This window comes from Magnolia sinica, chromosome 3 (assembly GCF_029962835.1).
Source record: "Magnolia sinica isolate HGM2019 chromosome 3, MsV1, whole genome shotgun sequence".
Classification (NCBI taxonomy): domain Eukaryota; kingdom Viridiplantae; phylum Streptophyta; class Magnoliopsida; order Magnoliales; family Magnoliaceae; genus Magnolia; species Magnolia sinica.
In genome coordinates, this window is record NC_080575.1 from 98,021,405 (window position 1) to 98,093,493 (window position 72,089).

Below are 72,089 nucleotides of genomic sequence, written 5' to 3' on the forward strand. Positions count from 1 at the left end.
ATGTCCATATTGTAATAACTATCTTTAACTGATGATATGGTCCTTGATAGAGTGGAATGGTGGAACATGACTCATGTAGCCGATCCCAAATAGTTGGGACAAGGATTAGATGATGATAATTATGATTGTAATAACTATTTTTGAACCCCACCTTCAATATGATGCTTGCAATTCTATAACATCCACAAGATTTTCAGACCATTCCTCTGTGGGCCCCGTCGTGGGTTGGTTTGAATGGAAAATTTTACACTCATCCAGTAATCCCATCCATCTGATCTAACATCTGACTTCTGAGGATTATAACGGTTAGATGAAAAAGAAGTAGATGTCCCCATTGTATGGGCACAAGTCATCTAATTGGACAGGTAGGATATTCTGAGAAGGATGTAATTTTTTGGCTGTAGCATGAGCTCCTTTCCTGTGTTCTTGCTTTAGTTGTGCAATCCTTCTAAGCAGGTGCTGCTACCACTCCAAATTGCGCTCCTGAGATCCCTCTCGCTTCTTAGGTGTTTATGCTTGCTAGGATTTGAAACCGATGCTTACCCACTCCAGCACCTGCATCTGTTCCTGCTTTGCTTTGTCTGTCATGCAGCTATATTTCTTGTTGGACAATGATCATGTTGCCCAATCTCTCTCCAGCCATTTGTGGTGGGTATGAGTCCTAGGTGCATTCAAACATGTCTTCCTCACCAAATTTCCCATTGGGAATGTGCATGGGGATTTCCACCTACCATAAATTGCATATGGGAGAGTTGGTAACACATGCATAATGCAATCTTTTCCTTCAATACTTGATCCCAAAATGCCCCCACCTTGTCCAATTATTTATCCCGTTTCTTCCCAAATTGCACAAAGCATTAAAAATTGAAAATTTACACCCTATTTTCAACATTTATATATTAGAGCCGGGTGGATGGAGTGGATATTTGTCTCTGGAGTTTCATATACAGTGGATACAATGGAAGTGAATGGGAAGTTTTATGGGATAGCTATAAGATAAACCATGTTGTATGGAATGGATAGAACGTTGGGCAGTCAAGGAACAGCATGCTCGTAGGATGAGTGTGGCTAAAAATGAGGAATTGAGGATGTTGAGATGGATGAGTGGCAAGACAAGAAAAAGGTAGAATTAGAAAATAGAAGTGAATTCAACAGAGGGAACTTCTAAGTAGCACCAATAGGTAATAAGATGAGGGAAATCAAACTTAATTGATTTGGCCATGTGCAACGAAGATCAAGAACTGCACCAGTTAGGGATGAGCTGGTTCAATTGAAGGCTCTAAAAGGGCAAGGAGAAGGCATAAAGTACGTGGTTGGAGGTAGTAAGAAAAGACTTGTCCTCCACCCACAGTTTAACTAAGGGTATGGTCCATGATAGAGTGGAATGGTGGAACGGGATTTGTAGCTGAACCCAATTAGTTGGGGTGAGGCTTAGATTATGCTGATGATATAACTCATTCCATAAATGCATTAAACCTTGAATTACAAGTGTGAATGGTAAAGAGATAATACATGACGTCAAAGTAGTGCATTTTGGTCCTAAATAGCCATATGTCCACTAAATTGCTTGCTTGCAATTCATCTTGTCCTCCATATTCCTGGAAGGTAAATGCAACAGTGATTCCTGAGAATTAACGCCATCCATCAGGCAGACCGTGGTCATGACTGAACTGAAGATCTGCCTGGTGAGTAGGCCACACTGGTATGAGAAAAATGGACTGGTGAGTGGCCCTATTCTTGCACAGTTTACCGCTTTTGGTAAGTATGGTAAACCTTTCGATTAGATTGTACACCATTTCAATGCTGGAGTGCAGGTGCCATTTATTCCCGTTCCCTTCAGATTGCAAATTTGTTAGAGGAAAACTTTGATACTTTGGCAGAATGATTGGTTGATATGCAGGCACTGAGAAATTGTACATGTGGTGTACCAGTGACTCATATTAAACTGTCCAAATGGTGAGCCCTGCTTTAGAGGATCAGAAACCAAAGGTTGCAGTAATTTGGTTACGTAAACTAGCAGATTTTGGAAATTAATTGGACAGTCGAGATGGAAATGCCAACTGTTTAAATTCAGCGAACAAGTGTCCACAAACCAGAGGTTAAGATTGCTCAACCAGTAATAGTATCTATTTTTGCGATGACCTGTTGACTGTGGTTCCCACAACTGGGACAGGTTAATTTGAGTTAATGCATGCCTCTGTATAACTTAAGTGGGTGGATATCAACCATCACACTCTCACCACACAGCTAGAGTATTAAATAACTTATCGATTTATTGAACTGTTTGTATTATAGAGTCCTGAAATTCCTCTCATCATATTACATTTCTGCAACCATATTTGTACCATTTTGCACAGGAATCATAGGATGCTTGGTTTTTCAGTTCTTGCTGGTGTAAACCATGGTCAAGTGATCCAGATCATTGATCTGTTGGGCCCACTGAACCATGGATGTAACACGACTCGTGAAATTCCCAGATTGAAGATCCCAAGCCCCAATATTGGGCCCTTTTTCAGTGGAGTGGACAATTTCTGCATCTCTTGTTAACCATTTATGTGCAGGCCACAAATGGGAAAGTTAAGATTGTATTGCTCAGGGGATTTCTGGGAACTGTCCATTTATAGTGGGACCCAACCGAGCAATGGTCTACATTTCTTAACCTTGGCCCCACTTGAACAAACAACAAAACTGAGTATACTTTTGCGTACCCTTGGGGTTGAGGATTATATAAGAACTGTGCTAGCATAACCCACATCCGTATACGGCACACATACCTGCTAACCAAGCGTAATGTGGGGAAAAAAGAAAGAGATCCACCCCACCCATGTGGTCTGCCTCCTCATATTCACACGATCCAAAGTTTAGGTAGGCCATACCATAGGTAACAATTGGGATGGAGATCAATCACCATTAGTTGTGTGTGGCACTCACCATGGTGTTGATATGCCATCCAATCCATTCATCTGATTCACATTCTTGAAATGAAAAACAGCAAAAGTCATGTTATTTCAAGACTCAATGTGCCTATAACATGTAAATCTATAGCTTTGAGGCATGCTTTTACACCATTCCATATGATGTGGCCCACCAGAATTTTGGATCTTTCAAGACTTCTGAATAGGATTTTGTAGATCAATGCAAGAAATGGATGGGATGGATGACATTTAAAATTTTAAATGAAATTGTTACCCTATTTTAGCATTTTGTGCAACTTGTGCGAGCTATGCGAGCTCACGTTTCTGATCATACAGTGTAATTCTTCTCTATTGCATGCATCAAATGGAGCTTTTAAACAAAAACTTGTTATGTTGAATCAGGTCAGTGATGGATTTATCGCTCATATGTGTGTTTTCCATAGCATATCAGTTTGGTGAATGGGTAATGAAATGCAGTCTTATCTCTATGGCGGATAATGCATCCTGTTGTTGTTGTTGTTGTTGTTGTTGTCATTTATGCAGGTAGCCTCTCTCCACCAAAATCTAAGATAAACCATGATTTGGAAATACAAAATAGGGATAGTTAGGTAGGGGTTGGGTTATGGCGGGGGCCATTCCCTTGAGTTTAGTGATTCCAACTTGGAATCTTGCAAATCCTAACGCCCTGTTTTGTTTTGTTTTTTGAAAGATGACAACATTTTATTAAGAAGCTCTCCAAATGCGAGAAAAGAATACAACCCCAAAGAAAAGAAGTACGTAGATAGCGGGTCCCCTTGTCTAAGACCACGGGAGGGCCTTAAAGAAGCCTTGTAGGTGACCCTTTAACTGGCATAGAGAAGGAGGCTGAATGAACACATTACCCAAGATCTCCACTCCAAACCACACCCCATCCTTTCCAACATATAGTCCAGAAAGTCCCAATCAACATGATCATACGCCTTCTCAATATCGAGTTTACATACTATCCCACTGATCTTCTCCTTGTACCTGAAGTTGATGCACTCATAAGCAATCAATGCATTATCCGATATTTGTCTTCCCAACACAAGCTCTTTGGGATTCTGATATCACCTTGAATAGGATCTGTCTTAGGCACGACGATAGAACTTTAGCTAAGATTTTGTAAGGCCCCCTATAAGGCTTATCAGTCAGTCCAACTGTTCAACACCTTCAACTTTAGGAATGAGGGCAATGAAAGTGGCACCAAACTCCTTGGATAGCCGACCCCTTTCCAAAACTCCTCAACATCATCCAAAACATCCTTTGTGATTACATGACAGAACTTTTGAAAAAGAAAAAGAAAAAGAGGGTGTGTGTGTGTGTGTGTGTGTGTGGACCAGCTGGACTCACAACCTTATCGCCACACAGCATCTAGAGTGGCTTTCACTTCCTCTTCTATTATTGGTCTTTTAAGATATATGACATTGACGCAGGGATGAACGTGATGAGGTCGATCACCGTCTTCCTCAAGGATAACTACTACGAATCCATGGAGCTTCTCTGGACTCCTCACAGAGACTTCTTGAGTCCACAAGGAAAAAAAAAAAAAGCAAGAAAAATATAAATAAATTCTATAAAATTCGTAATTTGATTGATTGATGAAATAAACGAGTCTACAACCCTTTAAATAGGTATACCAAGCTTTGGAAGAAGTTTCAGAATCAAACTACAACTAAAACTCCCTAAAATTCGTAACTTATAAATAGTAAATTTACTATTTATAGTAAATGTCCTATGTGGCTTAACCACATTATTCTCCTAATTTTTCTAAATACTTTTCATGTAGGACACAACTCCTAAAGCCCAATAGATGAAGAGTTACAATCAAACCAAAACTTACTATAAATAGTAAAAACGGAAATAAAATTGATTTTTGATTGTCAATCTGATGGAATCTCGCAAATTGGGCATATAGCTTCTCCTACCCCAAAATCATATGTGATTGTCGATCTGATTGGCTAAAGTAGATTCTCCTACCCCAAAATCATATATGGTACGTCAAGTAACTCATTCCGGCTTGCGAGATATGCATGTTTTAAGGTTCTGACGGTCTTGATGACTTCCACCTCCGATCGGGCCTTCTCTAGTCCGTCTTGGACATGAAAGTGTCTGCGACACCGCTCTACATCAAACATCCTCATTAGAGAATTGCTTGAATTGAGGATTATCCAACTTTGGCCGAGCCCATTTCTCTCCTAATAGCAACTTGTGATAAAATGAAACAATAGAATCACAAATTTTATGTTCTTATCAGAAATTCTAACTCCAAATACTAAGGAGGATATTCTATTTACCCGAGCTCTAGCGCTAGCAATGCTATGGAAAAATTGTGTTCTTGTCTCATTCCTTTAACCAAACCACTCTTGATCTTTTTTCTTTTTCTTTTTCTTTTTAATCCTTTTTAAAATTAAAAAAAAAAAAAAAAAAAAAAAACACGCACACCCCCACAAACTCACGCTAGTAGAATTTCACACCTATGGATACTCGAACCCTTGACCGGGCATTGAAACTCCTGAGAGTCTACCACCCGAGCAAGGGAAAGGATCCAACAACTCTTGATCTTTGACACCATTTTATTTCTTCTTCTTTCACCCGCTTTATGTACCTGGAAATCATATCGGTCCTTTTCGATCTATCTTCCTCCATCAGGCCATCGCTTTCCTCCAATGGGTCAAACTTGTGAATTTCTTTAGCCAAAACATCAAAGTTCTCTTCCCTCCTTCCCAACACCTCTTTTTTCCACTGCCTAAGCTTCTCTTTCAGCGTTGTCAACTTTTTGCTCAATTTGAACCCTGCATACCCACTGACTTTGAATGAAGACCACCAATCTGTGATCAGCTGAGAGAAACCATCCACTTCCAACCAGGCTTTTTCAAACCTAAAAGGATGCAGGTCCCAATTCTTGTTTACAGTCTATAGAGCGATAGAGTGATGGAGCGATGATCAGATATACTTTCTGACAAACCAGAGGGTATCTCTCAAGTCAATCCACTGAAACCAAAAATCTGTCAATCCTTCACATGGTTGCATTCTTCTACCCATTGGAACAGGTAATTTTGGCCCTTCTTGTGGGAGATCAACCAGCTCATGACGCTGAAACCAAAAATCTGTCAATCCTTGACATGGTTGCATTCTTCTACCCATTGGAACAGGTAATTTTGGCCCTTCTTGTGGGAGATCAACCAGCTCATGACACCAGATCCAATCAGAAAATTTCAACATGTGGTAGTAACTTCCCCTCCCCCAGATTTTTCGTAGGAAAAGCAAGTGACACTAAAGTCATTGCCTATACACCAAGGGCAATCCCACTTCTGTCTAACCTTGTCTAGTTCATCCCAGATCAAATCCCGCTGGTTATACACACAAGGCCCGTAAACATCGTCACAGCTCGTGCCAGCTCTTCCTCGGAACTCATCCAAATGAACGTAAATCCCCATATCGCTGCGGTTGTCCTGTCTCTTGCGACAACAACTTCCATGACTACCCCTGTCCCGAATACCCTTGCGAAATTGACTGGAGCCCAACACAGGGTTGGATATTCCAATCGTCCTGAACTTGTATTCACTTTAGTATTTTTCTGTTTCCGGTGTGATAGCCTCCCAGTCTCCCTCCAGAATATACATGTTTTTCCTTTTCTGGTGATTTCGTCTCGTCATGAGCTTGTTTCCCTTCTAAGGTGTTTCGTTGCTACTTAAAAGTGATTTTATTTTATGTATTAGAGATTATAGGTTATATAAATTATAGAAATGATTACTGCTCTTAGCGCGATATAAGCTATAGTGCTCACTGTCCATTAGAGCTGTACACCAACCAAGTTAGCTCGGTTAACTTGCTCGACTCGACTCAATAAAGTTCGATTCGACTCAGTTCGAAATTGAGTTCGAGCCAAGTCAATGTGATTTTTTGAGCTTGAAAAAATTTCAAGCCGAGTTCGAGCTTGCCCAAGCTCAACTCAACTCGGATTGAACCTCCACTCGAATCAATGAAGATTGAATCAGCTCGGTGATTTGGTTATTTTGATATTCACGTTGCTTGCCAAGTGTTTGATGAAATGACTTAATGAAGTGCTGTTTTGGGTGCATGCATTCTCGGCAGTATTGGCTAGTGTCGAGGAAGGAATGGATGCGAAACAAATCACAAAAAAAAAAAATCATATTATAAAATTACCCTCAAATCATGTTTTTGATGTTGCCCGTACAGTGTTTGATGAAATGCATGTATATTACTGTTACTGTCTTGCATTTGTGAAATATTGAAGGTGTGCTCTATATGTTTGAGAAAATGTCGCATAAGCTCAAACTCAGCTCGAACTGGCCGAGCTGCTGACCGAACCGAGCTGGGGTTAGTTACTGGCAAGTCGGGCCGAGCTGTGCCAAGCTCGACTCGGTTCGACTCGCGTACAGCTCTACTGTCCATATTCTGAACTGTTGGGCTAGCCTGCCCGGCCGGGCCTGAGCCTGGCCCGTTGACAGCGCTACATGGATGGGGTGTTTAGGACGCTCTCTTAGAAGTGATTCTTTAGAACCATAAATCATACATAGCCACGACAAAAATATGATTCAAGTTAGTGATTGGAACTACTTTTATGTGAGTAATCAAGACCATTCATTTTATAGGCCATGGGAAAATATGATTCAAGTTAGTGATTGATGTTTAGAAATAGCTGATTGGTGTGATTATCATGCAGTATTCCATGAAATGTATGGTCCACCTATGAATATAGATTGATTGGACAGTCCCAAGTGTTCCAAGAGGACCTAAGTTTTTTTGGGAAAGGGTGCACTTCTAAGACGTATTTAAGTGGGGAAGGGAAATGCTAATGAACTCACTCACCTTCATTGGGACGACAGCAACATCATTCAAGTTTTTTAAGTTGCATGTAGCATGACCAATGGTCGATCTGCACCGTCCGTTCAATTGTATCATTGGAGAAAAGCCATTGTAAATTGCATTGTTTCGGAAGAATACCATCCAATCAATTTCTGGAGAATGGACAGTCTAGATGTAGCAAAAATAAGGAAATTAGGTCCAATAATCATCTTGTCCATTCAATAGGTCTCCCCAAGGACTCCAATGGCTCCCACAGAAGAAGTTCGATTGATAAGTGACGCAGGAGAGGACGTGAGGTCGAGCACTGTCTTCCTCGAGAGGGTAACTATTCCGAATCCACTGAACTTCTCTGGACTCCTCACAGAGACTTCTTCAATCTATTAGGAAAGAAAGCAAAAAATAGAAATAAATTCGAAATTGATTAATGAATGAATAAAAATGAGTTCACAACCCTTTAAATAGGGGTACCAACCAATGAAAAAGATATCAGAATCAAACTACAACTAGAACTCCTAGAATTCGCGACTTACTATAAATAGTAAACTTACTATTTATAGACGGTCGTTATGTCTACTAATGCACAAGGTTTTCGGCCAAAAATAGTAAGTGTCCTATATGGCTTCACCAAACCGTTCTCCTAATTATTCAAAGCTCTTTTCATGTTGGGCGCAACTCCTAAAGCCCGACGGATGAAGAGTTATAATCAAACTATAAGTTACTATTTATAGTAAAAATGAAATTAAAATAGGGAAATGACCGTCGATCCAGGGGTTTTTCGCAATTCCGAGCTGCGCAACCCATCATAGCAGGGTTGGTTGGCTAAAGTAGCTCGTTCTATCCCAAAATCATATATTTTACGTCAGGTAACTCATTCCGAATTGCGAGATACGCCTGATCTAAGGTCTGATGGTCCGGATCACTTCTGTCGTCGACTGGGCCTTTTCTGATCCAGCTTGGCTATGAAACTGTCCGCGACCCGCTCTACATCAGTCCCCTCCACTTCAAAAGAACTCGTCCTTGAGTTCTCATCCTACGCTGGTTCATGATACTCGGTCAGGTCCGCGACGTTGAAAGTCCGTGAGATCGCCATGTCATCTGAAAGATCAACAACATAAGCATTATCATTGATCTTTCGGATGATTGGTATCGGTCCAATCTTTTTATTCTTCAACTTGTTGTACGTTTCGGTCGGAAATCGTTCTTTGCGCAGATGGACCATTACTTGGTCGCCCACCTCAAACACTTTTTGTCGCTGATGCTTGTCCGCTTGCTCCTTGCACTTTTCGTTCGAGGCATGTAGCTTGGTTTGTACCTCCGCATGAATGCCCATGATCTTGTCAGCCATATGTTCTGTTGCAATGCTCATGCCTGGGAGCTTGGGCAAAGGGACCAAGTCTAGTGTGTGGCGAGGTACTCGTCCGTAAATAACCTGGAACGGGGATTTCCTTGTCGAGCGGTTTACCATGTTGTTGAATGCAAACTCCGCTTGAGACAGTCAAATCCCACTGCTTTGGTTTTTCTCCTGAAATACATTGAAGGAGGTTTCCCAACGTGCGATTCACAACCTCAGTTTGACCGTCAGTTTGTGGGTGGTAGATGCTGCTGAACTGAAGTTGTGTATTGAATCGAGTCCACAAAGTTTGCCAAAAGTGGCTTATGAACTTCGTGTCACGGTTAAAAGTAATAGTCTTGAGAATCCCGTATAGCCGCACAATTTCTATGAAGAATAGATTCACCACGTGTGTTGCATCGAGAGTCTTCTTGCATGGAATAAAGTGCGCTATCTTGGAGAAACGATCTACTACCACGAACACCAAATCTATGCCGCGTTGTGTTCGTGGGAGACCAAGCACAAAGTCCATAGATAAATTCTCTCAAGGACCGTCAGGCACGGGTAACGGGGTGTAGAGGCCCGTATTATGAGATTGTCCCTTGGAGGTCTAACAAATATAACAACCTTGGACTACCTTTCCTACATCACGTACCAATTGCGGCCAATAATACCGTTCTTCCACAAGAGCTCGCGTCTTGTCTCGCCCAAGGTGTCCACTGAGGCCACCTTCATGTAGCTCCTGGATTATCTGTTCCCTTAGCGAACTGTTCGGGATGCACAGTCGATTTCCCTTGAAAAGGAACCCGTCTTTCATATGTAAGTCGCCGGGGTGACCTTCTTGGCATCTAACTCATGCGTCCTTAAAGTCGTCGTCATCAACATATGTCTTTGAAGAACTCGAACCCGACAACCTCATTGCTCATAGTGACTAACAAAGTTGTACGGCAACTCAGTACATCAGTTACTTTGTTCTGTTGCCCTGACTTGTGTTTTAGTATGAACGTGAATTCCTGCAAAAACGAAATCCATCTAGCATGCACACGGTTAATGTTAGCTTGACTATTAATGAATTTGAGAGCTTGATGGTCCGTGTAAAGTATGAATTCCCTCTTAATCAAATAATGTCGCCAGTGTCGCAGTGCCTGGACCACCGCGCATAACTCGATCTCATATGTAAACCACTTCTTGCGTGCATCGCTAAGTTTCTCGCTGTAGAAGGCTACCAGTCTACCTTCTTGAGACAAAACTCCCCAAATTCCGACATATGAGCCGTCACATTCAACTTCAAACAGTTTGTCGAAGTTAGGAAGTACAAGAACCGGGGTCGTGGATAACATGCGCTTGATTTCGGCAAAGCTCTTCTCGGCTTCGTCAGTCCACTGAAACTGTCCTTTTTTCATGCAATCTGTGATTGGTGACACAATGGTACTAAAATTTTTCACGAACCGACGATAGAATGTCGTCAGTCCATGAAAACTTCGCACTTCGTGAATATTTGTGGGAACCGGCCATTCTTTGATTGCCTTTACCTTTTCCTCATCCACCTGAATACCCGTGGATGTTACGACAAAACTAAAAAATAATAGACTATCAGTCATGTAACTGCACTTTTTTAAATTGAGATACAGTTTATTTTTAGTGAGCACTTGAAGAACTTTCTTGAGGTGTTCCATATAGTAGTTTCATCTTGACTGTATATCAAAATATCATCAAAATAAACCACAACGAACCGCCCAATGAAAGGTTTCAGAACTTAGTTCATCAATCTCATAAATGTGCTAGGCGCATTCGAAAGACCGAAGGGCATGATCATCCATTCGTATAATCCTTCATTGGTCTTAAAGGCCGTTTTCCACTCACGGCCGTATTCGAATCTGATGGTACCCGCTCCTTAAGTCCAATTTAGATAATATTTTTGTATCCTCTAGCATGTCCAGCATATCGTCCAACCGTGGTATAGGAAACCTGTATTTTATGGTGATTTTGTTGATGGCTCAGCCGTTGACACACATGCGCCAACTTCCATCTTTCTTTGGATTTAATAGAGCTGGTACAGCACATGGACTCATACTTTCTCGAATAAGACCCTTACAGATCAACTCCCCTACTTGTCCCTGCAGAATCTCGCACTTATTCGAACTCATTCGATAATGGGGACGATTAGGTAAACTGGACCTAGGGACAAAGTCTATATGGTGTTGGATATTCCGCATGGGGGGTAATCCATTGGGAATGTCATCGCTTTCAATTCATGTAGCAGAGGCCTTAGTCTTTCAAGGATGTGGTAGGCTCGAGTTCTTCCCATTTTATAATTAATGCATAAGTCTGTCATGTTTCCTTGGATTCTTCCACGAAGTCCCGTATGGTTAAAAGAAAACGGCCCTCAACTTTAGAAGTTTCAGGTGGTCCCTCTGGATCCATAGGGGCCAATATGGTCTTACAGCCGTCCTTGACGAAGATATATATATTATCTCGCCCTTTATGAGTGGCGTCACGGTCAGATTGCCAGGGTCAACCGAGTAGTATGTGACATGCTTCCATGTCAACTACATCGCATACTATTTCATCCTTATAATGTTTGCCGATTGAAAAGGATATGGTGCACCATTTAGTTACATTTCTTTCGCTGACCTTCGTGATCTAACCGATTGTATATGGAGGGGGATGACGCTCCGTTTTCAATTGCAAATTTTCCACCATGACCTTGGAGACGGTGTTCTTGCTGCTCTCACTGTCAATGATCATGTCACAACCTTTTGATTCACCGTCCTTTCGATTCACCATACACCATGTGCGGAAGATGTTATGCCGCTGTGGATGCACTTCTTTTCTTGGTGCTTATAATAGTCGCCTCACGACGAGCGAATCGCCGTGATCTTGCTAAACCCAACCTGAATCATCTGCCTCGTCCTCGGTGGTATGCTCCTGTTCTTCAATATCTGGATCTTCATAAGCATTATCAGCACTACCATCATTGATGGTAAGGTTTGCCACTTTTCGTTGGGGACAAGTATTTGATAGGTGGCCCGGTTGGCCACAACGATAGCAGTTATCAGGCCTTGGCCGAGCATAGGGGTTCGGGATTCTACTTGGACCAGCAGCAGTCGATACGCCCTTTTGGGGTCTAGCTTGCCCGCTTTCCTGATCTCGGCTCTCAAACGTAAGAGGTTGAGTGCGTGCTCCTATGGGCTCCTTCTCCTTAGGCTATGCAGTTCCCTGGAGCAGACCTGCCACAGGGATCCTTACAGTAGGATAGGTCCGTGTGTTAGGATGTTCAAGTTGCGCTTCTGCCCGAGTAACCAACTTAATCGCATCATTCATCGTCTAGACGGACTGCATCTGGACCCGATCCTGGATAGCCATACGCAATCCACCGTTAAATCGGGCGACTTGCTGCGATTCAGTCTCGACCAAATCGTTACGCGCCGCCAGGCGGTAAAATTTTTCTGCATATTCTCTCATCGACCGACTACCCTGTCGACAATTTTAGTAATGTTGGAATAATACCTGATCGTAATCGCTAGGGAGGAATCGGTCACGTAGTAGCTGTTTCATCCGCTACCAGGTGCGGATTGGTGCTTTTGTCTGCCTGGTTCGCGCGAGTTGCAATTGTTCCCACCAAGCTGAAGCTCCTCCTTTCAACTTGTAGGCCACAAGCTTAACCTTCTTTGCTTCAGGGATGTCCATATAGTCGAAAAATCGCTCAACTTTAGAAAGTCAATCGAGGAAATCTTTAATGTGTAGTTAGTCATTGAAGCTAGGAATATCAACTCTCATCTCGAATTCTCGATCCGTTCGATCTACTCGATCGCCACCATGTCTAGGGTGTTGGAAGATTATATCGTCGATTTTGTAAGTGCTATAGTTTATATTCCTGTAAGTTGTCAAATTTGTGGTGACAAAATCTCTGTTATGTTATATATAACCTGCTTAAGTGAAGCTCTCTCAAGGATCAACATTCATGACTTCATGAACAAGCTAAGCTCACAACAAGCAAAGCTCTCAAGTACAAGACTCAAGATCTTGAATGAAAGAACTGATCACAAGCTCAAGATCTTGAATGAAAGAACTGCTCACAAGACTCAAGCTGAAAAGAAAAAGAAAGTACAAGGCAAGACTCAAGCTGAACTCAAGACTCAAGTTGAAAGTCAAGCTGAACTCAAGACTCAAGCTGAAACTCAAGCCACTTTCAAGATTGAGCTACTTCAAGGTTTAGTCTACATCAAGACTTCAAGGCTCATTCTTCATGGTCTCTTGTTTCAATGTCCATACTTCATGATTGAGGTTTGTTTGACCATAGGATGACCTTAGAAGTAGGTCATTTCGGATACATAAGCCGAATGTTATTTTACATGTGATTGGTCTGTTCTTCGACTAGTCCTAGGGCTTCTTCGACTAGTCCTAGACTTGCTTCGACCGATCTAAGAAATTCCTCGATCAATCGTGAGTTTGTTACAAATTACGGATAAAATCTGTTAGCCTTCGACTAGTCATGGAATCTGTTCGACCGATCGTAGGAACAGTGTCGACTGATCTTCGACCGGTCGTACAATCTACGACTCGAAGTCCGGCGAAGTTTTATAGGTTCTTCGACCGATCGAAGGAAACCTACGACGATTGTAGGTGACTACGACGATCGTAGAGCACGTCGAGAGCATATCGTAGGATTTTTCAAATATACATTCGCTTCGACTAGTCGAAGAGCACTCTGGACCAGTGAAGACCCGATCTTCTCACCTATAAATAGAGCACGAATCTCAGAAGAAATCATCGATTTAATAAAAGTATTCAAGCCAATCTTTGTCGAACTTCTGAGAGATAATTCTGTGCTCCATCTAAGCTAAGTGTGCTTATTTAATATTCTCTTTCCTTAGCTTTATTTTAATTGATTTTGTTTCTTATATTCCAATCTGATTTGATAAAGAGGAATTGTTATTCCCTTTCTTTGGAATCAAAATCAATTAAGGCAAACCCTATTTGGTTTAATTTAAAATCTATTAGAATTAGAACCATTGTAATCGAGTACTGGACATTGAACTTGGACATTCAATCATCTACTTTGATTTGGTTCTACTGTCGCTACAACGAAGGAGATTTTCAGGTATTTTACATATTGTAAATTCCTTTCTATTATTTTGGTTTCTTTCAAGATTTGCCAGAAAAATCTTGTTATTTTGGTTATCTGAGGAGAGCCAGGAAAACTCAGAAGTGGGGTTTTTTTTAATTGTGTAAGTCCACATACAAAGACACAATTGTAAGGGTTTTGGGTGAACCTGGGAAAACCTATTTTTAGTGAACGCTAATATCCCCTGTGTGAGGATATTAGGAGTGGAGTAGCTTTTTGTGTGGCTGTTGGATAACAGTTGGTGAACACACAGGCGAACCACTATAAACCCTTGTGTTGTGGTTGATTGTTTTACTCTTCTAATTTTTATTCTTTTTGTGGGATGTATGTATGGTGGTGAATGTTGTAATTATTTCAAGCTTTGTGAGAATGTTGTAATAGCTTAGAATTTACTTTCTGTTATTCCTTTTTAAGCTTGATTTTCAATTTCATTTGAAAGTTGTTCCAGCAAGGTTGCCCTGCCATTTTTATGGTGTATGGCTGTCCCTAGAACAATACATCTTTAATTACAAGTTATTTCATTTCAGTTTATATTTAATTCTGTATTCCTCTTCGATTTGAGACTTGATACAAAAACCTTTCTAGAAATAAGGTTGTCCTACCATAAACTCTGTTTTTGGTGTAAGGTTATCCTTAGAATAACGTTTGTATCAACCTCTCAAGATCTGAATTTTGAGGTTGTTTTTCTTTCCTGCATTGTTATTTAATTTGGCTATCATTTTCTTTATTATTCCGCTGTTATAAGTTTTTATTTGGCATTGTCCTATTCACCCCCTCTCTAGGACATATAGCTTGGCCTTTTCAAGTGGTATCGAGCCTAATAGCTCGTTTTTTGGATTTAATTCTGAGCTAACGATTTAAGCTATTTAAGATGTCAAATTTTGATAGCCTTTCGATCACTAGGCCTCCACCCTTTGATGGCTCCAACTATGCTTATTGGAAAGCCGAATGAGGATCTTCCTCAAATCAATGGATGAAAATGTGTGGCAAGCCACAGTGACTGAATGGAATCCTCATATCATGGAAGTTACTGGGGTTGATGGTTCAAAATCTATGAAAACCACACCATATTACCAATGGACCACCCTTCAGAAAAGTGAGAGTAGTGCAAATGCTAAAGCACTAAATGCAATTACTTGCGCACTATCACCGGATGAGTTCAAAAGAATCATTTCTTGTGATACTGCAAAGCAAGCTTGGGATGTATTAGAAATGACACACGAGGGTATTACAATTGTCAAAAAATCTAAAGTCCAACTCCTCATAACCAGATTTGAAGAAATTCATATGGAGGAAAATGAAATGTTTATAGACTTCTACACTAGATTGAATGACATTGTAAACTCAATGTGGGGTCTTGGCGATAAAATCCTAGAAAGTAAAGTATGTGCAAAAATACTACGCTCACTTCCTGAACGGTTCAATTCTAAAGTAACCGCAATCCAGGAACTTCGTGATACGGATAATATGAGGGTTGAAGAACTAGTTGGTTCTCTACAAACCTACGAGTTAAACTTTAAAGCTCCTAAAGGTAAATCTATCGCACTAAAATCTTCTAAATGTAATTCAGAAGAAAATTCTGATTCAGAAGATGATATGGCTCTTTTAGCTAAAAAATTTTACAAAATTTTCAAAAGCAAGAAAAGAGTTGATTTTCAAAAATCAAATGACAAAAAGAAGTTTAGACCCAAATCTAGAAAATCTTTGAAAGATAGTCAATGTTACAACTGTCAAGAATATGGGCACTTAGCAAATAGATGTCCTAAAAGGGACAAACCCAAGAAGAAGGGTATGTTGGCTACATGGGATGAATCATCTGATTCTGAAGGTTCTTCTGAATCAGAAGATTCTGAAACTGAGTCGGGCAATGAGATTAAAGCTCTTATGACTCTAGCCAAATTCACATTTTCAGATAATGACTCTACAAGTGAAGAAAATCTGAATAGTGAATGTGAAAATGAAGATGATCTTCAAGACGCTTACAATGCCCTATATAAGGAAAGTTGTAAAATTGTTGTCAAACTTAAACTTCAAAAAGAAAAGTTTTCTAAACTCAAAAATTGTTTTGATTCACTTGTTTTAGAAAAATCACAGATTTCAGATTGTTTTGAAAAATCGAAATGCGATTTGGAATTCAAAAACTCCCTAATTGTTGATTTAAAATCTGAAATTGAGAAACTTAAAACTGAAGTATCTTCTCTTCTGAGTTTAAAGGACACATGGAAATATGCCCAAGGTGATCCAAAATTAGAAAAACTTTTATCCGGATCAAGAAAATGTGGCGATCGATCCGAGTTGGGCTATGATAAAAATCTACCTCCCAAACAAAAGTATACTCCTCCTATGTTTGTTAAAGAAGAGTCCTCAAACTCAAAAAGGAAAAGTACTTATCAAGATTTTTCTAAAAATTCAAAAACTTTTCAAAAACCTAGAAATAGCCATGTCAACTTTAATCAGAATCGAAATCCACTAGCTGAAAAGTTAGTTGATTTACTCAAGGAGCTATTAAAATCTAACTCTATAGGTCATTCCTACAAGTATACACAAAAGAAGACTAACTATGTTCCTAAACCCAAAACAGTTATGAAATGGGTTCCTAAAGTCACCTGCTTGGTTGCTCACACTGCTTTCAAAGCAACAAGTCATTCAAAGTGGTACCTAGACAGTGGATGCTCCAGGCATATGACAGGTGACAAAGCCTTATTCACCGTTTAAAGATATGAGTGATGGTTCGATCACATTTGGTGATAGTAGCAACTGAAGATTATAGGCCAAGGTGCGGTTCAACTTTTTAATCTTAGGTGTTTAAAAATGTTTTATACGTTGAAGGCCTAAAGCACAACTTGCTTAGTATATCACAAATATGTGATAATAATCATAATGTTCGGTTTTCTAATCAAAGCTGTGAAATACTAAACAATAAGGGTTCTGTAATATTAACTGGACATAGAACGTCTGAAAATTGCTATATTATTAGTGAATCCAGCTCATCTAATCAAACATGTTACATGGTCCATACAGACGAGACCGACTTATGGCACAAACGTCTTGGACATGTACATTATCGAAATCTATATCGATTGAGCAAACGAGAACTTGTAAGAGGTTTACCCAAACTTCAGAAATTAGATAAAATATATGGTGAGTGCCAGATAGGCAAACAAACAAAGAACTCACACAAAAAGGTGAATTCAAATACCACATCAAGACCACTCGAACTTCTCCACATGGACCTGATAGGACCTACCAGAACGGAAAGTCGTGGTGGTAAAAAGTACATCTTGGTAATAGTAGATGACTTTACCAGATTCACTTGGGTAGTCTTCTTAAGGGATAAATCTGAAACCCTTGAAGAAGTAAGAAAAGTTCTCAAAAGGATTCAAACTGAAAAATCTTCTCAAATCAGTAAAATTCGTAGTGATCATGGATCTGAATTTGAGAATAGCAATTTTGAGAAGTTCTGTACCGACCAAGGAATATTACATGAATTCTCTGCTCCCAAAACTCCACAACAAAATGGAATTGTAGAAAGAAAGAATAGGGTGCTTCAAGAAATGGCTAACGTCATGTTGAATAGCATGAAGCTCTCTAAAAATCTTTGGGCTGAAGCAGTCAACACAGCTTGCTATATTATTAACCGAGTCTACACTAGAAAAGATAGTAATAAAACGGCTTACGAATTGTGGTTCAATAAAAAGCCTACTGTTAAATACTTTCGAGTTTTTGGCAGCAAGTGCTATATTTTACGTGATCGTGAAAATTTGGGAAAGTTCGATACGAAGAGTGATGAAGGTATTTTTCTAGGATACTCTTTAAACAGTCGAGCTTATAGAGTTCTGAACAAAAGGACTGGTGTGATTCAAGAATCCATTAATATTGTCATTGATGATCACTTAAACACACCAATCTCCAATTCAGATAATGATGAAGTACTAATCATTGATAAACCCGATACTTCATCGAATCAGACTGATTCTGAGTTAAGGACTGTTAAAGATCATCCAACCACACAAATTCTTGGAAACCCTCTCACCGGTGTTCGCACCCGTAGACAACTTGAGGATATATGTAATTATGTATGTTTTACATCCCAAATTGAACCATCTAACGTAAAAGAAGCTCTGGCTGATGAAAACTGGATTGTTGCAATGCAAGATAAACTCAACCAATTCATAAGAAATGATGTTTGGTATCTCGTACCAAGACCTAAAGATAAACACATCATTGGAACAAAATGGATTTTCAAAAATAAGTCTGACGAATGTGGAAATATAATTAGAAACAAGGCTAGACTGGTGGTACAAGGTTATACTCAAATTGAAGGGATTGATTTCAATGAAACCTTTGCACCAGTAGCACGTCTTGAATCTATCAGACTATTTATATCCATTGCATGTTTTAGAAAGATAAAGATCTATCAGATGGATGTGAAAAGTGGCGATTTACATGAAGAAGTCTATGTTGAACAGCCAATGGGATTTGAAGATTTCAAAAATATTGATCATGTATATCGACTTAAAAAGGCACTTTATGGATTAAAACAAGCACCTAGGGCATGGTATGAGAAACTAACAAAATTTCTTTTAAGTCATAATTTTCAAATGGGATCTGTTGATAAAACTCTGTTTGTTAAGAAACATAATGATCATATCTTAATGGTACAGATTTATGTTGATGATATCATTTATGGATCAACTTGTACTGACTTGACTACTGAGTTTGCAGATTTGATGAAATCACAGTTCGAAATGAGCATGGTTGGGGAATTGACTTATTTCCTTGGATTGCGAGTAAAGCAACAACCTGAAGGAATATTCATTTCTCAATCTAAGTATGCCTTGAATCTAATCAAGAGATTTGGATTTAAGAATGGCAAAAATTTTGATATTCCTATGAGTACTACCCTGAAACTATCAAAAGACTCTAATGGTAAAAATGTTGACTCAAAACTTTATCGGAGTATGATTGGTAGTTTGTTATATTTAACTGCTAGTAGACCTGATATTTCTCTAAGTGTTGGTATTTGCGCAAGATATCAATCGATCCAAAAGAATCTCACTTGATTCTTTGTAAGCGAATTATTAGATATATCGCAATCTGTAAATCTCGGTCTCTGGTATCCTATGAAACCAATGTCCAATTAGTTGGGTACTCGACTGGGTTGGCAATCTAGATGATAGAAAATCAACCGGTGGTGGTTGTTTTTTATTGGAAATTGTCTAGTTTCTGGTTTAGTAAGAAACAAAATTCTATATCACTTTCAATAGATGAATATCGCAGCTGGTAATGCGTGTACACAGCTTGTTTGGATGCAACGAATGCTAAGTGATTATGGAATTAAACAGGATTCTATGTTATTACATTGCGATAATTCCAGTGCGATAAATATTTCAAAAAATTCTATTCAGCATTCTCGCACTAAGCACATTGACATTAGATTTCATTATATAAAGGAATTAGTAGAAGAAAATGTTATATCTCTAGAATATATTCCTACTGAAGATCAACGTGCTGATATTTTCACAAAACCTCTTGATAAAAGCAGGTTCAAAAAGATGAAATTTGATCTTGGCATGTGCATTTTAAATTGATAATTTATGCCTTCTTGTATAATATTGTATATATTTGCTAAATTGTATTTCAATTTTTGTAAAATTTGCAAGTAAATTGAATTTTTGGGGATTATACGACCAGTCGTGAGTATGCACGACCAGTCGTATTACGACCGGTCGTAGATACCCACGACCAGTCGTGGAGCACGGGTTTCACTTCAAATGTTATCCATGCTATCTCAAATGGTACTCAGATTTGTTTGCCATCCTTAATCTGTCATTTCATTCTTCAGTTTCGACTCCATCCTGGTCATAGTGACATTCCTTTTGCTTACTTTATGACTGTATTGACTACTCATATGTTAGTCGATATGCCTGTTGATGAAGCACCTATCCATCATCTGATCTTCAACAATACAAATAGTAATAAGATGAAGTTGGATCTGCTTCCTGAACAAGGTGGTGGTGGTGGTGGTGGTCCTGAAGAAGCTGGTGTTGATATTAATATGGATGACATTTTTGAGAAACTGGATTCTGACTCAACTAATGATCCAGATTTTGTACCATCTGATGTTGATGCACGTCTGAGTGCATTAGAAGGTAGAGTTGAGGATATAAATGTTAAGTTGGAAAGCATGTCTGTTGCTCATGATTTGCAATTCAAGTATATGCGCAAATATCTAAGGCGCTTGAACAAAGGCATGCACCAACTTGATCCTTCTATTCCTGCTCCATCTTCAAGTTCTAATTCTGACTAGTTTTTATGAGACTTTTTGGTCTGTAATAACTTTATTACTTAGCACTTGTTTGCTTGGGTATGAGTTGGATTCTATTTATGTATTATGCTGAATATTTGTTCTTGATGTAATGCTGGATATATGTGATGCTTTCTTGAGTATCTCTATGTAGCTCTGAATATTTCTTTTGCTATACTCTCTTACTTCCTCATGTTTCCTCTCATGACTTCCTTTATTTAGTTCTCCTTTGTCATATTGTGACAAAAAGGGAGAGAATGGTTTGTTCTTAATGTGATTGTGAGGGGAATAGCAGTGGTATGTTACCCAGGGGGAGTTAAGGGGGAGTATATGTTTGATCTTGTTGAATGAAGCTGGTTGAATGTTGAAACTGGTTGAATGTTGAATATTGAATATTCATTTGCAGGTATTAACCAGTTCTTTGACTTTTGTTTATCTTGGTTATGTGTTTTGTCACTAATTTGACAAAGGGGGAGATTGTAAGTGCTATAGTTTATATCCCTGTAAGTTGTCAAATTTGTGGTGACAAAATCTCTATTATGTTATATATAACCTGCTTAAGTGAAGCTCTCTCAAGGATCAACATTCATGACTTCATGAACAAGCTAAGCTCACAACAAGCAAAGCTCTCAAGTACAAGACTCAAGATCTTGAATGAAAGAACTGATCACAAGCTCAAGATCTTGAATGAAAGAACTGCTCACAAGACTCAAGCTGAAAAGTAAAAGAAAGTACAAGGCAAGACTCAAGCTGAACTCAAGACTCAAGCTGAAACTCAAGCCACTTTCAAGATTGAGCTACTTCAAGGTTTAGTCTACATCAAGACTTCAAGGCTCATTCTTCATGGTCTCTTGTTTCAATGTCCATACTTCATGATTGAGGTTTGTTTGACCATAGGATGATCTTAGAAGTAGGTCATTTCGGATACATAAGCCGAATGTTATTTTACATGTGATTGGTCTGTTCTTCGACTAGTCCTAGGGCTTCTTCGACTAGTCCTAGACTTGCTTCGACCAGTCTAAGAAAATCCTCGACCAGTCGTGAGTTTGTTACAAATTAGGATAAAATCGTAGCCTTGACTAGTCACGGAATGCATTCGACCGTCGTAGAGCAGTGTCGGCGATCTTCGACCGGTCGTACAATCTACGACTCGAAGTCCGGCGAACCTTTGCGCAACTACGACCGGTCGTAGGTGACTACGACCGATCGTAAAGCGGTCGAGAGCATATCCGAGGATTTTTCAAATATACATTCTTGCTTGACTAGTCGAAGAGCACTCTAGACAGTCGAAGACACGATCTTCTCACTATAAATAGAGCACGAATCTCGGAAGAAATCATCGATTTAATAAAAGTATTCAAGTCAATCTTTGTCGAACTTCGAGAGATAATTCTGCTCCATCTAAGCAAGTGTGCTTATTTAATATTCTCTTTCCTTAGCTTTATTTTAATTGATTTTGTTTCTTATATTCCAATCTGATTTGATAAAGAGGAATTGTTATTCCCTTTCTTTGGAATCAAAATCAATTAAGTCAAGCCCTATTTGGTTTAATTTAAAATCTATTAGAATTAGAACCATTGTAATCGAGTACTGGACATTGAACTTGGACATTCAATCATCTACTTTGATTTGGTTCTACCAGGCTGCTACAACGAAGGAGATTTTCAGGTATTTTACATATTGTAAATTCCTTTCTATTATTTTGGTTTCTTTCAAGATTTGCCAGAAAAATCTTGTTGTATTGGTTATCTGAGGAGAGCTAGGAAAACTCAGAAGTGGGGTTTTTTTAATTGTGTAAGCCCACATACAAAGACACAATTGTAAGGGTTTTGGGTGAACCTGGGAAAACCTATTTTTAGTGAACGCTAATATCCCCTGTGTGAGGATATTAGGAGTGGAGTAGCTTTTTGTGTGGCTGTTGGATAACAGTTGGTGAACACACAGGCGAACCACTATAAACCCTTGTGTTGTGGTTGATTGTTTTACTCTTTTAATTTTTATTCTTTTTGTGGGATGTATGTATGGTGGTGAATGTTGTAATTATTTCAAGCTTTGTGAGAATGTTGTAATAGCTTAGAATTTACTTTCTGCTATTCCTTTTTAAGCTTGATTTTCAATTTCATTTAAAAGTTGTTCCAGCAAGGTTGCCCTGCCATTTTTATGGTATATGGCTGTCCCTAGAACAATACATCTTTAATTACAAGTTATTTCATTTCAGATTATATTTAATTCTGTATTCCTCTTCGATTTGAGACTTGATACAAAGACCTTTCTAGAAATAAGGTTGTCCTACCATAAACTCTGTTTTTGGTGTAAGGTTGTCCTTAGAATAACGTTTGTATCAACCTCTCAAGATCTGAATTTTGAGGTTGTTTTTCTTTCCTGCATTGTTATTTAATTTGGCTATCATTTTCTTTATTATTCCGCTGTTATAAGTTTTTATTTGGCATTGTCCTATTCACCCCCCCTCTAGGACATATAGCTTGGCCTTTTCAGATTTCCTCCTCACTGGAGCTCCCTTCCTCAGGAATGACTCTTGGATGCACTGCCGGTACTATCCTCCGATCAGAGCGATTATGAGTTTCAGCAATTGGCGGTGGAGGATTACCACCAAGAACATGGAGTTGCCTTATATTTTTCGCCAAGGGATCCGCTATGCGGTCGATGGAAGCCTGTAGCCCTTGCATAGCTTGCTGATTCTCTCGTTACGCTACTTCGAAAGCTGCCGCCATTAAAGGTAAATTCCCTAGAGCACCGCCCATGAGATTGTTGCCCGACCTGTCGTTAGAAGCCATCGATCCAAGGAGAAACCTCGCTTTGATACCAAACTGACGCAGGAGAGGACGTGAGGTCGAGCACCGTCTTCCTCAAGAGGATAACTATTCCGAATCCACGGAACTTCTCTGGACTCCTCACAGAGACTTATCGAATCCACGAGGAAAGAAAGCAGAAAATAGAAATAAATTCGAAATTGAATAATGAATGAATAAAAACGAGTTCACAACCCTTTAAACAGGGGTACCAACCAATGGGAAAGAAATCAGAATCAAACTACAACTAAAACTCTTAGAATTCGCGACTTAATATAAATAGTGAACTTACTATTTATAGACGGTCGTGATGTCTACTAGTGAGCAAGGTTTTCGGCCAAAAATAGTAAGTGTCCTATTTGGCTTCACCAAACTGTTCTCCTAATTATTCTATGCTCTTTTCACGTTGGGCGCAACTCCTAAAGCCCGGATGAAAAGTTATAATCAAACTAAAACTTACTATTTATAGTAAAAACGAAATTAAAACAGGGAAACAACCGTCAATCCAGGGGTTTTTCATAATTCCGGGCTGCGCAACCTGGTGTAGCAGGGTTGGTTGGCTAAAGTAGCTCGTTCTACCCCAAAATCATACATTTTACGTTAGGTAACTCATTCCAAATTGCGAGATACGCCCGATCTAAGGTCCGATGGTCCGGATCACTTCTGTCGTCGACCGGGCCTTTTCTGATCCATCTTGGCAATGAAACTGTTCGCGACCCGCTGTACATCAATAAGGCTACTTGTCCGACCTATGGGGCATAGAAAACAGACGGTTGTGACAAAATGATCGTCTTTGAAGGGTTAGTATCATCTAGTCCATCTATTTTTACACCCAGGCTTGCCCACATTGGCATGATTGAATGGCTTTGTCCAATACTCGTACAAGTTCACTTTCTTTAAATCAAAATGATTCATCCAGACGTTTGATTGTCCAAAATGCCCCTTGCAAATGTCTAGGAACATAAGAACAGTTGACGTATAGGAAAATGGCCCATCTGTTCACGGGCATAGAAAATGAATGGCCTTGATTATTCAAAGCACCCCCTTGAACAGTTTGAGGATTAAGCGTCCAATCTTTGTAAGAAGAATAAGAAGAATGCTAGCATGAAGCTTGTACACAAGAACCAACCAAAGCATGTCCATGTATGTCCTAGCACCTATAAGGCAATGATGGCCATTGATCAGATTATAAGAGCCATCCATCTGATCAGAGGGGTATGAAGTGTTCCTCGTGTTGGGGCCAATCTATTGAACGGGTTGGATGTCCCATGCACTTAGTAACAAGTTATCCGGTGGGTGGACCTTAACCTGTGGTCCAACCGGTTGGACTTGAGAAAAGGTTCATGAGGTGAAGAAGATATGTAGGTCCCACTGTAATGTGTGTCGGATATCCTTATCATCAACCAGATAGACCCTTCCATGGTGGGACGTAGGCCTAAAAATCAGGCCAATCCATGAATTAGGTGGGCCACACCATAGATAACAGTCGAGAGATAACATTAGGATGCCTACTCTTTGAAACTTTCCTGCCTTTTTATAGGCCCACTGAAATGTAGTTCAGACATCTAACCCATGCATTGTGTGTGTGTGTGTCTCACTTGGATGTGGAGTTAACACCAAATTTCAGGTCATTCCAAGACTTATGTGGTCCCAATGCAGTGCTTTTTTAGACGTTTTAGGCACCATTTTGCATGGTTTCAAGTAGTGTTGCCCGCAGGATTTTCGGATACGCCTACGCCTGGTTTTTGGGACATCCCATAATATAGAGGGGACCCACCAAATGCACGGTGTGGATGTTCAACGCATATCACGGTGGGGCTCACAGAGCTCGACCTGATAATAACATCCATCTCAACCAATTGTAATAAACATGAAAAATAAAAAATAAAAAAGAAAGAAAGGGAATTTACTTGTCTTTGTTTCAGAGTCCAGGAATACAAATGACACACCACTGATCGCTTTCCGATTTGTTAGGGAATCATAGAAGTAATAAATTAAAAAAGAAAAAAATAATAATAATCACCCAACCAATCTAATCCGACCCAGGAATGAGGGAAGAAAGAACTACTTTGGAGAAGGCGGTCCCGGCTCAAACAGTGGCGGAGGCGGGCAGCAGCCATTAAACAAACCACAGCAACAGAGAAACCACAAACTGCAAAGCCAAAAAAGAAAAGAAAAAGAAAGAGAGAGAGATACTAAGCAATGAGAAAAAGAGAAACCAGCTGACATCAGACTCCAGCATTGTCTTTCTACAGATTCAAATAAACATAAATAAGAAGAAGAGATGTTGACCATGATGCAAAGAAATCAGCTACTCCTCCATTCGCTGGTACATTCGTTAGGAGCGGCGCATCCGACGGTGGATCCATCAAACGCAGCGAAAATGGTAAAGGTCACTAGTGTTTGTTTTATGTTCTTAAGAAATTCAAGGTTTTTGGTTTTTTGCACCTACCATTCCTTATTTCATATGCCTAACCTTCTCAAACTCAAAAACTCCCATCCACCATTCAATGCTGCAACGGTTGGGACTAAGCTCTCTCTACTTTAGATAGAGGAGAGATTGATACTCTGCCTGCATGTTGCCGGTAATATGCATGCAGCGAGGTAGACAGAGACGCGTGCAATAGGTTGGGCCGAACCCACATAGAACTGGGTCAGGTTCTTTGCCATCGAATTACAACTTAGTGGCAACCTGGCCCATTGAGCCCGTTTGGGCGTGGACCTACTTAGCTTGGGCATGCATGCATGGCCTGATCCAGTTTTGAGCTGAGCCTGGGTTCAAGGCATTTAGCCCACCTTGACCCGTCCTATCCTACTAATGTGGCATTAGGCATTCCCATCCAAAATTAGCTTAACACCTTACATTTTCAATTTAGACCGTTGGTTTTATTCCTCTAAAAATGTCAGTTGTTCAACGGTAGATTAGGATCATTCGACTTGGAAATAGGGATTTTGGGCCAGGCTTTGGTTGCGTGCTAGACCGGGTCTGGATGGGCCTGGTCCTAGTCTGTCCGACCGGACCCATTGCGAGCCCTCCTAGTACTCACAGGAGTATCAATTTGTATGGTTTTATCTTCCAACACGTGGCAGTCTGTTATGAATATGTGAGATCCTGACTGTTCATTAGGTTATTCCACTTGCTAAGATGTGGACGAAAAATGAGAATGATTTGGTAATATCCACTGGGAAACGTCTTTCAATGTGGACTACATATCAACTTCCAACCGTTCACCTTTTTTTCTCTTTTTCTTCATACACTTGCAGCACACCAGATGGACAGTCCTGCCTTATTTTTGGGCCACACCCACACGCGTACCCCGTACCCTTGGGGGGTCCAGTGAATTAAATAATAATAATAATAATCTCGCTGATGCTTGTTGTCACGTGTGGGGAGAGTAGGATACTAGGATTTGGACGGTTGCCCTGAAAACAGGCCTTCTCATTTATCATCAACGGGCTATGCGTTGTATAGGTCCTAAGCTATGCGTTGTCTAATTAAATTAAGACAACTAACTATATTCAAATAACATCTAATATGCCATGAAAAAAACGGATGGACATAGTGGATTTCTCACAAACATCATAGTGGGCCCCACCATGAGCCTGATAGGACCATGAGGCAGATTCAAATCTCATGTGGACCACACCACAGGAAACGGTGATCCTTGAACGGTCACCATTAAAAACTTCTCAAGGCCGCACTTGATTATGTCCCACCATGATGTATGGATTGTATCCATAACATCCATCCATTTTAAGAGATCATTTTAGAGCATGAGCCAGAGAACGATGTGTGTGGAACCTTGATTGTAGCCCACCCATTATGTATGTGTTGTATCCACACCGTCCATCCATTTGGAGAGACCATTTTAGGGCTTGAGCCAAAGAATGAGGCTGATCCGTATGAGATGAAAGTCTCACGTACTGTTCTGGAACGGAGATTCTTTGAATAGAATGAACGACGGTAACGGATGTCGGCTCAATCCGAAGGAAATTATGCGGAAGCTTTACAAAAGTATTATGAAGCCATGTGACCAGAAATTGATACCTATGATCGAAGTAATATACTCTATAACATAGGCCTTATCCACACAAGTAAATGAGAACATACAAAGGCCAATACTCAAGTGGACCCTACCACATAAAACAATAGGGACAATGACACCCACCTCGAAACTTTAAATCACTTATGTGGGGCTCACCATGATGTTTATTTGAGATCCAACCTGTTCATAAGTTCATGTAGATATGAGCGAAGGGACCACACAAATATCAACTTGATCGAAAACTTCCATGGCCTTCACAAAGTTTTTAATGGTAGGCGTTTAATTCCCATTGTTTTGTGTGGTGGGGTCCACTTGAGCTTTGAATTTGACACATTATTTGTCTCATGATGTAAAATAATCTCTCCCAATGAATGGACGGAATAGATAGACAATACATACATAAATGCGAGCCCCACTGTAAGGGTTACACCCTCTTGAGTGCAGAATCCAAACTCCTTACAAGTGCAGATTAGGTCCTACTGTAGGACCCACCATGATGATATATTGTATATCCACTCTGTCCATTCAATTTTTCAACTCATTTTTGGATGTTGTGCCAAACATTAAGTACATCCAAATTTTACGTGGACTACAACACATGAAACAATGATGATTAAATGTTCACCATTAAAAACATATGAAGGCCCACTTTAAGTAGATCTGTCATGTTTATTTGTCATCCAACCCATTGATCAACCAGAAGTGACTGAAGGGAATATACAAAAATGAGCTTAACCCAAAACTTTCGTGGCCTATAAAATGCTTTTAATGATTCTTCACCACTTTTTATGTTGTGGTTCACCTGAGATTGGGATCGGCTGAAGTTTTGGCCTAACGTCATTAAATGATATGAAAAATTGGATGGATGGCATAGATAAAACATACACATCAAGGTGGACCCCACAACCCGTTTGTAAAGTAAGCAAAATAGTTGTACCGCACATCAGTGGCCTCGCTGGTGTATGTGTATGTACGTATTAACTATGGAAAGAGGATTAAAGCTCAGTGGGGCCATGTGTTTATTATATCTATACTACCCATCCATTTGACGAGATCATTTTAAGACATGTAACAAAAAAAAAAAAAGAGTCATATCCAATGGTCAAGTGGACCACATCATAAATAGCAACAGGACAATGATTCCCACCGTTAAAACATTTGTAGGGCCCACAGTAATGTTTCTTCTCCATCCAATCTATTCATAAGACCACACAAACATGGATGCAGAGAAAAAACAAATACCAGATTGAATGAAAACTTTTGCGACCCCAAGAAGGTTTCAATGGTAGACATTTAATCTCCCACTACTTTCTGCGGCATGGTCCACTTGATCTTTGGATCTATCTTATTTTTTGTCTACTTGGAACGATCTCGTGAAATGGACGAACTATTTGAATATAACATTTACTTCATGGTAGGGCCCACAGAACTCGTCAACTCACTAGCTAGGCCGCTGATGTGCGGTACACCACCCGATCCGCTTCCATAAATCGCATTGGAAACCAATTTCACGGTAAGAAAAAAGGTTCCCGTCCTTCCGAGACCTTAAATCTCAAATCCCAAATTGCTACGAATTTGGCAGACTCTTGGCTGAAATCTCCATTTCGCATAAAATCTCTCCCCTATTCGACCAAAAAATAGGAAAATCGGGGTTTTTTTTCGCACTTGCACCACTCCCTCTCAATCGAGTGCCCCACCGGATTCCGCTTTCATTAACGCTCACATCTTCTACGAAACCGAAATCCCCTCTCTTACATGGATTTCACTCTTTTTTTGTTTGGATTTTTTTTTTTTTTCATTTTTTTGAGAATATTGCAAACCCAACATTCCTGGCCTTTTATAGTCAGAATTCTCTCATCAAATGATTGTTGGCTTTGTAATGTGCAATAGTATCACTAATATTGGGGATTTAACAAAAAATTGTAATGTGCAATAGTATCACCAATATTAAGGATTTCACAAAAAATTGTGCGATATATTGCACAATACCAAAATATTTATTTATTATTTATTTTTTATTTTAATTTTTGGGACTTTTAATGAGTTTCGTCCAGCCGGATAGTGATAACGGTGCTATATCAGCCAATATTATTGATATTGTGAATACTGGGTGTGACTCTTGTGGGGCCCACCTTGATGTATATGACTACATCCACGCCGCCCATAGGTATTGAAATCCCATTTTAGGGCATGATATAAAAATGAAGCAGATCCAAATTTCAGATGGACCATAGTACAAGAAACAGTAGTAATTGGCCAGTAAAAACTTCTTTGTTGGCCACAAGAGCTTTGGATTAAGCTGATATTTGTGTGGTTTCTTCATTTACGTCTTTCTGACCTTATCAACAGCTTAGATGGCAAATAAACATATTCCGATGGACACTACGAAATTTTTAATGGTGGGTATGCACTCACGAGTGTTGCCTGTGGTGCGGTCCACCTAAGATTTGGACATGCTTCATTTTTGGGATCATGAGCTTTCAAAATGGTTATACAGTGATTTTACGGCACATGCGTCATTGTGAGCCCCACAGTCAGGGGTCCCACCCCACCTGGGTGGATCCGCGGATCCACCGTAGTGGGCCCCCCTAATAACAACTCTAATAGGCAGGGCCCACTTTACCTTGATCTAAACCATTCATCTGGTATCCACATGATAGATTGGCAATCAGCAAAATTCTCATCCTAAAAATTTCCTAGAAAGATAGCTCACAGCATGATATTTCCCAAATCTACTTTATAGATTCCACGAATCCGAAAAAGATAATCCCCAATCTTAGAGTCCCTACTTCATTAAAGGTTATAGATGGTTGAAAAGAACCAGATCCAACAGCTACGGCCCGACCTAATCTACAATAGGTCTGCGATGTGTCTGGAATTGATACATGGTTATCTCTCCCCTGCCTTTATGCAATAAATTTCAAGCGATATTTCCACGCATCCCTTCAATGCTGCTATTCAAACTATGTGAATATTTAAATCTGGACCATTAATCATCCAATGTGTACTGGCGTGGTTCTATTAATTAGGTGAATATCAGTGGAGCCCATCTAATTCAAGGCTAATGTGCAACTCATCAGAGAAACGGATATGACACTTTTCAGGAATTAAGATGAAGATCCAGACCAAACCTTCGCCCCCCCAAACTTCCTTGAAAAGAATGAAGAGCAAATATTTATATGAATGCACCCCCAAGTATCCCCACAATTACAAGCTTATACCCCCATCTCTCTCTCTCTCTCTCTCTCTCTCTCTCTCTCAAAATAGAACCTGTCTATATACATCACCCCATTTTATAAAAAAAAATTAAAAAAGAAAAAAAGAAAAAAAAAAACCCTCAAAATCTACCTCCAAAATCCCAACTTATTTCATTTACAAGACAGGAAAATACCCACCATGTAAAAACTCTTCTTTTTCTTTCTCCATTTTACCCCCCACCCAAAAGAAAAAAATGAAAATAAAAAGGGCACTGAGTGGAAATATAAAAATTGGGATTTAAGAATATTTCCATGAATATCCATATTACCTTGGCTGCGGCTGAGCCGGAAATGACCGAGCCGGACGGACCGGTGGTGGATGGGGCAGCCCGCCAGGCCCCAGCGTCTGCGACCGTGCGAGCATGTCGGCCATCGACGGCGTCTGGTATACCTGCATGAGGCTCGTGCCTTCCATCGAGTCCCCACGTGCAGTCGCCCTTTGCCATGAGTGCGAGCTCAGCCCCGACAGCACGTATGCCCGGCCCGACGCCTCGTACACACGCCGTGTTGCCATTCTCTCCTGCATTTCCTTCAGCTCAGCGTTGAGAGCCGCACAGAGCTGATCGCCAGCACGAGCCGCTGCAGACTCCGACAATGCTCTCCTCCGCCTCTCGAGGATGGTCACAGCAGTAGCCAGATCGCCCCGCTCGGCTGCAGCCCGCGCTTCAGCCATTGCCTCTGCAGCTTGGAGCCGATTCCTCTGCCGGTCCACCTCAATGGACACCGACCGTTCGCTGACAACTTCTGGCCTCTGGATCCTGACATCCTGGCCGTCCAAATTCACCCTCTCTTTCGAGACAGGATCTCTGTACGCACACCCCACCTTCACCAGCGTTGTTCCCGCCTCACCTGCATTACTGGCGGGAACATTAATAGACACTAGAAAATCCCGCTCTTCATCAGCATACAAATCCCCAACGTCAATAGAGCCGGTGCGCCCATCACTCGATATACAGCTGGTGTAGTTGCCTGCTTTTATCAAACTGATGGGTGCGCGCGGGTGCACAGACTCCACCGCCACATGCAGCTCCTGCACCACCACGCTGAGGAGCCCACCGATGCACTGTGCAAATGCGTCCTGTATGACGCCCTCAGCCTCAATGAAGGAGAAAGTTCCGCCTGATGTCTCTGAGATCGAGTGCATCGATGCAGCGTCATGGTCCATCCCAAACCCAAAGGCATGGACCGGAATCTGACAGCCAGCACCGCCGCGGATGGACGACGGGAGGAGGGACTGGTAATCAGGCCGTATGCTGGCCGCACCGCTGCCGGAGACGGTATACGTGTCCTGCCCATCGGATAGCAATATGATGCTGCAGACTGGGTTCTTCTCCCTGCGATCTTCCATCACCTTGGCGCCCTTCCTTAGGCCTTCCGCAATGTTTGTCCCACCGCTCGACGTCAGGGAATTCACAGCCTGCAGTGCCTGCTGCCGGCCGGAGTCTGACATACGGCGGAGGTGGAAGAGCCGGCGGGCAGTTGATGAGAAGGCAATCACTGAGAGACGGTCGGAGGGACCGAGGTTCTGAATCACAAACCCCATTGCCCGCTTCAGCAAGGCGAGCTTCGTGCCTGCCATGCTGCCGCTGACATCAAGCACCGTGACAAGGTCTACAGGAGCACGGGAGGTCTGGCGAGCAACAGCCACATTGGATTGGGTCGCACTGGAATTCTGTCTAGGAGCAGTGAATGGTGCTTTGAGATGGATCAGAACGGCGAAGTTCTCATGGGAGGCAGACCTTGGGACAGCAGAGAATTCTGGGTACATTTTGATTTCTACTGTTCTTGTCCGGCTGGTGTCTACCTCCATGGCCGGAGAGCTCTTCTCCGGCTTCTGGGGTTGAGGATCCAAGGGCTCATCGTCACTGAAACTGCTTGGCTCAGAAGTGGGGAAGAGAGAAGATGCAATCTGCCTATTAGTATCCACACGAGGGGGAGGGAGCCGACGCAATACAGTCATAAAGTTATCATCTTGGGCCCAGTCGACTGGGTTGATTCTTGCTCTTCCATGGTTGAGATCTGAGGAGGAGGGGCCTTGGAAAGGGATTTCCTTCCACTTGGCTCTGCAAACAGGGCAGATCTGGTTGCCGTGCTTCACGTTCGATGCAATGCAGTGGAAATGGAAGGTGTGAGAGCATTCAGCTGTGAAGAGAGCATGACCGTTGCCAGGTTTCATGGAGCCCAAGCATATAGCACAGGTTCTCTGCATATTAAAGAGAGAATTCTATTATCTTCAAGATTTACACAACAAGCATGATCATTGCTATATAGCACAGGTTCTCTGCAACATTAAAGAGAGATTTCTATTATCTTCAAGATTTACACAACAAGCATGATCTTGCTATATTGACAATCAAATTCCATGTTGGTTTATTTGGAATCTAATCCATTTGGTGAATAAAATAGCCAAGACTTTTGGAATCGGATCTAATTGAACTTGAGATATGAAGACCTCCAAACCATCCATTTTTAGACTCAGAACAGATGTTTTTGAATTCAAGAACCCTTTGTTCTTTTTAATTTACAAATTTGTTTAGGTTAATTTATTTCAATTTGGTACAGATGAGAAAAATAAACACCTCTAGGAATTCTGATGACCTAATTTTTGCACGATATCACTGTCGGATTACAAGAAATGGTGAGAAATCATCTTGGACGATTTATCTTGAGATGAAAATCAAGATTACCCTTTCCACAAAAATCACTGTTTCCACGGTTTGGATTGCAAGAAACAGTAAGAACTACTCCTTGATACCATTTCAACTATATCTATTGTGGTTTCAAAATCATTATTAAGATTTTCCATGTCCTCACCTTATATTCCTCCAAAACAAATAGGTCATAAGGGAAAGATTTCTTCATTTCTTTGGAGTCTTTAAGAGAATCACTGTTCAAAAAAAAAAAAAAAACTCGCAAACCCAATTCAATTTTGTTTGTGTATAGCTTAGTAACATTCAGTATCTGTGTCTGTTTCAAAAACTCAAAAACTTGAACCAAAAGAGCTCAACTCGGTCCGATCATATCTTTAAAATATTTGAAACCCAATAATTTAACTTATAGTCATTTAAGCTTACAATTCACAAGGCAAAGTGCCATAGGGCAACAATCAGAGAAAATCCCTACATTTCCTGAACTCCATCAATTAAGCATCCATGAAATATTGCTCAAAACAGTCATTTCACAAGTCTCCACAGGACTTCCCATCATGCAACTAAGATGCAAAATGAAAGGTTCATGAGACAACAAAACTAGCCATCTGATGTAGCAAGGACATTGCACACTAAACATAACCGTAACATGTTAGAAAACACTCATCGCAACAGGTATTTGGACAAACCTTCATTTATTCTCTTTTGTTTTCAGCCATGATCTATATATTAGTTAAATTTACTCCATTAAGGGACACTTTATATCTCTTGTACATATCTAATTGTAAAGTAATAGTTATATTAAACGGTGTGCCTTGACACAGTATCCCACAAACACAAAACATGACATGTTGGGTGTCTGGGGTCCACAAGTATGGTACATGGACTCTGCCTTCCAAATCATCTCCACCATAAGAAAGGCACTAATCCACAACAGTTGATAGCATTGACAACAAAGCATGGAGCGTAAGAAAAAGGCCTAGTTCTGGAATTGCGTGAAAGCCAAAGGTCCCCTTTAGGGGTTGTTTGGCTCCCTGGAATCTTAAAAGGGTTTGGGAACCTAGTGAAAGAGGTTCTGTCTATGGTGTTTGGGTATTGAGAAAGTTATTCTTGGGCCAGTTTTTGTGTTTTGATACTGGGAATGATTAGTTAGGAGAGTGGGGGCCTTTATCCTTTTCAAAAAACACACTGATCTCCAAAAATTTTGCAACCCACAATAAAGACGGTAATCATAAAAGTGGAAAATTTAGGGATTGGATTCCCATGGGAACACATTTCCCTATCTTTCAACACAATCTTGCCCACAGGATCAAGAGTTACTGTTAGATTTTCATCTCCCCTTTTCCTTTGATGAAGACTACTATTGGAAAGCTTGCCCTTCATGGCCTACTGACTCCTGTAAAAGAGCTGCCTATGAAATGGTGTAGCTGCTGACCATGGAAACTACTTTCCCTTCAAGGGAAGGGAGTAAAAAAACAAAAAAACAAAAAAACAAAAAAAACCAAAAAAAAGAAAAAGAAAAAGAAAAAAAAGAGGGGTCTAATCTACTATAGTTCTCCTTTTCAAATAAGCCACAAATGAAACAGGTCTTTAAAGAGATTACTCCACTTTAGCCCCAGAGAGAGATAAAAACATGACAGCAACGTCCCAAGTACGTGATTTCAGATAACTGTTCCCAGCAATAGCCAAAAAAAAAAACCCACAGAAATTGTTGACAGAATCATTGCAATCTTCTTTTTAGTATTGCGTTTTTCTACGTGGAAATGCACCAAAAACACCACAGCTTGGTCCACCTTTCCGTGGTCCAGACCGTTCAATCCCCAATCAAAGGACCTTTACCTATATTGTCAGTGTATGTTTTAATGTGAACAGTTGCGCAAGAGGGGTTTTATTTGTTTTTTTTTTGGTCCTGCGAAAAACAGCACAGCTTGGACCACGTTTCCATGATCTTTTCTCGCTGATTGTGGACGCTATGATCCACGTTCAGGCCACCCATCCGAATCTTTGCGCTTGGGGCAATGACGCAGCTAGTGAGGCTATAACCGAGGCGCGTCAATTGCTGGTTGAAAACTATTTCCAAACCCCCTCTCTGGCCAGGGTTCAGCTCTGTGCCATAGAGAATTTCTGGAGGGGCCCCCTCTAATCCAGGGTAAGGCCCTAAAAAAAATAAAAATAATAAAAAATAAAATAAAAAGGCCACCAATCCGACAGTTATGATCATCCTATTACAGCATGTTTGGTTGCTCCTTAAAAATGAGTTCATCTCATTTTATTTAATCCTTATTTTTAAGTGACACCCAAACATGCCCTTAAGAGATTTTTGTCTTGCCCATGGTGTGGCCCGCGGCATGGACAGCCAGGATCACGAAAAGGTAAGACCCACCTGCACAGTAGCTGGAGTGAACCAGAAGGGTACAGCAGCTGGTCCTCTCACCTTGAAAACTAATGGACCGTGTACAAAAAACGGCTGCTCATACTTTGGCTCATCCATGAGCGAAGGGAAATGCAATTTCCAGCCGCGCATGCAGATGCACTGAACACAACGACACACACGTGCCACAGGTGCCAAGATCCAGGATGCTATAATTAGGCATGACCATCGGTGAACTCATCCTAGGCGGGCCCACTCATCAAGTGGGCTAAACACTTTCAACGAATGTGAGCCATTAGATTCATTTTCTCTATAAACGTGGCCAATTGATGACTGTATCCGCCAGATTTCTGTCCCAGGGTACATTCTCCACAGGTCCGGCATGATGAACGGTCTATATCTCACAAAGCATATCACGTCGGCACGTGGGGCACTAGCGTGTAGCATGCACGCGCACCATGCTGCGAATAATATTCCTTTCACTGAATATGACACATTTGCTCGGTCGGGACCACCGTTTCAGTGTGGTCATTATCATTGTCACCGATGGAACCAGGGAGGAGCAGCTAATTTGGTAAGATTGCAGAGCACCATACGTTTCCTCCCGCTCCAGCAATAATATGCATTCAGAGTTAGTTTTGCCTCCGTCGCGATTCAGTATCCTACATGTGTCGCCGGCCACTGGGGTACACATGCTCACTGTTCTGATTATCATCGAAACCGTCCATGCGGTGGATTCTAAACTACACGAGCCACCGTCTGAAACTTACAATGACTGCGACGTCTAGAACAATGAAAAGAAGATATCTGACGGCTTGCATTCAACTCAAAAAATCAACGGTTAGGATCATCGCTGGGAGTGTTTATACGGTAATAGCTTATTCTATTAGCGAAAGAGAATACGAACGATTCAAATCATAGGAATATCTCAGCATGTGGCCGCCCTGGGTCGCGACACACGGTGCATCGTGCGTCGCAACAGAGACCAAACCAACTAATTCGAAAAACCATCACATAATCTGAATTTACAGTTTTTTTAGAGAAGAAGCACGAAATAGGGGAGGCATATGTATAAAAACCAAAAAGAAAAGGGTCGTCTACTGTCAAAAACAGGGGCTTAAATGTCAACTTCCCGATAAAGAAATTTCTAAGGAAAAAAAAGAGAGAGATAGAGAAAATATCCATTACCTTAGAGGATCTGCTCCCCGTCTTCGCCAATCGGAGCCCAGAGCTCGACGGAGTCGGCGTAGTCGGCATCGCCGGCCGGGAATGTGAGTTGCCGGTGGCCGCAGAAGCCAGAGATACGTCGGAAAACCTGGCGGCGACATCAACGGACGGCGACGCGTCGTCGTGAGATCTAGGAACGTAGACGCAGAGATTTAAACCCAGAGCAACCTTTGCTTTGCTCCACCTACTCGCCATTCTCTTCTAGATCTGAGGTTCTTCAACAGAATCTTCGAAAACGAGACTTCAAATCTCGAAAACGGGCATAAGGAGCAGAAGCGATAGCGTTTCTGTACCTTTTTCTTCGAATCGAGGGGAGTCTGAGGTGGAAGAAACGGGAGGAGAGTTGAGATAGGAAGGGCTGACAAGGGTTTTTGTATTAGAGATTTGAAAAAAGAAAAGGAAAAAACCCCTAAAAAGGCCAAAAGAGCAAGATCGGGTCAAAAAAGGAGCTCTTTCTCCTACTCGTTCATGGCCGCCATGAGAGGTCTGGTTTTGACCTTTGGGATTTAAAACAGCAGCCTTTTCTCCTTTTTCCTCTATATAAGAATAAGAGAAGGAGCGAAACGTCTTGGGGAGTTTTGTAGAAGGGGTGCTTTGTAAAACAACATTGTATTTTGTTGTATTAACGGAAATGCCACTAGTGTATAGCTTTGGGTTTTAAGCTTTAAAAATATCTTAATTTTGATACTTTGGAAGTAACATCACTATCGTAAATTCGTGATATGGTATGACCAACTTGGACGACTGTGGGGCCCACCTTTATGTATTTTTCGTATATCCATGCCGTCCATTCGATTTTAAAGCTCATTTTAAGCGATGAATCCAAAATTCCTGAAGATCTAAATTTAAGGTGGATCACACTATAGGAAACAACAGTGAATGACCATTAAACACTTCTTGTGGGCCACGAAAGTTTTGTATCAAGATGATATCTATGTTTCCCCTTCGTTTAGGTCCCTGTAACCTCATCGACAGATTGGATGGTAAATAAACATTTCAGTGGGGCTTAAGAAGTTTTTAACGGTGGACATTCAATCACCACCTTTTCCTCTAGTACGGTACATCTAAGATTTTAACCTGCCACCTTTTTTTTGGCTCACGCACTTAAATGAGATGGTGAAACAAACAGTCAACATGGGTATGCTACACATACATCACAATGGGCTCCACAGTTAAGGATCCAGCGACGTATGATTGTGGACCCCCTTGATGTATTTATTTTATATATGCGCCGTCCATCACTTTTTCCCGATCCAAATCCCAAGTGGACCACACCAAAGGAAACAACGGTGATTGAACGTCCACCATTAAAAAAAGACTCCATTTTTGCAGCCTACTTAGACCCTATTGTGGATAGAGTACATTTGCGCCGATAAAACGATCCTAGCCATCAGCTTTCCCCACTTGCCAGCGTTGAATGTGGACAATTAACCATTTCCTTCTTACATGGTCAAAAGGGTGACGATCGAGTGGCTACTGAAAGGAGCAGGTGATATTTCTAATTTTCTATCTAGAGCCGTCCAAGCTATGGCATTCATATGATGCCGATTTTCCATTCCCTGCCCACGTGCAAAGACCGTACGGACCGGATGATCCTAACCATCAGATAACCAATCTTCAGATCCACGTTGAAAAACGGATGGTAAAGTCACTAGCTGGAAAATCTTGATTGTGTGTCCCTTGCACACGTGTCTAACACAGACGAACTTGCGTTGAGAACAGTGCAGCCCATGCTTCGACGATCCAAACCATTGCTCGTCGTGTCCATCAACATAAGTGGACCATGTCCACCAACAACCATTGCTCCGTCGCGCCGCCAATGTGGTGCTTGGGTCTTTGAAAGCGACTCTAATCCGACGGCTAAGATTCGCAAACTACGGTACACAAGCATGTGTATTCAAGAGAGGGACGTGGATTCAGTGGATCCCGCACCACACCACCGAACGCTTTGTTTGGTAGGATATGTTGGGCACGTGCTAACGTGAAGAATGTGTTGGTACATTGCGGAATCAAATTCTGCCACGTCAGGTGTATTCGTGAATCTAGAAAATGTACACGTAGGCTGCCTGTGAAGAGAATGGGAATCTGATGACGGACAACAGGTGCATGATAAGTACGTTAAAAACTCATTTTCTTTGACCTTTTATTCTTCGATATAAAAATTGAAATCCTGGCATAAGCTTCCTTTACCAGCCACGTGGTACAAGACCTGCCGCCCAAGTTGATTTTTATACTTTTTATTTTATCCTTATATTTTGCAAAATGACCAGATACAACCATATGTATAGGCCACAATAGTGCAGTATATATTGTCTGTTACCCTCCCATTAAAACATTCATAATCATTTATTAAGCTCACCAAGATGTGGTTCACTAATCCAACCCATCCATTGTGTGTGTCCCACTTGGATGAGAGGTATAACCAAGTTTCAACTGCATCCAAAACTTGGGTGGGCCCCACTAATCCAACCCATCCATTGTGTGTGTCCCACGTGCTAATGTATATGTTTTAGAAATGTCTTCATATGATTTTAGATGGTATGGCCCACCCGAGTTCCATATATGACTGATTTTTTGCATATCCAGTAACCTAAAGGGGACCCATCAAATGTAAGGTGTAAATGTTTGACACACATCACAATGAGACCCACATAGCTCAACCTCATGGGAAGTTCCCACGATATATATATATATATATATATATATATATATATATATATATATATATATATATATATATATATATATATATATATATATATATAGTATCATCTTGTAAGCAGTTGTATTTGTATTTAAATTTGTGTTTAAAGTTGTATTTGTGTTTACGCAGTTTGTATTTTCAAACCTTTGCGATTTAGATCAATTTCTTATTCTGTACTTAGCTTGAAGTTAAAAGAGGTTCGAGGCTTCCTTGTCGTAATACCCTCTAGTCATTAGCCAGTGGTGCATAAGACTGTTTTTGGGAATTCTATTATTGACAAGCCACTCTTTTAATTAAAAGTTAGGATATGGAACCAGGAAGAAAATCTCTTTCTGAAAGGTCTGCTAAATATTCAAAATTAGATAGATCTAATAGCTCTGCTTCTGTTAGCCAAAATACTACTACCCCTTCTAAAAGTTTAAAATCCAAAATAATCAGATGGTTTTCTACCCAAAGTAATTTTGATTCAGAATCTGCAAAATCAAGCAAAACAATAGAATCTACTAGCATTGGCAAGACAGCCTTTGCTGAGACGATGTCTATTAAAAATCTAGAAGAAATTCGATACTCAGATATCGAACAATCACTCCAAAATTGGAACTTACCACAAGTTCCTACAAATGAAATATACATTGAGGGATCTTTCCAAAATGATGAGTCACTTGAATCTGATTTCATCATCAAAACTGTTGAACAAACAATTCCTATATCTCACCAAAATGAAGATTTATCTTTACTCTCTGTTCGAGAAATAATCCAAAATTCTTCTAAATATAATTACCTTCATATAGGGTTTGTTCAGGTTGCTGTAAAACCATTAACTCGATTGGGTTTACAGACTTCTTGCCTGGTGACTTTAAGAGATAAAAGACACCTTACCTTTAATGATTCCTTAATTGGAATAGTTGAAGCAACCCTTACTGATGGACCTGCATATTTTATATGTATCCCAAACTATGCTGTATCTTTAACAGATAAGCATTTATCAAGATTTCTAAGATTAGGAATCTATACCCAGGGATTTAATATGTTACCAGGAAGCGAAAATATTACGATAACATATCGTATATATTACAAATTAATGAAAACAAATGCTCCAGGGACAACCTATGAAGACAGGGTTAAAGGTTTAACTACTCTTTTTATGGCTAACCTAAACCACAATATCGTAGTTCCCAAAAGAATTAAATGGGATGAAATCAATATTGCTAAATGGCATATTGAAGATGCCCATGAAAAACTTCCAAAAGAAATAACTGAACCAGATATTATACAAGTAAATAATGATGGTTCTGTTGATATCCTCTTTTCCAAATATTCTAAAGAACCAAGTTCTTCTTTTCAACCTACTTCTTTTCCACAGCCAAATTCTATTCCAAAAACTGTCCCTACTCATGTTTTTAGTCCTCGATACCAAGAGGATGAATATAACCCCATGGAAAGTGATTTTATACCTCGAGTAAATGTCATTTCCTCTGGATCCAACCTTCCAAAATCATTTGCTATAGATACTGAATATCTAAAGCAAGATTTCCAAAAACATCATTTAACTAAATGGTATTTTAAAAATATACCTGAAATAGTTAAAAAGGATCTTAAAGAAAAATGGTATCTTCACATGGAAACAGTAAAAGAAACTATCCCTTTCTTTACATGGTTTAAATTACATACTGAACAAATTCCAACTCCCTCAAAGGAAATTCTTATGCTCCAAAATCTCACAAGAAAATGGGAATCTCAAGCAGGAAATCAATTAAACCAAACTTTCCCTCCATTCCAATCCATCAAAATATCTGGTACTATAGCATCCCCTATAAAAATAGGAGAAAAATTTCCTGCAGATAGACCAGTTACTCCAAAAGATTTAGCTCCTATAGTTGAACAAAACAACTATACGAACACTTTTCTTCATACTCTTGGAGAACAAATGAATTTGAATAAAATACCCTTCTCTCCAGCATCTTCTTCTTCATCTCCAATAGAGCAAAGAAAAACCTCTGCTTTCTTCTTACCCAAAGAAGCTGCTAAGCCAGCATTTCCAAATCCAAATTCACGATCAGATTTTATATCTGAATTAGCCAAAGAACTGGAAAAAGCAAAAAATCCTTCTGTTAATGTTCTTTCCCAAGAATTTCAAGAATCTTCTGAAATAGATAATCAACTCCAACAAATTCGTCTAGATTCTACTTCTGAATCTGACAATGACAATGACCAAAGCGATTCAGAATCTGGTTCTTGTACCGATCCAGACATTGAGCGAATAAAAGGTCAATTTATTGAAGCAAGAAATCTTCCCCAAATTCAAAGCATAGTTAAACCTACTAAACAATATTACCAAAGACCTACTAAACAATATTACCAAAGACCTACTCCTGTTGATATTCAGATAGAAGAACAACAAACATTCTCTAGACTCCATTTTGATGGAAACCATCTTTATGAATGGAATCTAGATGGTATGACTGAATACCTGATTCTTCAGTTATGCAACCAAATGTTAATTTACCAAAACGCTTGTTTAATTTACTACCATACAATTGCCAATATTGCTAGTGCTATTACGCAAGGTTTTACTGGCCAGTTATATGGATGGTGGAATTCCTTTCTTTCTCAAAATCAAAGAGATGAGATTCTTTCTGCTGTTAAAATGGATGCTCAAGGAAATCCTATCCTTGATGATAAAGGGAATCCAATTGATGACCAAGTTATTAGTCTGCTTGTTAATATAATCCAACATTTTGTAGGATCGACCGATGATGTTTCTGAGAAGAACAAAGAACAATTAATGAATCTTAGGTGTAAAACCTTAACTGATTTCCGATAGTATAAAGATGTTTTTCTCTCCAAATTATACAAAATTACTTCCTGTAATGATGTTATATGGAAAGAAAAATTTATACTGGGCCTTCCTCCTTTGTTCTCAGAAAAGGTCAAAGCTAAACTAAAAGATTTAAATTTCGGTATACTAAATTATAACCGGTATACTTTTGGTGAACTCATTCAAACAATTTGTCAAGTCGATTTAGGAATTTGTACCGAAATGAAACTCCAAAAGCAATTAAAGCGAGAACAATCTAATGGCCGAAAAGAATTAGGTACATTTTGTTACCAATTCGGATATGACCCCATCGTTTCTCCTTCTACTCGAAAACACTCTAAATCCAAAGCTTACTATCCTCCAAAATACATTAAAAGAAGAAATAGGGATAATCTTCCTAAAACCTACTCAAAACCAAAACCCAAACCCAAGTATTCAAAACAAAGAAGAAATTCTTCTCCCAAATGTTATAAATGTGGCCTTCCTAGTCATTATGCAAATAAATGCTTTAAAAATACTCCAAAATGCAGAGTCAGAGAAATTGCTGCTGAACTTCCCTTTGATTCTTCTGATAAGGAAGAGAATCATCAGCAATGTAAATGTAAATTCTCTGAAGAAGACTCACATCATTCTTCTTCTACTTCTTCCAAACCAAACGTCATGGTGATCACTGCCAAAGATCAATTGATTCTTGAACTCATTAATCAAGTCCATGACCCTGAGGAAAAAACGAAATATCTTAAACAAGCCCTTGATCAGGCTTTAACACCAGAAGTCCCTAAAGAAAATTCTAGAAATAACTCAATGCCTTTCCAAAAAATTGTTGCTAATACATCCATGCTTGATGTGTATCAACGCCTTCAAAACCATCGTAACATTTCCCTAACCCAGATTAATTTGCAAGACCTTTATAAGGAAGTAAATATCCTTAAAAAGGAAATTTCTACTCTCAAAAGGCAAGTAGAAATCTTGCAATCTATTTCTCCAGATGAAGAACTAAATGATCAAATTGAAAACTATATTAATCCAAATATTGTCAATTCTTTGACAATTTACCAATTCCAAAAATGGTATACTCCTATTACCATTACGAATCAAAATTTTAAAAAAGATGTGATTGCCTTAATAGATACAGGGGCAGATGTAAATTGTCTTAGAGAAGGATTGATTCCTACTCAATATTGTGAGAAGACAAATTATACAATTTATACTGCTAATAGCCAAGAATCTCATATTGAATACAAATTACCAAATGTTCATATTTGCAAAAATGGAGTGTGTATTCCACTCACTTTCATCATTGTTAAAAACCTCCAACAAGATGCCATTCTTGGTACTCCTTTCATCCTGAAAATACAACCCTTTACTACCACTAGTAAAGGAATCCAAACCAGAATAAATTCAATAGACTTATTCTTTGAATTCATTAAACCACCTCAACATGGTTTAATATCGGAAGTTGTTAATTGTGTTTCCAATAAGGAGACCCAAATTCATTTCCTAAGAAATGAAATTTCTCATCTTCAAATCCAAAAACAACTTCTACACCCAAATTTCCAAAAGCAATTATCAAAATTCCAAAAAACTTTAGAACATCTTTGTTCTGAGGTTCCAAATGCCTTTTGGCATCGAAAAACTCATTTAGTTACTCTACCCTATATAGAGAACTTTAATGAAGCTCACATTCCTACTAAAGCTCGCCCTTCCCAAATGGATGCCCAACTTCTTAAACTCTGTGATGAAGAAATCAATTCTCTTCTCCAAAAAGGTCTTATAACTCCCTCAAAATCCCAATGGAGTTGTGCTGCTTTTTATGTGGAAAAAGCTCCTGAGATTGAAAGAGGTGCTCCTCGACTTGTTATAAATTACAAGCCTTTGAACCAGGTTCTAAAAACAATCAGATATCCAATTCCAAATAAAAAAGATTTATTAAATAGATTGCATAAAGCCAATCTATTTTCAAAATTCGATCTCAAGTCAGGATTTTGGCAAATCCAAATTCATCCTAAAGATAGATACAAAACAACATTTACTGTTCCCTTCGGACATTTCGAATGGACTGTAATGCCTTTTGGTCTAAAAAATGCTCCTTCTGAATTCCAAAACATTATGAATGATATCTTTAATCCTTATAAAGATTTCATTCTCTCATATATAGATGACTTACTCATCTATTCCCAAAATATAAATCAACATTGGAAACACTTAGAAATTTTTAAATCTGTTATTGAAAGAAATGGTCTTGTCCTTTCTTTAAGAAAGATCAAGCTCTTTCAACCAGAAATTCAATTTCTAGGATTCAAAATCTCAAAAAATACAATCAGGCCAATCCAAAGAGTCATTGAATTTGCAGATAAATTTCCTGACAAAATTACTGATAAAAAACAACTCCAAAGATTTCTTGGATGTTTAAATTATATATCTGAATTTTATAAAGATTTAGCTAAAGACAGAGCTCTTTTACAAAATCTTTTAACCAAAAAACCAAAAACTATTTGGTCAGAAGACCATACAAATGCTCTCAAAAATATTAAATTGAAAGTCAGACACCTTCCTTGTTTCAATATTTCAAACCCTGATTTTCCAAAAATCATCCAGACTAATGCTTCCGACATCGGTTATGGTGGAATTCTTTTACAAAAAGATTCAAATGACAAAGAGCAACTTGTTTGTTTTACTTCTGGTACTTGGAACCCAACTCAACAAAACTACTCTACCATTAAAAAAGAAATTTTGTCAATGGTTTCTTGTATCTAAAAATTCCAAAGCGACATTTTAAACCAAAAATTTATTCTTCGTGTCGATTGCCAAGCTGCCAAAGAAGTTTTGAAAAAGGATGTGAAAAACCTAGCTTCAAAACAAATATTTGCAAGATGGCAAGCTATTTTATCAATTTTTGATTTTGATATCGAGTTTATCCCGGGAAAAAAGAATTCTTTGCCTGATTTTTTATCTCGCGAATTTTTACAGGGAAAACTGAATCGAGATCTACCCCAAAAACTCCAAAATGCCACAAAAGGCCAAAAACAAGGGAAAAGAACTAATGGAATTAGAAATCAAGAATTCCTTCTTTCCTCTTCTCCAGACTCCTCTCCAGATCGGAGAACAGAAAAAACCTTCGATCCAAATTGTCCCAAAGGATCCATTTCAAATAATCTAAAATCCTCCAAAAACAGCATTCATACCAAATACCAAAAATCCCGAAGAATACAAACCAAAAGGAAAACATAGGGTATTAACCCTAGATCCAGAATTCTCCAAACTTCCAAAAGATCTTCTCATTCCAAAACTTTTTCTTCCAAATAATCATTTTAACCCAAGACAGCCAAATTTCTCTCGAAACTTCTATGAAGCTATTCTGATCCAAACCAAAAGTGCAATTTTTGAGCATCGCACTAACCAAAACCAAAAAGAAATTTCATTTTCCAAAATGAAAATCATCAACATCATTCTCCAAAAGGAATGGGGAGATTCTCTTTCCCAAGTCCAACATATCCATAGTCCTGATGGAAAGTCTCATTCTTTTTCCTATTGGGATTATATGGTTGCATGGAAATATGCTCTTTTATTCTAAAATTCTGAAAATAGCCATTCGTGGTTTTTAAATTTTTCAAGACCATATACCAAATCTATCCCATCATGGTTTTATACTCAATGGTGGATTTTATTTGGTGGCCATTCAAACATTTTGCCAGAAAATTTACTTTCTCATTATTCACATCTTGAGAAAGCTCAAAATCCTGAATATCCAGGATTTTGTCTAATGCAATATTATGCTAAACATGGGATTCCATAGATTCTCCAATGGAAATATGAAGTTTTACCCTCTGAATATCAAAATGCCAAAGTCTTATTCCAGTCCACATACATCAAGTGGTGGAATAAATTTGATTGCTCCATTGTTCTCGAAGCAACAAAGAAGCAGGCTTCCTCCAAAAAATTGCCAAAATCTTTCAAAGAGGCTATTATAGCATCTCCTCCAGATGAAACAGCCAAACTAAAGAAAGAGCTGAGTGCACTCAAAGCTGCATTCATTGCTTTTCAAGATCAAGTATCTAGCAGACAAGGATCAACTTATGTGGAATCCGAAGAATCTTCAACAGCTGCTCCTGATATTGATCTTCATCCAGATGATCAAGATGTATTCTTCTAAAAAAGTTTTGAGAAATTCAAAATGCAATTTCTTTCAAAGCATGAAGCCAAATTAAAGCCAAATTAAAGCCAAATTAAAGCCAAATTGAAGCCAAATTGAAGCCAAATGCAAGCCAAATGCAAGCACCGACAGTCGAAGCCGAAGCCAAGCTGTCTCCGCTATCTTCCAAAAGACACGTCAGAAAACTCCAAACGAGCTACTGTAGCGAATCTACTGCAGCAGCACGCTTTTCACTGTAGCACTTTTACTATTCACTTTCCAGAATAGTAAAACCATACAGTGCCAAAACCAGTTACTGTGCGCCCACAGTATCATTCCCCCTGTTTTGTAAATCCGCTTTGTAATAGTTCTATTCTAAACTCTATATAAGGAGTGTAGTATTCGAGTTGTAAGTAGGAATTCGAATAGCGAATTCAATGTTTAGTCCAAGAAAGTGCTTGACTAGCAAGCAATTGTGAGCCTTCTTAATTTCTCTTTTTCTCTGGTTTTTTCTTTCTTCCGTTTTTGTGTGACACTGCTGCTCGCAAGAAGATCCTGGCGAAAGTGGTATCAAAGCCAATCTTGTAAGCAGTTATATTTGTATTTAAATTTGTGTTTAAAGTTATATATATATATATATATATATATATATATATATATAGGGAAAAGGTATTAAGCGCTTGAGCTGATGGGACCGTCCCATGAGGTCGAGCTGTGTGGGCCCCATAGTGATGCGTTTCGAACATCTACCCCATCAGTCAGATGCACCATTCCATCGTGGGCCTAGGTCTTAAAAATCAAGTCAATCCGTGACTTTTGTGGGCTACACCACATATAGAAGTAGGGAGGGGCCGTGCAACATTAAAACATTCATAATCATTTTTTGGGCCCACCGAGATGTGGTTTGCAAATCCAGCCCATCCATTATGTGTGTCCCACTTGGATGAGCATTCAGACCAAGTTTCAGCAGCATTCAAAACTCGGGTGGGCCCCACCAAGTGCTTTTATATGTTTTTGGCATGTCTTCACATGATTTTAGATGGTATGGCCCACCTGAGTTCCGTACATGGCTGATTTTTGGGATATCCCATAATTTAGATGGGACCCATCAAATGCACGATGTTGATGGTCGACACGCATCATGGTGGGGCCCACACTGCTTGACTTCACGGGAGCTTATCATGAGGTCAAGCGCATAGTACCTTTTCCCATATATATATAAGATGAATAGTGTTTCCAAACAACTAAATATCCAATTACCATATGCATATGAAAGGTGGTCTTTGAAGTACCGTGAGATGAAATTAATTAATAGTAACACATTCTTCAAGAAAACTTAGGCCTCATTTGTTTCGGTACTGTAAATGCACGGAGACAATAGTAACATTATAATTGTGATAAGTACTCATTGTTTTTAATATAGTCAAAATTTCACCGCAAAAATGGTAAAAATCCATCTCATAACACGTGGGCCCCACCATAACACTTGTGTTATATAGGAGTGTAAACGCGCCAGGCCACGCCTGAATAGTTTGTGCCCGACCATGTCTCGTGTTGTGCCATGTTGTTTTTTTAAAAGTGAGGCTCGGTACGACTTGTGTGCCAAACGTGCTAACATGGCTATTATGTCTGACTAGCCATGACGTGTTGGATCGTACCTGATGGGCCGAGGCAAACACATTAATATACTGAAAAATTACACTTTATTTAATATGTGAATCAAATGTTGAAATGAAGGTTACAAAATTCATCATTGGTTGAGTACATCCCAGCTAGATTGGTACCCACTCACTTATGACGATTAACATGAAGAAAATAAAGATTACTTGATAATAATACATTTTTTTGGTTTCTATAATTAGAAATATATATATATATATATATATATGGGAAAAGGTACTATGCGCTCGACCTCACCAGTCCGTCCCATGAGTTCGAGCTGTGTGGGCCCCACCGTGATGCGTTTCGAACATCTAACCCATCAGTCAGATGCACCATTCCATCGTGGGCCTAGATCTCAAAAATCAAGTCAATCCGTGACTTATGTGGGCCACACCACATACAGAAGTGGGGAGGAGTCGTGCATCATTAAAATATTCATAATCAGTTTTTTGGGCCCACCGAGATGTGGTTTGCAAATCCAGCCCATCCATTATGTGTGTCCCACTTGGATGAGGGTTTAGACGAAGTTTCAGCAGCATTCAAAACTCAGGTGGGCCCCACCAAGTGCTTTTATATGTTTTAACGGTGTTTCACATTATTTTAGATGGTATGGCCCACTTGAGTTCCGTATACGACTGATTTTTGGGATATCCCATAATTTAGAGGGTACCCATCAAATGCACGGTGTTGATGGTCGACACGCATCACGGTAGGGCCCACACAGCTCGACCTCACAGGAGCTAATCGTGAGGTCGAGCGCATTGTACCTTTTCTATATATATATATATATATATATAGATATATATAAACTACGAAGAAAATATTACATATAATGTTAAATAAAACAAACTCTTAAATTTTTTACTTAATTGATTTCATCTCCAAGAGTATTTTCATCGATCAAGCTTTACTCTCTTCTATCCACTTTAAACCAATTCCTCAAGCACACACAATACTCCTCCATCTCTGTCAATAATCTACTTTTGTAGTCATCTAAACGTCGATTCAAATGCAACTATAGAAACTGGAATCATTAGTAGATCTCTGGCCATGGCAGGAAAAAACAGAAAAGCTAGCTTCATGTCCCTTTCACCATGTCAAAACATCGAAATAAGTGACTTCATTCAGAGTATAAAAAGTAAGATGTTCATTTTCAAAATAAATAGCTAATTTAAAATATAAATTACTATATGATCTACCTATTCTTTTAATAAAAATAAACCAAGATGAATCAGATCGAGTTAATGGCGGGATAATAGTACAATTTGTTCTTACCCTATTACTTAATTGGTTCTGATATTCTTCAAAAATATCATTTAATATTGTTTTAATAATAGACGTATGGATTGAACTATCAATATTCATATTTTTGCTATATTATTTAAGAAAAATCATGAACCATGTAATTTTAATATATGGTCTATAATAGAAGCTAAATAAAAAATTATATGAATATCTCTCAAATATTTTTAAAATTTTTCTCTTATTACTGTACAAATTTCTTGAAAACTAATTATATTTTGATAATTTGAAAAAGTAAATTTATATAATATAAATGCTTTATAGTTTGATTAGACGTTGGATAGTAAATACTAGACAAAGTTGTGGTTGTATTATAAAAAAGGCATATAAAATTTCTTTTAATATTTTTATAATGTAAAAGTTCAAATTAGTTGTTGAATACTCAAAATCTCAGCTTAAGCAAAACTCGGTTATCACATTTTTAAATTCGTATGAAGCCTCTAATATCAAAAAGGTCAAAATTCACCCCTGTTTAACATCTAATGAAAATTTTCCAGCATTTTTACTTGTTGTTGTGCACATGACTTTAAAATCTTGATATCTAATAGGAGAAGTAAAAAATAAAACTTATTGATTGCCTAATATATTCTACGTGAGGTCTAATAAACGTTAAACTATCTTACATAACTAAATTTATGATATGACAAGCATATTGCACGTGAAAATTTTTTCCACTAACATTAAGGGAGATATTATTATTTTTAAATCCAATTGTTAAATTGTTAAATGAAGCATTATCCAAACTTATAGAAAAACAAGTTATTTTGAATTCATATTCTTTAAGGATATTGAGTATAGTCAAACCTATTTTAGGTCCTAAGTGAGAGGACGTAAAAAAAAAAAAAAAAAAAACCTGATTATTCTTTTCTGTAATCTCCAATCTAAATTTATCTAATGAGTGGTTACACATATATAACCTAAATCTTGATTGGAAGTCCATAAGTCTAAAGTTAGACTTATTTTTTCAAGAAGATTTATAAAAACTTTAATTAAAGCATTATTCTCTTTTCTAAACAGTTTCAAAGCATCATTTCTCATAGTATTTCTTGATTTATTATTATTTTTTTAAACTGGGGTAAACAAATTTCAAACCATTTATTTGAAATCCTTATTTTCTACAAAAGTAAATGGTTGTTTAGTTTTAATTATGAATTTGACGAGTTCTAGTCAAGTACTGTCTTTGATAAAATTAAATGTAGACGAACTACTCCTTTTGAAGGCTTAACTAATTTGGATTTGTTTAGGATTTTTTTTCCCTCATGTTTTGACCAACATTTATCCAAATGACATTTTAGGTGGTCAGTACCACCAAACGAATTATAACCATATTGGCTTTTACATAAGACACAAACGGCCTTAAATATCATTTGACCCTTATTATTTTTAAAATTAGTTACTTTCATGTATTTTCAAACTTCTGAAGTACGAGTCCTTTTTGAACTAGTTGATGATTCTTTGGGTTCTTTTTCCTCTCTAACTTCTTGATTTAAATTGGGGTTGGTGAGGGAAGGAGAACCTGTGAATCCATAATCAGGGATTGTTTGGTTAATATACTCTAATTCTTTAGTGTTAAAGAATTTAACATCCATATCCAATATATATTAAATAAAATATATAGAATAATTATCTTAATTATAATAATAAGAATAATAGAGAATGAGAACTAATTATATAATATATAATTAAAAGATAAAAGAAACAAAATTAATTAAGAAAGTTACTGAACTTTGATAACTTTAGGTATTGGAGAAATTGATATCTTGAGAACTTAAAAACTTTATATTTTTCAAGCTTCTTATTTAGAAAGCTTGAGAGTTTCTTGAAATTGAGACACGTGGATTTGATTACTTAAGATCCTAAGAGTTTGAGAGGTTGAGTATTTAGAGAACTCAAAAGATTTGAGAAAGAGAATGGGGGAGAGAGTTTTATAGCTTTAAAGAATGAGATAATTCATTTTTATAGTTTTTTTTTTTAAAATGTCAAATGACTATTTTACTCATAAACTAGTCGTTTTATGGTTGTTGGGGGCATAAAATAATCAATTTCACAAAAGTAGTCATTTGAGGGCCGCGTCGGACTGATCATTAATCGTGTCAAACGGTACATGCCGCAAGCCATGCCTGACGAGCCTAATAGGTCACGCTTCGTGCTGTACCGCAGGCTAGAATATTGAAGCCCGGCAGAGCCTGCTATTTTACCATAACATGTCGTGCCGTGCCGGGTCTAACAGTCATGCAGGGCCATGCCTCAGGTCGATTTTACCATCCAAGGCCGTGATGTGCCATGGGCCAATGGGCCAGATTTACACCCCTAGTTATATTCATTATGTCCGTTCATTTTTGTCACATCATTTTAGGGCATTAGCTAAAAAATGAAGCAGATTTAAAAGTTTTCTAGCCCTAAGAAGCTTTTAATGATGGGCATTTAATCCACAATGTTTTCTATGGTGTCACCAAGAAGTTGTTAATGATATGTGTTCAATCCCCCATTATTTTACGTGGGTAGTTGACACAGGAAAGGGTGTGAGAGGTGAAGAAGAAGATTATTGTTTTCCTTAAGTGATAAAAACTTTAAATCCACAGCGTACTCATTTAATTCACAAGAAATTTAAAAAAAAACTTAAATATTTTATTAAATAATGTGTATGTGTATGATTTCTCAATTACAACACTAATAAAGAAAAAATTAAAATCATAATTCAAAATTATCCAAAATAGAAAAATTATAACCCTAATGGAAGTCCTAATTCAACTAGAATATAACTTACCCGAAATAATAAATTTTGCCAAAAATAGAAAATCATTAATTAACCTTATTGAAGGATTCCTAACACGATTATAATCAATCTCTAAATAAGATAAAAATTTTAAACTCTAAAAATAAGAAGATATGATAAAAATTAAAATTACTAAAAATAATAAATTTTCACTAAAATATCCATTTTGACCCTTAATATGAGTGTTTTTCGCGAAACAAACAGACGGGACCCAATAAGTGGGTAAATTAACCCTGGATAGCTTACTACATAAAGATCGAAAAGTTGTGCATCTCGTAACAATAATCGAATCAAAAGTTAAGGCCAATTTATGGCTCACACTTCAAACGCCAATTTCTCATTATTCAGAATTAATTTGTTCAAACCAAATGCGTCTGAGGCCAGTTATGTCAGGCCCTATGTAGGATCAGGCTCGAGTTTAATGGAATACTTCCACTTCCGTTTGGCATTCTTTTGGCCTAGCCATGCTAGGAATGTATCCATACCACACCCTACATCAATTCCCTCCACTGGGAAAGAACTTGTTCCTAAGTTATTCAACAGACTTAGCTCATGATATTCATAAAGGTCTACCACAATGAAAGACGGTGAGATCTTCATGCCCTCGGGAAGATCAACAACATAAACGTTATTATTATTTTTTCAGAGTATCGAAACATGTCTGATTTTCTTATTCCTTTGCTTTTTATATATCCTAATTGGAAATCTCTCCTTGCATAGGTGAACCAATATGTTATTACCTACATTAAACACCTTCTGGCGCCAATATTTATAAGCTTTTTCCTTGTACTTGGTATTGGACTCTTGTATTTTCTTTTGGACATCGTCATGCATTGTCATGATTCGGTCCGCCATATCTTTTTTAGCAATTTTCATACCCAGTAACTTGGCAAATGGCCAAGTCGAGTGCATGTTTGGGTATATGATCATACACAACTTCTAATGGGAACTTGTTGGTTGATTAATTCTGCATGTTGTTGTAACATCCCGTCCAATCGGTACAGTGTCCTGGGGCGTCCACGTTGGATTGTCCGCAGGACCGAACATTTAAAACATTCGTGGCGGGGGTACCATAAGCTAATTAACCTAGGACTAGCTCGTTTGAATAAACCGGACAGGCCATGGCAAGACCAAGTGCAGGCCGCCAAGCTGGATGACTATTTACACTAAGCAACAGTCCGTACGGGCGGTACCACGACGCCGAAAGGTCAGAAAAATCTAAAAATTTAGGGAACCATAGGGCTTACTGGGCTTGTGGACCATCGCGGACCGTGGACCCTTCAGCCACTCAGAAGTGGGATCTGGCACTGACTAAATGCGCCCCACCCATGCCAGGACCAAATCTGGCGCCTGCAAATGGAACCGAGATTCCAGGCTATCTGACCATCGGATCTCTTCCATATTTACCGTGGAGGTCTAATGGATTTTCCTGCACCCGTCCACCAACTCTGGGACCCGATCGTGGGTCGGTGACCGTCGATCACAAATTGGACCCGTACGATCAAACCACAGGTCCGATCGTCTCTAAATTTTGCATGGCCCTTCATCGGGCCATGAAGCATCCATCCTAGAAATTTCATAGCCAGAGGACCAACAGAATTACTCAAATCACCAGAATGGACCCCACAGGGCCGTTTAAAGATCAAAACCGTTGACTCAAACCCCACAATCGTCCATCCGTTTGTTCCCAAACTTTTCACGGGCCCTAATCGGGCCGTAGGGCACCTACCCACCGAATTTGGTGGCCAAAGGAGTGTTAGGGCCACTCTAACTCTAAAAGGGAGACCTAGTAGGCTATTTTGGGAATTTGAGGGAACTTAAGGCCAAAAGGCCCAACTCTAGGGAATAAACCCTATCCCTCATAACTCTCTTCCCCATTTGCTACAACCACCAAGAGAGAAGGAGGGTGAAGGAAAGTAAAGAGGAGAAAGAGAGAAGAAAGAGATCCAAGGTGGACCCTAGATCAAGGTGGGGCCCCAAGTGAGCCAACCCCTTCCAACTCCTTGCCTCTCTTACAAGGAGAAACTCTCCCCCTTTACTTCAACAACCGACCGTGGGTTGCCTAGGTAAAGTTTTCACCCATTCTTCTTGGAATCCATGTAGAAAGGTGGGTTTGTCTTGAAATTTTAACATGCAAGAACTTGTTTTAGGATTTCCGGCCGATCGACCCGAAAGCCCTCTTTCCTAGGGCATTTTTCGAATCTCCAACGAGCCATAGGTGCGGACTATTATTCGTAGGTGGCCTAGCACCAATTTCAATATGAGTTTAATGATTATGATTGCTTGGTTGATGCATTTAGAGAGTGTAGAGAAAACCTAGGAATTTATGTCTATTTTAATGTTATGGAATTGTATGTTTTATTTGATTTCCTCACATGATGCTATTCTTGCTTCTCACATGACTTGTTGAAATTTGATTATCGCTTGTGGATGATTTGTTGGATTGCTCATATGATGATGCCCTATAGTATGTGTGCCTTATTAACTCTTATGTAGTTGTTTCTATGAGTTGTAGGAAGTGAGCAACTTCCTCACCAACACACACAAGACACATGCACCATTGCTCATAAATCGTGTTAGCTTGCTTATTAGATGAATCTGAATTATATGCTTGAGGTGTGAGAACATGAGTATGATTTTTGTTAATTGATAGCTCTGTTCCGCTAACGTGTTGTGAACTACCATCCAAACCCTAGGGTTGGTCAAGAAAACAAGGAGAGTTAAGGCGGTCTCGTTGGTAGGACCGCCTTAAGGCTAATCCCATGGATCTGAGCGAGTGCGTGTGGGCGACTGTAGTTAGACTACATGGGTTGCTTACACCCGATGTCGTTCTGCCATACCCTTGCCTGGGCTCGTGCGGTCTAGCCTACTATCTGACCAACCTTGCTTGTTAACCCTGTTTACTCACACTTGTATGGAACCTGGGACACCCTACAACCATTGTAGCTCATCGATAACCCACTTGAAATTGGTCCACAGCCTCATGAGCCGGGCATGGTGGAATGGGACACTGTATGCGAGCTGTCGGCCTACACTGGGGTACCGCGCCTCCCCGTAGTGACCGGGAGCTATCCATTTTCTCTTGGCACTCCTAATGTGCTTGAAGTCGGGGATGAGGAACCCGATGGGATCACGGACCGCGGGGCCTCGGCCTCACGCATTGGGGGGTCTTGGTCTCGCAACCAGTTTGGGGCGTTGATACGTAGGGTGTACCAGAATCCCCAACCTGCTGGATGAATGGACCTAACTAATAACTTGGCTAACACGAACGCATTTCATCGCATTTGTTAGGTTGTGACTCGGCAGTCGAGGTCGCACTGAGGGAGTGTTGGCATTAGCGATCGTTAGATGTTGTCGCACGAGGGAGCGTTGTGGTGAGGGCATGCATCATTTTCATGCTGCATACATGCGCCTTAATAAGATTAGATAGACGTGCGTGATTGTTTGCTTTTTATTAAGATCCTATTAAAATTGATGCCTGTGATAACTTAAGATTAATAGCACCCACTGAGTTGATCACTCACTCCCACTCTGGGACGGTGTTTTAAAACACCAACCAGACCCTTTCATAGATGCAGGTGTCTCGGGATTGGAGAAGCCTGGCGAGGCGTGCCTGGACGAGGAGGACGAGCTGTCATACTTCCAGCTGATGGAGGGTTCGCCGCCTGCTTGAGGGGCGGGATTGGATGGCTGGGCAATGGGCTCAGCCTCATTTTTTTTGGACAGCATATTCTTTTATTGTTTGGGTTGGGCAACGCCTTGTGCGACCCATGTATATTTTGGACTTGTATATTTGTATATATGTCGGATCCCTTTTCATTTCAGCAGTGTTGCGTATTCATGTTTCATGTTCAGAGAATCTCAGGCTGCGCAACTTAAACAGATTAAAAGCACATAAATGAAAATCTGTTAACAGTGACTCTCGGGAACTCGGGAGTTGAGCGGATACGCGACCCCTGATTTTCAGGGCGTCACAAGTTGGTATCAGAGCATGGTTTGGGATTAGTTGGGCCATGGGTCATGAACTCACTACGCGTCCGCTGAATTGAGAGGGTGCACGTTAGATAGCGCAACAGGGGCGTAGAATGCTAGGAACCACCCTAAGCCTTGAACAAACGATCATAGATGGAACATAGATCCCTCAACGAGTTAAGATCGGGGAGTGAGGGTAAGGGAAAATGCGGGGAGCCGTGTCCGGAGGTCTTGCGGTGCTCTGGCGTGTCGACAGAATGCAAACCAAAGGCCTAAGAAATTAACGGTCGGGGAGCGAATCCAAGACCGAAGGAGCTAGGTCCTGATCAGTTACCGAAAAAAAAATAGAGAAATGTAAGAAATGGGAGGATTTTGGCCCCTAACTAGGAGGATTCTCGCAAAGCCACTAGGCCCATTGCATCGACCAGCTTCTCCTACCCCAAAATCATATATGGTACTTGTCGGGGAGGTTTTTTCCGATGCCCGAAAGGGGCAAGGAAGGTGGGACCTGCAAGTGGCGTGGCCCCCGCCGCCAGCCGCATGGCCCCCGCCGATTTTCCAGTGGCCCGCGTGGCCCCCGCCGCTCGTCCGCGTGGCCCCCGTCGCATGTAACCTATCCGCGTGGCCCCCGCCGCCCGTCCGCGTGGCCCCTGCCGATTACACAGCAGGGCGCGTGGCCCCCGCCGCTCGTCCGCGTGGCCCCTGCCGATTACACAGCGGGGCGCGTGGCCCCTTCCGACCGTCCGCGTGGCCCCCGCCGGACCACCTTCTGTTGTCACACCTTAAAATTCAAAAATGGGAATGGGTCCCACGGCTGGCACTTGCAAAAGCCTCCATTTCTCTCTCTCCCATTCCACTCCAAGCACCTCCAAGAGAGCTCTCCCCTCCAAACCTCAAAAAGACCCATCCCCATCTCTCAAATCCCTTAACCCTATCCTTTTTCCCCCTTTCTTTAACAAGAACTTCCTTCCCTCAACTCTTTTCCTCTTCCTCATCTCCAACTCTTCTTCCCCAACCCCATTCTCCAAATTCCACTCCACCATTATCAAAGACCCATCCATAAGACAAGCTCCAAACCCATCCCAAGGCATATTTCCAACACCCATTCTCAAAACCCTCACCTTCCACCACCCACTTCCACCTTCTTCCAAACCCTATACCTAGTCTCTTTTCCAAGCTCCATTCTCAAGCCTTTTTCAACACCTATCCCAAAATCCATCCCCAACCCAATCTATAACCCCTTTCAAAGGACCCACTAGCCATCAACCGAGTAGGATGGCGTTCCTTGCCACCATGGCCTCATTCCTTGCTATCCCGGTAGTCCTATCCCTCATGGGAAAGAAAAGGGCGGCTCCCGAGAAGGCGGGGCCGAGCCAAGAGCGGCGTAGTAAGAAGAAGGCTGATCGGAAGGAGAAGGCAAGTTCGGAAATCCGATCCAAGAAGCGGAACGACTCCCAAAAGGATGAGGCGATCGTTGAAGACTTAGCAAATTTCCACGTGCGCCAAGTCGCCTTCGAGGCCTCCATAGAGGAGCATCTGCTAGGTAATAACCCCCTACTCAACCGACTTATGGAGAAGGATTGGGGCCCCATGTTTTATGTAAGCGGGCAAGCCGATGTGGGATAGGCTAGGATGTTTTATACACGAATTAGAAACCCTCAATTCGAGCCCCTTAGATTCGATATCATAGTGCGGGGCAAGGAGGTCCACTTGAGAGTTGAGGATTTTGCTGAAATACTAGGAGTACCACTGGGAGAGGTGCAAGTCGATGAGGTGAATCTCGAATCAAGGGAAGCCCGCGATGAATGGACTCGCTTTTTATGCTGTCGCATTGCTCCCTGGATGCGAGAGGTCGGCTTGTACGCGACATCCCTGTCTCCAGAATTTTGGGTACTCCACCGCATTGCGACTTTCAACATATACCCGAGATTGAAGAACTGCACTGAGTGCTCCCGCTACATGGTGGAGTTCATGTATCAGGTGGGTCGAGGAGCAAATGTGTGTGCCCCTAGCACCATGCTTTACCAAATTGTGAAGGCCGCAAGGGCGGTACGAAAGGATATAGCTCTCCCTTTTGGCCGTTTGGCCTGTCACATAGCCGAACAGTATGGGATAGGCGGGTCGGACGAAAATTCCGTACCCACGGAGATCGTGGGTGATAAGATGCTGAACTCGATGGGGTTAGGACCCAAACAGAAACAGGCCCACATCGACAAGTACAAGGATGCAGACGAAGGGGAGGAAGAGGGTGACGAGAGTAACGAAGAAGAAGACGAGGATGAGGGTGAGGAAGAAGCCGAAGGGGCTGAAGGAGCTGACGAGATCGAGGAGGTTGGTAGGGAGCCACCTATCACTCCCGACATGCTTGCACGTTTGGATGCACTCGACGCTAGGATGGCCATGATCGAAGAGAATCAGGCGAAGCAAGAGAAATGGAACAAGAAAATGTATCGAGCCATAAAGGCCTTGATCTGTTGCAGCAAAGGGGAAGAAGCACCGCCACTCTCGCCCGACTCAGATGAGTAGCGGCACCGCTTTGCCGATAAGTAGTAGATCGTTTCAAGTTACTTAGGACTAAATCCCTTGTACTAAGAGAACTTAGGGCCTTTGCTTAAGTAACTAGTATTTTCTTTTATGTTCAGTATGTTTAGGAATTATTGTAATCCATGCAGTATCCTGTAATTGGCCGTACTAGCGGCATTTTGAAATTTGTGTGAATGAATGGATTACATTGCAAAAATTTTCTGTCACCCTGAGGATCTTTGTGCATTCGTTTATCTATATTATGATTATGATGCTTGTGGCTTCTGTAAATTTATCCATGGCCTTGTAACACCAATGCTCAAAACCTAACCCATCTCAGGGCATTCTTCTAGGAAATGCCTCCACAACAGGGCCGATTCATCCGCCTCCCTCACGGCGGTTTGGTCGAGAGGGACCAAATCCCCGACGATCAACAAGGCATGCAAGGGGCTAGCGGTTCCCAAAATACGGGTAGTACCACTCAAGAGCCAGCCCCAAATGCACCGCCACCGCAAGCTGCGTCACCAGTACCTCCCCCACCCCCGGCCATGGATCGAATGGACCAGATGTTGCTCCTTATGCAACAACAACAACAAATGATGGCCACTAGTATGTAGCAACAACAGCAAATGATGGCCACTATGATGGGGGCCATGGCCCAAAACTTGGGCATGTCGCAACCCGAAGCGCCCGGCCCAGCCGTGCCCGTGACCAATCCGAATAACCTCTATGAGCGGTTCCAGAGACATAGGCCGCCTACATTTTCCGGCACTCACCGCCCAGAGGAAGAGGAATATTGGCTCAACCGAGTCATCAAGTTACTGCGGCCTCTCCACTGTTCTGAGGCAGAAAATGTAGAGCTCGTCTCATATCTCTTTGAGAAGGAGGCGGACCTATGGTGGGAGAGTGTCCTCCGATCCATCCCCGAGAACCATTTATGGACATGGGAAGCATTCGAAGCCCGCTTTAAGGAGAAGTATATCCCTCAGTCATATCAGCACGAGAGGGAGAATGAATTTCTCCGCCTCCAACAAGGGGGGATGGGCGTGGCCCAATATGAGAACCGCTTTACCGAACTCTTCCGCTATGCTTCTGAAATGATTGCCAATGAAGCGGTCAAGATGAGACGGTTCACAGCAGGGCTGCGGAGTGGTATTCGCTCCAAGATATGTTGCGTCAACATCAGGACATACGCCGAGCTTGTCGAGATGTCCATCAGGGCGGAGCAGGATGAGGAGCGGGTCGCTCGAAACCGTTCACAGTAAGGGCCGCGGGTCAGGGTGGAAGGACCGTCCTCCTCTTTTACAGGGAAAAGGGCGCGCCCTAGCTCGCCACCCCAACTAGCCGCTGCACCGGCCCCTTCTGCACGACCGGCCCATATTTGTACTTATTGCAGGAGGACAGGACACTCTGAGCCCTATTGTTTTACAAGGATGAGAGACCTCGGATTCACACCACCGCAGCGCAACATTAGGCCTCCACAGCCGGCCTTACAGATTCTGCCCCTACGAGCAATGGGGCCAAATCAGCAGTTTCGGCACCCACCACCGCCTCAGGTTAGACTGCCACAACGGCCCATGCAGCGGCTAAATTATCCACAGCAGGCTCGGGTGCATGCCCTAGCGGTTGAGGGCCAAGATGCGGCAATCCCTACTCCTACGACCCTTGAGGTGACGGCCCACATTCAAGGTACTCCCATATTCCTTTTAGTGGACATCGGGTCCACTGCTTCTCTCATATCTCATGCAACTGTCAAGCATTTGGGGCTACGCCCTAACCTTTTCGTGGGGGTAAAGATCATTGCTGCCACCGGCACTTTTACAGAGGCGACGAAGATATGTTACGATTGCCCCATCGACTTGGGATGCAAGGTTGCCCATGTGGATTTGATGGTGACCAAAATCTTCCACTACGACGTCATCCTGGGCATGGACTGGTTGACAATGATGAAAGCAGAAATTGATTGCGATGCAAAGACAGTGAAGATATTTAAGGACGACGACTCTTCCCTCACGTTTCCGGTCCAGGTCAGCTACGAACGCAAGATTATGTGTTATGCTTCATTGGAGGACGGATACTCTGGTCCCTCGATAATGGACACACCCGTGGTCCAGGATTTTTGGGACGTATTCAAAAACATACATGGACTACCTCCTAGACGTGAGATAGACTTCACGATTGATTTGGTCCTTGGAGCCAAGCCTATCTCCTTGCCTACCTACCGCATGCCTCTACATGAGATGGAAGAATTGCGGACTCAAATCGATGACTTGCTAGAGTTAGGCTTCATCAGACCCAGCGTGTCGCCTTGGGGAGCCCCGGTCCTATTCCTGAAAAAGAAGGACGGTTCTCTGCGACTATGTGTGGATTACAGAAGGCTGAACCAAGTGACGGTTCGGAACAAATACCCGTTGCCTAGAATCGACGATTTGTTCGACCAATTGAGAGGTGCTCAATATTTCTCCAAGATCGATCTAAAATCAGGGTATCATCAATTGCGAGTTAGAGACGAGGATATTCAGAAAACGGCCTTCAGAACCTGTTTTGGCCATTACGAGTTTCTAGTTATGCTGTTTGGACTCACTAACGCTCCAGCGGTCTTCATGGACCTCATGAACAGAGTCTTTAGGCCCTTCTTATACAGGTTCGTCATCGTGTTTATCGACGACATATTAATCTATTCAAAGAGTCGTGAAGAGCATGGAGAACATTTAAGGGCAGTCTTCGAAACTCTGGAGAAAAATTGACTGTTTGCGCAATTTAGGAAATGCGCCTTCTGGAAGGAGGAGGTCAAGTTCCTGGGTCATGTAGTGTCTAAGGAAGGGATATCTGTGGATCTCGCCAAGGTGGCGGCGGTACAAAATTGGAAGCAACCGAAGTCGGTCATGGAAGTGCGAAGCTTCCTTGGTTTTGCGGGTTATTACCGCAGATTCATTAGAGACTTCTCGAAGATAGCCCGGCAGCTATCCCAGCTAACTCGGAAGGACCTCAAATTTTCCTGTAATGAAAAGGCGGAGGCGGCTTTCCAAGAGTTGAAAGACAGGTTGACGTCAGCACCAGTGCTTGTGCTACCCGAGCAAGGGGTCAAGTACACCGTTTATACTGACGCCTCTCATGTGGGTTTGGGTTGTGTACTCATGCAAAAAGACAGGGCGATTGCTTATGCGTCTCGACAGTTAAGGAAGCATGAGGAGAACTACCCTACTTATGACCTTGAGCTTACGGCGGTAGTTTTCGCATTGAAGATATGGAGGCACTATCTCTATGATGAGGAGTTTGAGCTCTTCTCTGATCATAAGAGCCTCAAATACATCTTCACCCAGAAGGACCTAAATATGAGACAGCGTCGCTGGATGGAGACGTTGAAAGACTTTAAGTTTGATGTCTCTATCATCCTGGCAAGGCCAACTTGGTGGCAGACGCCTTAAGTCACAAGAAGACAATCGAGTTTGCGGCCCCGCTAATGGTGAGGGAGGGGGACATGATGGAGTTCGTTCGGGACTTCGACATGAAGCTGACAGTGGAGGAACCTTATGAGTTCATAGCCCACATTCAAGCCCAGCCAATGATCGTTAGTAAAATCATTGAAGCCCAGGTGGGCAACAAGCTATTGAAGAAAATGAGGAAAGGGGCTAATAACGATGGGAAGTCCGAATGGAGAGTCGGCACCGATGGGGGATTGCAGTACAGAGGCCGCCTTTGCGTTCCCAACCTCCAGGGATTATGAGAAGAAGTTCTAAATGCCGCCCACAATTCTAAGTTGGCAATGCATCCGAGTAGTACAAAGATGTACCGGGACCTAAAGCGAACCTATTGGTGGGACAACATGAAAAAGGAAATAACGGAATATGTATCCCGATGCCTCACCTGTCAACAAGTTAAGGCTGAACACCGCCGACCACCTGGCCTGTTGCAGCCCATGCCTATAGCGGAATGGAAGTGGGACTTCATATCTATAGACTTCATTGCTGGGTTACCCAAGACTAGAAAGGGGCACGACTCGATATGGGTGATTGTGGACAGGCTAACCAAATCAACCCACTTCCTGCCAATCAAGACTTCTAGCTCCGCCGATGACCTGGCTAAACTGTATATCAAGGAGATGGTGCGGCTCCATGGTGTCCCTTTGGAGATTGTGTCGAACCGGGATACTCGCTTCACGTCGATCTTCTGGACCCGCATTCAGGAAGCTATAGGAGTGAAACTGAAATTTAGCACCGCCTTCCACCCGCAAACAGATGGGCAAACCGAACGGGTGAACCAGATTTTGGAAGATATGTTGCGTGCTTGTGTTCTAGACTTCCAGGAGAGTTGGGACGACTGCCTCCCATATGCCGAGTTCGCCTACAACAATAGCTTCCAAGCTAGCATCGGCATGGCGCCTTATGAGGCCTTGTATGGGCGTCCCTGCCGAGCCCCACATTGTTGGGAGGAAATTGGCGAGAAGAGTTTGCTAGGACCGGATCTGGTGCGAATCATGACCGAAAAGATTGGAATTATCCGACATCGCCTTTTGACGGCTTAAAGCAGACAGAAAAGCTATGCCGACACAAGGCGAAGGGACTTGGAATTTGAAGCTGGGGACCACGTATTTCTCAAGATCTCTTCAATGAAGGGCATTTTGCGCTTTGGCAAAAAAGAAAAGCTTGCGCCACGGTTCATCGGGCCATTCCAGATTTTGGACCGTTTGGGTGCGGTCGCCTATCACTTGGCCCTACCCGCACCTCTAGCCGAAGTGCATAACATCTTCCACGTATCAATGTTGAAGAAGTACGTCCCCAATCCTTCGCATATCATCAAGTGGGAACATGTGGAACTTAAGAAAAATGCCACTTACATTCTTCGACCCACTCGAATACTTGATATGAAGGAGCAAGTCTTACGCAACAAGGTCATCCCGTTGGTCAAGGTACTATGGACCCATCACAATGAAGAAGAGGCTACTTGGGAGACGGAAGCAGAAGTCCGCAAGCATTACCCAACCCTGCTTCAACAATATGATCAGGTACAAATTTCGAGGACAAAATTTATTTGTAAGGGGGGTAGATTGTAACATCCCGTCCAATCGGTACAGTGTCCTAGGGCATCCACGTTGGATTTTCCGCAGGACCGAACGTTTAAAACATTCGTGGCGGGGGTACCATAAGCTAATTAACCTAGGATTAGCTCGTTTGAATAAACCGGACAGGCCATGGCAAGACCAAATGCAGGCCGCCAAGCTGGATGACCATTTACACTGAGCAACAGTCCGTGCGGGCTGTACCGCGACGCCAAAAGGTCAGAAAAATCTAAAAATTTAGGGAACCATAGGGTTCACTGGGCTTGTGGACCATCGCGGACCGCGGACCCTGCAGACACTCAGAAGTGGGATCTAGCACTGACTAAATGCGCCTCACCCATGCCAGGACCAAATCTGGCCTGCAAATGGAACCGAGATTCCAGGCTATCTGACCATTGGATCTCTTCCATATTTGCCATGGAGGTCTAATGGATTTTCCTGCACTCGTCCACCAACTCTGGGACCTGATCGTGGGTCTGTGACCGTCGATCACAAATTGAACCCGTACGGTCAAACCACATGTCCGATCGTCTCTAAATTTTGTATGGCTCTTCATCGGGCCATGAAGCATCCATCCTAGAAATTTCATAGCCAGAGGACCACTAGAATTACTCAAATCACCAGAATGGACCCCATAGGACCATTTAAAGATCAAAACCGTTGACTCAAACCCCACAATCGTCCATCCGTTTGTTCCCAAACTTTTCACGGGCCCTAATCGGGCCGTAGGGCACCTACCCACCTAATTTGGTGGCCAAAGGAGTGTTAGGGCCACTCCAACTCTAAAAGGGAGACCTAGTAGGCTATTTTGGGAATTTGAGGGAACTTAAGGCCAAAAGGCCCAACTCTAGGGAATAAACCCTATCCCTCATAACTCTCTTCCCCATTTGCTACAACCACCAAGAGAGAAGGAGGGTGAAGGAGAGTAAAGAGGAGAAAGAGAGAAGAAAGAGATCCAAGGTGGACCCTAGATCAAGGTGGGGCCCCAAGTGAGCCAACCCCTTCCAACTCCTTGCCTCTCTTACAAGGAGAAACTCTCCCCCATTACTTCAACAACCGACCGTGGGTTGCCTAGGTAAAGTTTTCACCCATTCTTCTTGGAATCCATGTAGAAAGGTGGGTTTGTCTTGAAATTCTAACATGCAAGAACTTGTTTTAGGATTTTCGGCCGATCGACCCGGAAGCCCTCTTTCCTAGGGCGTTTTTCGAATCTCCAACGAGCCATAGGTGCGGACTATTATTCGTAGGTAGCCTAGCACCAATTTCAATATGAGTTTAATGATTATGATTGCTTGGTTGATGCATTTAGAGAGTGTAGAGAAAACGTAAGAATTTATGTCTATTTTAATGGTATGGAATTGTATGTTTTATTTGATTTCCTCACATGATGCTATTCTTGCTTCTCACATGACTTGTTGAAATTTAATTATCGCTTGTGGATGATTTGTTGGATTGCTCATATGATGATGCCCTATAGTATGTGTGCCTTATTAACTCTTATGTAGTTGTTTCTATGAGTTGTAGGAAGTGAGCAACTTCCTCACCAACACACACAACACACATGCACTATTGCTCCTAAATCGTGTTAGCTTGCTTATTAGATGAATCTGAATTATATGTTTGAGGTGTGAGAACATGAGTATGATTTTTGCTAATTGATAGCTCTGTTCCGCTGATGTGTTGTGAACTACCATGCAAACCCTAGGGTTGGTCAAGAAAATAAGGAGAATTAAGGCGGTCTCGTTGGTAGGACCACCTTGAGGCTAATCCCATGGATCTGGGCGAGTGCGTGTGGGCGACTGTAGTTAGACTACATGGGTTGCTTGCACCCGATGTCGTTCCGCCATGCCCTTGCCTGGGCTCATGCGGTCTAGCCTACTATCTAACCAACCTTGCTTGTTAACCCTGTTTGCTCACACTTGTATGGAACCTGGGACACCCTACAACCATTGTAGCTCATCCATAACCCACTTGAAATTGGTCCACAACCTCGTGAGCCGGGCATGGTGGAATGGGACACTGTGTGCGAGCTGTCGGCCTATGCTGGGGTACCGCGCCTCCCCGTAGTGACCGCGAGCGATCCCTTTTCTCTTCGCACTCCTCATGTGCTTGAAGTCGGGGATGAGGAACCCGACAGGATCACGGACCGCGGGGCCTCGGCCTCACACATTGGGGGGTCTTGGTCTCGCAACCAGTTTGGGGCGTTGATACGTAGGGTGTACCAGAATCCCCAACCTGCTGGATGAATGGACCTAACTAATAACTCGGCTAACACAAACGCATTTCATCGCATTAGTTAGGTTGCGACTCGGCAGTCGAGGTCGCACTAAGGGAGTGTTGGCATTGGTGATCGTTAGATGTTGTCGCACGAGGGAGCGTTGTAGTGAGGGCATGCATCATTTTCATGCTACATACATGCGCCTTAATAAGATTAGATAGACATGCGTAATTGTTTGCTTTTCATTAAGATCTTATTAAAATTGATGTCTGTGATAACTTAAGATTAATAGCACCCACTGAGTTGATCACTCACTCCCACTCTGGGACGGTGTTTTAAAACACTAACCAGACCCTTTCATAGATGCAGGTGACTCGGGATTGGAGAAGCCTGGCGAGGCGTGCCTGGACGAGGAGGACGAGCTGTCATACTTCCAGCTGATGGAGGGTTCGCCGCCTGCTTGAGGGGCGGGATTAGATGGCTAGGCAATGGGCTCAGCCTCATTTTTTTTTGGACAGCATATTCTTTTGTTGTTTGGGTTGGGCAATGCCTTGTGCGACCCATGTATATTTTGGACTTGTATATTTGTATATATGTCGGATCCCTTTTCATTTCAGCAGTGTTGCGTATTCATGTTTCATGTTCAGAGAATCTCAGGCTGCGCAACTTAAACAGATTAAAAGCACATAAATGAAAATCTGTTAACAGTGACTCTCGGAAACTCGGGAGTTGAGCAGATACGCGACCCCCGATTTTCAAGGCGTCACAGTTGTTAAAGGAGATCTCTACTTGAGCAAGATCAACATCCCGCATAAAGGGCAATTCATCAAGAAGATCATCCGGCATAATCTCATTGAACTCTTGAAATATTGGTTTCAACTTCTCTAGGATGTTCTTAAGTTCTACTTGTTTTCTATTTATAAGTAAATGCATTAATCTCCCTCATCTCATATTTTTTAACGAAATCTAGTACGGTTACGAGAAATCACTCATCTACTTTAGAAGTCTTGAGTTGGTTCTCCGTTCTCATAGGAGCAAGGATGACCTTTCTACCGTCTTTAACAAAAACAAAATATTATCCCAACCTCTATGTGTATCATAAACATTGTGTTGTTATGGTCGACCAAATAGCATATGGTAAACCTCCATAAAAACCACATCATATATTATTTCATCCTGATAATATTTACTAATAGAAAATGGTATACGACATCGTTCAATTACATTTTGTTTCATTGACTCCCTTAATCCATCCAATTGTGTACGAAGAGGAGTGTCTTTCTGTTTTCAGTTATAGTTTTTCCACTATAGTCTTCGACATGATGTTCTCACTGCTCCTACTAGTTATGATCAGATCACAGATCGTTTTTGTTCATAATGTACCTCGTTCAAAAGATGTTATACCGCTATAGATATATCTCCTCCTTAGGTTGTACAACAACTTCCTCATAATCAAAGTAGTCATATGTGATTCACCATTATCAGGTGATGGCATGTGATTCATCATTGGTGTCGCATCACGAACATGATGACGCAGGAACACATGATATGTCTTAAAGCTCATGTTAAATGATTTATCATCGCCTATTATTCTTACATGGCTCATAGATTCTCCCACTGGGAAGCTACAAATGCTACCACCACTATCATATAATTATTTCCTAAAGCATCATCCATAAGGTTGTTACTCAAACCATTGTAAAAATCATTCGAATCCAGGAAAACACTTGTTTTGATACCAACTGACGCAAGAAATGATGTAAATGGGTGAAAAGGAAAATCACTATCTTCCTCAAGGGATTAAAACATGGAACCCACAATGTAGTTCTTAAATCTATAAGAAAAAAAAAAAAACTCAAATATTTTATTAAATAATGTGTAATGCATATGATTTCTCAAATACACCACTAATAAATAAAAAAAAATAAAATCCTAACTCAAAATTGCCAAAAATAACAAAATTCTAGCCCTAATAGAAATCCTAATCCAACTAGAATAGAACTTACTCGAAATAGTAAGTGTTATATATATATATATATATATATATATATATATATATATATATATATATATATATATATATATATATATATATATATATATATAATCCTAAATTAACTTTATCGAAGTATTCCTATTAGATTCCGGACATGATTACAATCCATCTTTTAAAAAAAGTGAAATTTTAAAATTCTAAATATAAGAAGATACAATAAATATTAAAATAACTAAAAATAGTAAATTTTCACTCAAATCCCGATTTTGATACCTAAGATAAATATTTTTCATAAAATGAGGATATTGAGATAGATTTGTTGCAAGACAAGAAAGTATATAACTAAAAAAGAATGTTTAAATTTGAAAGTAGCACCAACAAATAATAATATTGTAGAAAAACACCCTTGGGAGTGATGGAAGTTCTTATGCAAATGAATAGTGGTTAGAGGTAATGTTGGGGGACCACGGAAGCACATAGAGATGAATCATGCAAAAAACTTCAATCGCACAATCAAGTTCAAACACAAATAATCCAATTTTAACATGGAAAAACTCTTATGGAAAAAAACTATGGCACAAAGCGATAGTAATGCATTATGAAAGTAGAAATTACAAGAGATAGAGATTACCCAGTTTGAATAAGCCTCGAATCTCCCTTACAAGCCCTTGAAATCCCTTTGGAACAAATTTGAAAGCCCTGATATACACCATATTCCCGATAAAACCTATATATATATATATATATATATATATATATATATATATATATATATATATATATATATATAGAAAGAGAGAGAGAGTCCCGGTCTCCTACGCACGGTACCGCATGAGATATTTTATGCACCAACCAACACAAGTAAAAAGGATGGGCTGAGATTAGGCCCCACCATGATGCATTCATGAAATCCACCCCAATCATTAGGTCTGTGATAGAAATTTAGTAGTATATCTTAAAAATTAGGTAGATTCTTGATTCATATCAGTCATACCAAGTGAAACCGTTTGGATAGTTGACATCCCCTTTACTGTTTTCGCTCATGTGGCCCACCAACATTATAAATGTGGCCGGTCTTTTATCCCTATGACCAAATTATTGTCACACACCTTATGGATGGAGCAGATTCAAATAAACGTCAAGGTGGGCCAACCCTTAGCAGACTTAGTAGTGGTTGGGATACGTCAGAGACGTGGATTGCATGCCAACCCTGTCAGTAACTAACAACCTTGCTACCGGTTGGTGCTAGTGGACCAAATGATGATGTATATATTTAATCCAAGCTATCCATCCATTTTTATAACTCAATTTATGGTATGATCCCAAAAATGCATAAGCTCCAAATTTAAAGTGGACCACACCACATGAAAATAGTGGTGATTAAATGGATTAAATGCCCATCATTAAAAAATTTTAAGTATAGTTTATCTGCCGTCCAACCAATTGATTAGGTTATAGAGATTTGGATGAAGGAAAACCACAAATATCAGCTTGATCCAAAGCTTAATTTGACCCAAAGAATTTTTAATGGTGGGCTTTCCAACAATCTTTCTTTTGGCATGGTCCACTTGATATTTGGATCTGACTCATTTTTTAGAACATGTCATACATTCAGCTAGAAAAATAGATGGACAGCTTGGATTAAACACATACATCATTGTTGGCCAACTAGCACCAACCAGGTGTTAGGTAGCTGATGGCCATCACGACATCTAATCCACAACTTAGGACAATGTCCTAACCAATTCTGGGTCAACTGGAGGTGGGCCCACCTTGAGATGTATGTAAAATCCACTCCAACCATAATGGGTCAATATGATAATTTAGGGGTATTGATCCAACATCAGCCACATCTATAATTCTAGTGGGCCACATGAGTGGAAACCGTGTAAGGAACACCTACTATCAAAATCACTTGTGTGATCAACATACATCAGGTATGGGTCTCATGTTTGGTCTCCATGAATTAACCTCTACGAGGCAATTAATGGATGGAATGGATTTCACATAAACATCATAGTGAGCCCTGTAAAAATTCAAAGGTAGGCTTTTCCTGTCTCACTGTTTTCTAATTTGTGGCCTAGTAAATCACAAATCAGTATATTTTTTACACCCTATAGTTTAATTGATATCATGGATTGAATTGTCGGAATGGATCATAGGAAAACATTATGATGAGGCTCACTTACAACACACTTGTTTAAGTTGGCATGACCAGTGATAATTTGGTGCGCAAAAGTTCTCCTGCGATACAGTGCATAGGAGACCATTACTCTCTCTCTCTCTCTCTCTCTCTCTCTCTCTCTCTCTATATATATATATATATATATATATATATATATATATATATATATATATAGCCTCTATGAGAATCACAATCGAAATAGGAAACAAATCTTGCACTTACGCAATTATGCGTAACTCTACACAATCGTTTGATGACACTTCGATGTCACTTCGATTGCATCGAGCAATCTTCAATGGCATCGAACATCTTTGATATCATCGAACTAAACACCAAAACATTCCAGTAACTAAAAATGTATTTTTCATATTTTTTCGATGGCATTAAGCAGCCTTCGATGGCATCGAACTATCATCGACGGATATATTGATTTACAGATTTAAGATATCAATCAACAGGTAACTCTTGTATTTCTATTTTTATTTATTCAATGTAGAAGAAAGTTTTGTATTGTTATCAGTGGAGTGGGCATATTGTCGAACCATGTAAGTGTAATCGAAATGAGGATATTGAAATGAATTTGTTGCAAGATAATGAAGTATATAATTAAAAAATAATGTTTAAATTTGAAAGTAGTACCAATAGATAATAATATTGCAGAAAAGCACACACATGAGTGAGGGAAGTTCTTATATTGAGGAAGAGTGGTCAAAGCAAAATTTTATATATATATATATATTATTCAATGAAGAAGATAGCTCCATATTACTATCAGTAGAATATGTATATTGTCGAACCACATAAATATCTATTTATTGTCTTTTATTTTTATTTGTGTTAGCTTTTTTTGTTATTAGATTTGGCTCTTTTTTCCTGATTTTACATTACTTAATTATATTTATCTTGTGCTAGTGTTTTTCTGCAAAAAAAAAAAAAAAATGCTTAAATGGTTTAATCATATGCAATAAAAATTAAGATTTATATTAACCAAGAGTAAGTTGGTATAAGTTGTAAGATCTAAAAGGATAAGGAAAGGCCTAAAAGAACATTAATAGAAATAATTTTTTTAAAAAAATTAATAACCTGTGGCAAAACTAAATTTACACTCTTGATAAAATGAAATTGTAAAAATTGATTTATATATCTGATCTAAATTAATTAGGATAATGCTTTGGATGATAATGACAACGGCCAGTGCGACCCAGAACTAAGCCATTCACACAATTGATCTAGGATCCCACTGTGGATATACCATGCCATAAAAATGTCATTTACAGGATAATCCTAACCATTCAATTGGTGGCAGGTTAAAGAAAGAAACATGACAACGCTTTGCTTGGCCTGCTTTAGCTTATAAAGTCCAAGAGCTTAATGGCTACCGTGCCTTACAGATGGGTTTGATTCTGGGCATGGCCATGCATGATAGGGACCACCACCCGAATGATCGTCCCATAGGCCTCACTTCTACATGCAAACCAAATAAAATAAAATAAATGACGTCCATCCAAAATGGCATTCAAGCCTGCGGCAATCATGGCCACTACCATATTTGGTGTGCGTCTAAGTCCAAGTTAGGAAATTTTCCATCTGTAATTTTGACCGTCTTGGTCATTGACTAGAGACGAGTTCCTCAGCAATGGTGTAGATAAGCATACTTACCACGCTTTGAACATGTGATCTGACGTGTAGATCATAAATCCAATCCATCCATCATGTGAGAGACTTCATGATCTCCTTCGATCCCAAAATTGGCTGGATGCAAAACTCAAACGTGCCACACCATGTCAAATAGTGCCTATAATCTCTAAATTCAAGTGGTGTTGTCCACATGAATTTTGGAATGATCTTTGTT

The 72,089-nt window shown here is 40.5% G+C and overlaps 2 protein-coding genes, 1 long non-coding RNA gene and 1 other non-coding gene across 7 annotated transcripts in view; 2 read left to right on the top strand and 2 right to left on the bottom strand.

Annotated features, from left to right (window-relative positions):
- LOC131240361 (uncharacterized) overlaps nt 1-201 on the top strand; it is a 7,951-nt gene extending 7,750 nt beyond the window's left edge. For all 3 annotated transcript variants that reach the window (XR_009168720.1, XM_058238532.1, XM_058238533.1), the window contains one exon: nt 1-201. This exon is cut by the window's left edge. The gene's annotated coding sequence lies outside the window, so the exon portion shown is untranslated.
- Nucleotides 202-25,233: 25,032 nt separating this feature from the next.
- Nucleotides 25,234-25,858, bottom strand: LOC131238649 (uncharacterized). Its single transcript, XR_009168006.1, has 2 exons — nt 25,634-25,858; nt 25,234-25,493 (listed from the first exon to the last, which is right to left on the bottom strand). It is a non-coding gene; the product is annotated as an uncharacterized LOC131238649 (long non-coding RNA).
- Nucleotides 25,859-30,687: 4,829 nt separating this feature from the next.
- Nucleotides 30,688-37,439, bottom strand: LOC131240362 (E3 ubiquitin-protein ligase WAV3-like). Of its 2 annotated transcripts, none has more exons than XM_058238534.1 (2): nt 36,852-37,439; nt 30,688-32,847 (listed from the first exon to the last, which is right to left on the bottom strand). In XM_058238534.1, the coding sequence occupies exons 1-2, from the start codon at nt 37,083-37,085 to the stop codon at nt 30,910-30,912; spliced, it is 2,172 nt and encodes a 723-aa protein (XP_058094517.1). In that variant the 5' UTR covers nt 37,086-37,439; the 3' UTR covers nt 30,688-30,909. The 2 variants fall into 2 exon arrangements, with proteins under 2 accessions (XP_058094517.1, XP_058094518.1); XM_058238535.1 differs by having other exon boundaries at nt 30,688-32,925; nt 36,852-36,992.
- Nucleotides 35,293-35,449, top strand: LOC131241645 (U4 spliceosomal RNA). Its single transcript, XR_009169204.1, has one exon. It is a non-coding gene; the product is annotated as a U4 spliceosomal RNA (small nuclear RNA).
- Nucleotides 37,440-72,089: the final 34,650 nt, after the last annotated feature.

Bases quoted from the DNA above. Each gene is read 5' to 3' on its own strand.
- LOC131240362 (XM_058238534.1), bottom strand. From the start codon at position 37,085: ATGGCGAGTAGGTGGAGCAAAGCAAAGGTTGCTCTGGGTTTAAATCTC. The intron at 32,848-36,851 runs GTAATGGATATT...TTTAATATGCAG, and splicing joins CGGGGAGCAGATCCTCTAAG to AGAACCTGTGCTATATGCTT.